The sequence below is a fragment of the Glycine max genome, chromosome 19, assembly GCF_000004515.6.
Source record: "Glycine max cultivar Williams 82 chromosome 19, Glycine_max_v4.0, whole genome shotgun sequence".
Classification (NCBI taxonomy): Eukaryota; Viridiplantae; Streptophyta; class Magnoliopsida; order Fabales; family Fabaceae; genus Glycine; species Glycine max.
The window spans coordinates 47,279,250-47,340,719 of record NC_038255.2 but is presented as its reverse complement, the minus strand read 5'-3'; the positions used below and the strand labels follow the sequence as shown (position 1 = coordinate 47,340,719).

General features: G+C 32.0%; 7 protein-coding genes and 1 non-coding gene across 8 annotated transcripts; 5 read left to right on the top strand and 3 right to left on the bottom strand.

Annotated features, from left to right (window-relative positions):
• Window positions 1-1,747: 1,747 nt before the first annotated feature.
• On the bottom strand, window positions 1,748-6,272 carry LOC100807885 (dnaJ protein ERDJ3B). The gene is made up of 10 exons (XM_003554493.5): window positions 5,800-6,272; window positions 5,530-5,678; window positions 5,288-5,414; window positions 4,757-4,868; window positions 4,044-4,160; window positions 3,721-3,807; window positions 2,685-2,744; window positions 2,535-2,612; window positions 2,245-2,316; window positions 1,748-2,147 (listed from the first exon to the last, which is right to left on the bottom strand). The coding sequence occupies exons 1-10, from the start codon at window positions 5,868-5,870 to the stop codon at window positions 1,989-1,991; spliced, it is 1,032 nt and encodes a 343-aa protein (XP_003554541.1). The 5' UTR covers window positions 5,871-6,272; the 3' UTR covers window positions 1,748-1,988.
• An 11,359-nt stretch (window positions 6,273-17,631) lies between these two features.
• LOC100817316 (MYB-like transcription factor 4) lies at window positions 17,632-22,029 on the top strand. Its single transcript, XM_003553616.5, has 3 exons — window positions 17,632-18,094; window positions 18,280-18,409; window positions 21,011-22,029. The coding sequence occupies exons 1-3, from the start codon at window positions 17,962-17,964 to the stop codon at window positions 21,810-21,812; spliced, it is 1,065 nt and encodes a 354-aa protein (XP_003553664.1). The 5' UTR covers window positions 17,632-17,961; the 3' UTR covers window positions 21,813-22,029.
• A 5,970-nt stretch (window positions 22,030-27,999) lies between these two features.
• Window positions 28,000-29,357, top strand: LOC100306490 (uncharacterized). Its single transcript, XR_005889964.1, has one exon. It is a non-coding gene; the product is annotated as an uncharacterized protein (transcript).
• A 1,962-nt stretch (window positions 29,358-31,319) lies between these two features.
• Window positions 31,320-32,153, bottom strand: LOC100807345 (uncharacterized). The gene has a single exon (XM_006604673.4). The coding sequence runs from the start codon at window positions 31,817-31,819 to the stop codon at window positions 31,547-31,549; it is 273 nt and encodes a 90-aa protein (XP_006604736.1). The 5' UTR covers window positions 31,820-32,153; the 3' UTR covers window positions 31,320-31,546.
• Window positions 32,154-33,036: 883 nt separating this feature from the next.
• LOC100806818 (protein LATE FLOWERING) lies at window positions 33,037-34,178 on the bottom strand. Its single transcript, XM_003554491.4, has one exon. It carries the CDS (start codon window positions 33,911-33,913, stop codon window positions 33,329-33,331), a length of 585 nt encoding a protein of 194 aa, XP_003554539.1. The 5' UTR covers window positions 33,914-34,178; the 3' UTR covers window positions 33,037-33,328.
• An 8,530-nt stretch (window positions 34,179-42,708) lies between these two features.
• LOC100806287 (uncharacterized) lies at window positions 42,709-43,857 on the top strand. Its single transcript, XM_003554490.5, has 2 exons — window positions 42,709-43,042; window positions 43,249-43,857. Exons 1-2 carry the CDS (start codon window positions 42,869-42,871, stop codon window positions 43,783-43,785), a joined length of 711 nt encoding a protein of 236 aa, XP_003554538.1. The 5' UTR covers window positions 42,709-42,868; the 3' UTR covers window positions 43,786-43,857.
• A 10,970-nt stretch (window positions 43,858-54,827) lies between these two features.
• Window positions 54,828-55,271, top strand: LOC100805758 (uncharacterized). Its single transcript, XM_003554489.2, has one exon. It carries the CDS (start codon window positions 54,828-54,830, stop codon window positions 55,269-55,271), a length of 444 nt encoding a protein of 147 aa, XP_003554537.1.
• Window positions 55,272-58,466: 3,195 nt separating this feature from the next.
• Window positions 58,467-60,240, top strand: LOC100805221 (probable galacturonosyltransferase-like 7). The gene has a single exon (XM_003554488.5). It carries the CDS (start codon window positions 59,011-59,013, stop codon window positions 60,049-60,051), a length of 1,041 nt encoding a protein of 346 aa, XP_003554536.1. The 5' UTR covers window positions 58,467-59,010; the 3' UTR covers window positions 60,052-60,240.
• The last annotated feature ends 1,230 nt before the right edge of the window (window positions 60,241-61,470 follow it).

Here is a 61,470-nt window from a genome sequence, read left to right as displayed (position 1 = left end):
TTATAATTCAAAAAGGGTAAAAAAATTATAACTAGTTTATGAGAAATGAGAAAACTTGTTGCATTTCTTGGTTCGTAGAAAAAATGTAAACGACACTTTTTTGGTTCTTATAAAAAATACAAAAAAAAAAAGTATAAAATAATAAAGTGCGTTTGTACAAAGGAAAAATTGTAATCAAATTAAATTTGTCAAAAGATAATGAAATATGTAATTATAATAGTTACAATGCATAATTATATCATTTCTCTTATTAGAAAGAAAAACTAATCGAGAGAAACTAAATTATTTTTAAGAGTCATATATAGCAAATAAGATAAATAAAATTATTTTACTAATTATTGATAATCTTTTGAGTATTATAAAGAAATTTTAGCTGGTCAAATATTAAATATGAGTGTCTTATAGAAATTTGAATGAAGCTGTCATTCTTTGAAGGACTATTTCCTTTTGGTTGATACTTATAATTGAAGTTATTTAATATTTTGAATTATTATACAATAATTTTAAAAGAGATAAAGGTTCGGAATGTGTCGTGTAAGAAAAAAAATAAATCCTAAACATTTTTCCTCACCCACAAAATATTTTACTTACCAATAAAAATCCTAAACAAAAATTTACAAAAGTCAAAGCAGTAAATAATTTTATAATCATCAGTACACGGTCAAGTAGAGCAAAAGTAATACTATTACGAAAGTCAAAGCAATAAATATTGATATAATAATTCATTTTACATTTATGAACGTTTAGATGAAGAAGTTAGTTTATACAGTTAAGGAACACCGGTCAGAATCTATGGTCGAAGCAAATTAATAGTCAACCCAAACATAACTGACAGGCGACAGCGGCTGTGATTAGTTTTTAATGAAAAAGAAAATATTTATAGTTTAATTTGGATATCTTATTAGAGTATATTACAATACCTCAATCAATTAAATAATACTTTAGGTGTAATTTTTAAATAATTATCAGGAAAATTAGTAATTTTAAATAATATGAATCTATAATTTGTTGATACTATAAAAAATATTTTTATTATTAATGTATTTCAATCAAAACCAATATTGATTAATGAAAAATTATAAAATTTATTTAATTTTATAATTTTTAATTAGAAAGCTTCCCAATCTTTCAGGGCCTTCGGCAGTGAAACCTCTCTCATCCTACCTGTTCATGTCTCAAATAGGCCCCGAGTATCACTTATCTATTTTTTTCTTGCCAACGATGTCCTTTTATTTTCCCAAACACAACTCTTAAATTAGATCAGTTACGTCCTTGTTAAACAAGGTCTGAGTTGAAAAATCAAAAGCTGTGTTCCTCTAAAGTCACACGCACTAAAGAGTTAAGAAATCTATATTGCATCCCATCATTGAACGAATTCAAAAACAGCTTGGAATTGAAGCTATTGTATAATGAATGAAATCATAATAAATGAGTGGATGAACTCAGACATAAACACGAGTCACTTGTCCATCACAGTGAAAAGCTTGCAAGAATAAACAAATCGCATGAGCTTATCAACCTTGAATATTGGAATCAAAGTTTAATGGCCGTCGGGTGCAGGTACATACGTATGCTCAATGGTTATGGTCCATCTGCATTCTAATCTAGTCCGCAGTTACAACTACAGATGTAATGTATCAACTTCGGTAAGACGCCATTCAGTTTTACAGCAATCTAATCTAGTTCACAAGATGAACGATTTCAGACACGGTACAAAACAATGGAAGCATTTTCTTTTTTCTTTTTCTTTTCAGCTAGTGTTGTTTTCCTTGTATCAAAATAGCACCGCCAAGAAGGCAATTGAATTCACGGGATGGCAAGAGTTACAGGATGCGCATCAATACTAACGGGGGCAAAAGGTATCTATTTGTCAACTAACAAAAAAAAGGGCATGGATGGGAAGCCCTAGTATGCGTTTACTATAACCACCTAACCATGTTACATTAAGGACATAATGAGCGAAATAACGCCTATCTTGTTCGCGTATTCTAACCAAGAATTGCTTTTATCTTTGTTTTCTGCTCCTCCGTTAGTGACGTGGGGAATAGAACCTCAAAAGTGACGTAAAGATCTCCTTTTTTGTTGCTCATATGCAATGGCATACCCTCCCCTTTGAACTTCCTCACCTGCTTTGGCTTTGTGATTTCCTGACGGGTCAAAAAATATAAGTCTGTCAACTGTGTTCCACACACACACACACATAAACACCAATTGAGATCTGAAGCAAGGGTATCTCATACTCACCTTTGTGCTTATGTCCACCAGATGCTCATCTAGGTGTTTAATGGTCTTCTCAAAACCAACAAGGGCTTGAACCTGAAGAAGATTAAGGTTAATACTGCAATGACCGGAATTTTAAGGATGCCAATATCAGAGAGAGCAGTTAATGGTTTGGAAATTCAACAAAATGTCAATTTTCAATTCTGCCATGCTAACGAGTTGAACAGTAGTTACTACTTTCAACATGTCCAAAATAGCAAAGGCACAGTACAACTCAAGCAATTGATATGCAAATCAACAAGAGCGATACTTACCAGAGTTATAGTGACAGTAGTGTGCAAGTCATTGCCTTCTCTTCTGAAGACGTCATGAGGTGCAGTACGGATACGAAACTGTTCAGCCATATAATAGTCAGCACAATGCATACATAATAACATGGATATTGAAAGTGACAAGTTACTAACCCTTAAATCTCCAGATTCTCCATCAATTATGGGTTCACCGTCCTCATAAAATAGCACCTCCTGCGAAAGGACAATAACTTGTAACTCTATAGGACTTCAATTGTCTCAGTTTTTAATTTGAAAAAAAAATAAAAATAGCAAGCTTCCCCCGATCACAATTCATATACATCATTTAATTTCAACATAACACTTGTAAATAATTGGAAAATAGAGAAATGGGAAAGAGTAAGAGCATATTGTTAGAATTCCTCTCACATTCCTTTATAGTGTATGGTCAGTAGAAGTGGAAAATAGAAAGAGGTAGAGAAAGTGGAGTGACAGAAAATCCTTTTTTGGATTTGTTCACTAATTTTCAGCTTAATTAGGTACACCCTTAAAATTGAAACTCGGCCTTCTCATTTTTTTGTCCCACACTTCTCTCATGCATAACAATGTCAATTGGTTCAAGTAGCTAAATCCATCTAGTGGAAAAAGGTTGTGGTTGTTGGTGTTGTTTATCCAAACTAACATTTTCAACAACTTTTATCATAGCACTGAGTTCTATGATATATAGCACTCAAAAATAGCAACAAACGAACCCACTGAATAATTTGAAACCATTAATTGCCACTGTCGATACAGTCAGGATTAGGTGAGCGTGTATATAGTTTGAAAACCAAAAATAACTTGAATACGCATATGGCCATCGGTACAATTTAGTAAATATGTTTGCCTTTTTTCTTTTTTTAGTGAACAGAGACTATAATCGGTGGATTTTGTTTTCTCGGCTTTTTAATGTAAAAACACAAATTAAATGTACAAATAGGTATAATTTATAATGGTTACAAGAACAGAGACTATAATTTGGGGAATTTTAAATAGGTTTGAATTCCAACAGAACTAAAACTGGAATTATAAAACAGAGCCCTTTGTATTTAGAATTTAGATGCAGTACACATGATTAGATATACTTTATAGTATAGTGCTTTTATGAAAATAGGTAATAAGCCATGATATCATGCATACTTAAAGTCTAAATATAAACTTAAAAGGTTACCTGCCCATCTTGCATGCCTTTCTCAATATCAACAGTGATGAAATACCCCTCCCTTACATATTTGACGTTGGGACATTGCTCACAGACCTGTACAGGATTCAGAAATAGTAGTGAAATTTTCTACATATGGCAACAACAGGATGGATTAAAAGAAACCTGCACAACCCCCTCTCCCAAACAAGTGAACAACAGGTAAACATTTCACAATTGCACAACTAAATGTCATGAAACATGAAATCTGTATGTTTGCAGTATAGGCCTCTTAAAAAATAAGAGTAAAGAAAAAATTGTTTCCTATCAACATTCTGAGATGTGCTGTTTACCTGCTCTGTCATCTGTTGAAACATCCCAGGCCCAATTTGCTTGTGATAAACCTCATTTCTACAGTTACAGCGTCTTTTCCCAGATGCTGGCTTTAGTACATTCTTTTCCCTCCAAACCTGAAAATTACAATGCAATGGTCATAAAAAGAGAAACAATCACCAAATAACTCTGAAATTCCATATTCCAAGTCAATGATTCAAAAATAGTCGTCATTGAGTAATGGATAAAATTTCTCCACTAAATGATATCCATTGTGACAGTTTAAAACTATGCCTGACTAGAGGTTAAAGTGGTTCCTCAATGAATATATTTAAATGTATAATACAGACTATAGGTATCTAAGATGGATCCAACAAGGAAATTAAGAAAAAACCTACAGGAATATCAGATGTCATATGTACGAGGAATGTTTGACATGATATGACTATTAGATGCATGAGGCTGAGCTTGAGGTAAGTTCAGCCTCTCAACTCCTAGTTGCTTTTCTTTTTATTTCTAATTTTCTACAGGCTGATGTAGCAAATAAAAGTGTACTTTACCGTTACCATGTCTCACATGAAAACCATATTGATAATCTTGAACCTCTTCCATGTCCATTTATATTCTTAGAATAAAATGTAGCAGAAATTCAAAAATGGAATGCGCCACACAAACACGTCCAATATATAGAATTAATGTGCATACTCAGAACAGCAACTGGATGTGGCCTCACCTTCAAGGTACCTCCCATGTACAAATCTTCAAGTGTTGCATCCAAATCAACAACCACGTCATCTCCTTTTACAATTTTCTCTTCTTCTTCCATTTGTCCCCCACCAAAGAAACTAAACGAAACAATTATGTTTCAGTGTCATTCATTAAAAAAACGTAAGGCCCCATGTTCTAAAACTAAACACACAAATATAGCAAAATAAACAGACATCTAAAACACAGCAATCTGCCTATTCATCATGGCTGCGTAATCTTGGCCCAAAAACCAATGGCTAGATTGAGATTTGCGCCATAAATCAATAAAACCATATAAATGTTCTGATTAGAGTATGTTAGCACGATATGGTTACATAGAAAATCTATATAGCCTTCCTTAGTTGTCTTTTTTTGGCTCGATGCCTTTAATCTTTGTATATTGATGTAACATATATACTAATACATGTAGAACGTGTCATTATTAGCACAAGAAAGCCGTGTCGCAATGGTGATAGATTAAGAACTAATCGAGCAAAAACTGTAGTTAATGACTTACGAGCCAAAAATATCTTGGAAGTTCATTCCACCACCTCTGCCTCCACTAGCAGCATGCTGCTTCAAACCTTCCTCACCATACCTATCGTAAATATTCCTCTTCTCGCTATCCGACAACACTTCATACGCTGATAGTAACAACAATGAAAAGCAGCCACAACAAAATTACAAAAGCCAACATAAAAAGTAATAACAGAGCAGGTCATTAAAATCAAACCAACCAAAGATATATAATATATATACCATTGCTAATCTCAGCAAATTTCTTATTAGCTTCTTCATTGCCGGGGTTCTTATCAGGATGGTACTTCAATGCTAGCTTCCTATACGCCCTCTTTATCTGCTCGTCCGATGCACCCTTCGACAGTTGAAGTATATCGTAATAGCTCTTTCTGCAACACGTTCAAACGAAAATACACACACACACACACATATATATAAGCAAAGTGCAATGCAGAACAAAACAAGTGTGCATTGTTGTTAAAAGAAGAGAGAGAGAGAGAGAGAGGATACCCAGCAATGGCGATGAGAGAATAGCAGATAGCGAATAGAAGGAAGAACAGCGTGGCTCCTCGATGCGCCATGAAGAAGAGACTAGGATCTCTCCGAACGGAATTTAGATTTGAGGGCTCTGCTATGCTCCCTGGGATCTCGTCGGAATTGGAATCAAAATTGGGGATTAGGGTTTGGGACGAATGTGCGTGTTGTGTGTGTTAATAATGATTAGTGAATCGCTTGGCTTGGGTTCTTGTATTATGGTGCTTTTACAGTGAAAGTGATTCCGCCAAGACTTGACTCCGGAGTCGAAAATACGGAATACGCTTTGGCTTTGGCTTTGGCTTTGCAACGTGTTCGTTTCGAAACTGGCCAATCACAGCGACCATTTGGTTGTTCCAACCAATCATGCCTCTCCACGTTGGATTTGCCATTCACGCGTCTCTTTCCGTTCCTAACGTCTTGGAAACTCCCCTAGAAAGGCAAATCACAATATTGCAATTAGGCCTTTTTGCCTCTATTTATATGTTTCTTGGTCCAAATTCCAATGAAAGGCTCTAAATGGGCCTAACTATTCACACCACTTCTTTTCTTTTCTTTTTTTTAAAAAATATATTTGCAACGTTAAACTTTGTCGAATCTCTATGACATGGATCAATTACGTAATAATGTGAATGCTAGGTCGTTGCCCGGAAGCAACGCGCTGTATGGCTCGAGTACAGTGTCAAAAGAGCAAGGGCCGCTGCATCGCCGCCCGGATGTAGTGAAAAGTAAGCAAGGGTTCCCACATTTTCGTGAACGGGTGTGGGTAAAGAAGCTAGTTCATGACAGGAGGATTCGCTTTGGTACATGGAATATAGGCACACTTACTGGAAAATCTATGGAAATAGTGGATGTTATGGTGAGGAGGAAGATCAATTTTATGTGCCTACAAGAAACTAAGTGGACAGGTGAAAAAGCGAAAGAATTAGACAACTCGGGATTTAAGCTGTGGTATACCGGAAAAATCAGATCAAGAAATGGGGTAGGGATTATTGTGGACAAGGAGTGGAAGAAAGATGTCGTGGATGTAAGAAGAGTAGGAGATCGTATCATAGTCTTAAAATTGGTAGTGGGACAGGACACCTTTAATGTTATTAGTGGGTACGCACCTCAGGTTGGGTTAGCATAACACTTTAAGGTAAAATTTTGGGAGGATCTAGAAGGGGTACTTCAGGATATACCCCAAGGAGAGAAAGTTTTCTAGGAGGGGATCTCAATGGACATGTAGATAGCGTGGCTAGAGGTTTTGAGGGGGTGCATGGGGGTTTTGGCCTAGGGGAGATGAATGGGGAGGGTAAATCCATCTTGGAGTTTTCGGAGGCTTTGGATCTTTCTATAGCCAATACATGGTTTAAGAAAAGAGAGGAACATCTTATCACTTACAAAAGTGGAGGGACATGTTCTCAGATAGATTTCTTCCTTATCAGGAAGTCTGATAGGAAGTATTGCTTGAACTGTAAAGTTATCCCGGGAGAGAGCTTGACTACCCAACATAGAGTTTTGGTTATGGATGTAAGAATTAGAGATAGGGCAAAGAGAAGAAGTCCTCTGGTAGCACCAAGGATCAAATGGTGGCACTTGAAGGGTGAGAAACAAGGAATCTTCCAACAAAAGATATGGGAGGGTTGGTGTGGACAATCACAAGGAAGTGCAAATGATATGTGGAACAAGATGTCCCAAGAGATTATTAAAGTGGCTAAAGAGACGTTGGGTGAATCTAGAGGTTTTGGACCTAGGGGTAAAGAATCGTGGTGGTGGAATGAAAATGTTCAGAGCAAAGTTAGAGTAAAAAAGGAGTGTTTCAAGGAGTGGTCTAGGTGTAGAAATTCTGAAACTTGGGATAAGTATAAGATAGCTAGAAATGAAACCAAAAAGGCGGTGAGTGAGGCAAGAGCTCAAGCTTTTGACGGACTATACCAAGCTCTAGAAACCAGGGACGGAGAAAGATCTATATATAGGCTTGCTAAGGGTAGAGAGAGGAAGACTAGAGATTTGGATCAAGTAAAGTGTGTTAAGGATGAAGAAGGCAAAGTCTTAGTGCATGAAAAGGATATCAAGGAAAGGTGGAAGGTGTATTTCCACAACTTATTTAATGATGTATATGGATATGACTCTAGCAGTCTAGACACAAGAGAAGAGGACCGGAACTATAAGTACTGTCGTCGGATTCAGAAACAGGAAGTAAAGGAAGCGTTGAAAAGAATGAGTAATGGTAAGGCGGTGGGGCCAGACAACATACCTATTGAAGTGTGGAAAACTCTTGGAGATAGAGGTCTTGAGTGGCTCACCGAACTCTTTAACGAAATTATGAGGTCAAAACGCATGCCGGAGGAATGGAGGAGAAGCACGTTAGTGCCAATCTATAAGAACAAGGGGGATATACAAAATTGTGCAAATTATAGGGGAATCAAGCTCATGAGTCATACCATGAAATTATGGGAAAGAGTGATCGAACGGAGATTAAGAAAGGAGACTCAAGTTACTGAGAATCAATTTGGTTTCATGCCGGGAAGGTCGACCATGGAAGCGATTTATTTATTACGGCGGGTGATGGAGCAATATCGCATGGCCCAACAAGACTTGCACTTGATTTTTATTGACTTGGAGAAAGCGTATGATAGAGTGCCTAGAGAGATTTTGTGGAAAGCTCTAGAGAAGAAAGGGGTTAGGGTTGCATATATTCGAGCTATCCAAGATATGTATGATAGGGTATCGACTAGTGTTAGGACACAGGGTGGAGAGTCAGACGATTTTCCCATCACAATTGGTTTACATCAAGGGTCAACCCTTAGCCCCTACCTTTTTACCTTAATTCTGGATGTCCTCACGGAACAAATCCAAGAGATAGCGCCGAGATGCATGCTTTTTGCAGATGACATAGTCCTCCTTGGAGAGTCGAGGGAGGAGTTGAATGAGAGGTTGGAAACTTGGAGACGAGCTCTAGAAACACATGGCTTTCGCCTAAGCAGAAGCAAATCGGAGTATATGGAATGTAAGTTCAACAAAAGAAGGAGGGTTTCTAACTCAGAGGTGAAAATAGGAGACCATATTATCCCTCAAGTCACACGGTTTAAATATCTTGGATCTGTAATACAGGATGATGGGGAAATTGAAGGGATGTGAATCATCGCATTCAAGCAGGATGGATGAAATGGAGAAAAGCATCGGGGGTGTTATGTGATGCAAAGGTACCGATCAAGCTAAAGGGAAAATTTTATCGGACTGCGGTAAGACCGGCGATTTTGTACGGAACAGAATGTTGGGCGGTCAAGAGCCAACATGAGAATAAAGTAGGTGTAGCGGAGATGAGGATGTTGCGGTGGATGTGTGGTAAGACTCGATAGGATAAAATTAGAAACGAAGCTATTAGAGAGAGGGTTGGAGTAGCGCCTATCGTAGAGAAGATGGTGGAAAATAGACTTAGGTGGTTTGGGCATGTAGAGAGAAGACCGGTAAACTCTTTCATGAGGAGAGTAGACCAGATGGAGAGAAGACAAACAATTCGAGGCAGAGGAAGACCCAAAAAGACTATAAGAGAGGTTATAAAAAAGGATCTCGAAATTAATGGTTTGGATAGAAGTATGGTACTTGATAGAACATTATGGCGGAAGTTGATCCATGTAGCCGACCCCACCTAGTGCGATAAGGCGTTGTTGTTGTTGTTGTTGTATATTTTACCCCTCCCTCTCCCTCACTTTTTCTTTTCACTTTCATCCCAACCCCATTAGCTTCTTCCTCACCAAAACAACTCGTTCTTCTTCTATCTTTTCTCTTATTTTCTTCAAACCCTTTTATGTCTTTTTTTTTCTTTTGATTTTGAACTAAATAAATAAAAACAAAGAGAATGTGCTAAAGAATATATTCATAGCACTCTTCTTAAACATTAACATTGATAATATATACCTATATATATAATAACAATTTATATTATCTATTAATTATAAATTTTAGATATGAAATTAATAATTTTAAATTATATGATGGTATATTAATAAATGGCAATATAGAAAAATCCACAATATTAACATGCATTAATTGAATTTTTACGTTATTAATACAACACATCTTACATTGTATACATTACTAGTTTAATTATGGTTAAAAAAAACAAAAACAAAAAATAAAACTTCCATATGGTTTTCACTTATTTGACGCTATTTTTTCATTTTATTTTGCTGGAAGTGATGTTTTAAAGTTGTCTCATAAAATATAATCGAGTGATCGACATTAACTGCAGAGGAAACTTTCACAATTAATTTTGGAGGACTTTTACATATCATAATGTGATAAAACTTTAATAAAAAGCTTATTTGTTTCAATTTTACTTCTTTAAAATTTTTAATTTGAGTAATTTTAATCCTTTATTTTTTAAATTTTAGTCATTTTAATCCTTTAATTTTAAAATTTTTCATTTTGATTGTTTATGTTGCTAGTAATTTAAAATAGTTGGAAAGTATGTTTTATAACTGCTGCAAAATATAAAATACTAACATTATTGTGAAGTTGGCAGAAAGATCAAAATAACCCAAATTTAAAATTTTACAAATTAAAATCAATCTTTTAAAAATAAGATTAAAACATTAAAAAATAAAATAAATTATTAAAAGTGTATTTTAGTATTTAATTAATGTAAAAACAGAGAATACTTTGATGGAAAAATAAAACCACCTTTTGCAATCTTTACACTTCAAAGATTAAACTTATGATTTTCTGTTATGAAAATATCTTGTTTTCAGAAAGAAAAGAAGAAGAAAAAACGGAGGAGTAGACAAAACGTGAAAAAAAAAAAAAACATCCATGTTTTCGGCAATAGGCCAGTGTCCGGATAGTCCAGCATGATTTCTGAGGCCTACATACCGTTTTGGGCCAAACACACTTGAATATACAGAACTGCTTGGGGCACCCAGCACTTTTGCTGGTACACCCAGCAGTTTTCCAAAATACCAAAAATGCCCTTATGGGTATTTTTGGTTACAAATAGTTTCAGTTTTTTCATTTTTGCAGCATCTTTTTTTTCGTAAAACTGCACTCCCTTAGTGTAACTTGTTTCTGTTAGTGCCCTTTTGTAAGTGTTTGTTATCGTCAATAGTGCACGTGCGTTGTTTATAGATATACGGTGAAGTTCGGTGATTTTTGTCACTAGAGAAAAAGAAATGCATATTAAAAAATTTCAAAACATACAAATTGACAATATGTATGTATTAATCATACGGATTGTCAATCTGTATGTTTTGAATTTTTTTAAATTATAATTTTACAAAATTTGATAATTAAACAAATTTAATATTTAACTTGATGTTGTATTCAAATATTTATTACAGTAATTAATAGTTAAATAAATTTAATATTTAATTGAATAATGTATTTGAATGTTTATTACAATGATTGAAAATTAAATAAATATTATATTTAATTGAATAATGTATTTAGATGTTTATTACAACAATTGATAATTCAATAAATTTGATATTTTTTACATATGTAACTTTTTATTAAACATATAATTTTTATTTACAATTTATATATGTAAATAAATTAATTATTAGATAAAAAATTATTATCACAAAATTTATTATATAAATTTATATGTGTATTAAATATATATTAAAAAATTTAATATTATATATAACAATATTGACTTACGGATTAATAATCCGTATTAAACTTACAGACTGTTAATGTATATGACACTTACGAAAAGACAAAATCAATATTTCGTATGTTAGAGTGGATATACCAGCAAAAATGCCGAGTATCCCTTGCAGGTCGTTGAATATATTTGGCAAGACATCCGTTTCTACTTTCTACCTCTATATAATATTTACGTTGGCAAAATCTGTACAACTACGACCACGCAAACCACGTGAAGCACGCTGGTTTTTATTTTTTTAAAAAAATATAGTACCTTATACTTTTTTTAATCAATAATAACCAGTGATTATGATCGTACTTTCCACGAGTTATTTATAATTGAAAAATTGACCATTTTAAAGTTTGCCATATATAATAACAAAAACAATTATATAATTTATTTATTCATAAAAATCAGGATTTAAAGAAAAAAACTTTTAAAAATGTCGAGAGAATGAAATATCCATAAAAAAATATTATGTTGAATTTGATGAAAATACAACATAATAAACATTCTTCATTCCCTTTTATCAAATACCTTTATTTTTCTTTCACCTAGTTTGAAAAATATGATACTTAATGGAGATATCCCTTGAAAGGGCTTGGTCCAATTTTATTTTTTTAAACCTTAAAAGGAGAAGTCAAGTCAAACACTATACATAAAAAATTCTTTATAAAAATAATTAACTTATTTTCATATAATAAAATTAAAAAAAGTTACTTTTAATTAAGTTAGAAGAATAAGCTTTTTTATAACTTACACGAAGCTTATTCATGCAATTCCCTTTTTTTATAAGATTAATTTAATAATAAAGAAAAAATAAAAGTTATAAATTCAAATTCTTCTACTAACAAAAATCAACAACTAATATTTACTAATAAAAATAGAATTCATACACACAGACGCTCAAGTTACACTCTCATTGAAATAAAACAGATTCTCTCTCAACTTTCCCCATCATCTCCACGTAAACACTAGTTGATCCCTCTCATTGAGCAAAGCTAGAAGCTCATTCTCTTATGAAACAAAGCACCATCCATGGAACTAAATCTATAGTTTGAAAATAAGTTGTAGAGTGTGCAATTGCAAATCCAACTGTTAAAATTAATAAAATTTAATTTAAGATATTATTTTATTAAGTAATAAAATAAAATTAATTAAATCGATGTGATTCATCCACCTCATTCTGTAACTATGCAGCATTGAAATCCAATTCTATATGTGCTATCCATGAAAACTAAGCAAGGTATAAAAAAATAGAGACTTAAATATGGTTTTAGTTTGTTAAATTTGAAGTATTTATTCTTAGTTGTCTAATTTTAAATTTATGTTTTTAGTCTCTCAAATATAAATAAATTTATGAGCTTTATTTTTAAGTGGAAGTAAGCATAATATTTAAATTTAAATTTGTGGGTACTGGTCTACTCCTGACTCAATTTTATAGGAAAAACATGCTTTGACTGATGTTGTGTCAAGTTTGAGTTTTGTGTGCTTTGTAGAAGAAAGATTGGGTTTGAGTTTTAAAATACGAGCAATTCCTCCCACACCAACCCCATACGACATTGTATACTTGTGCTTTGAATATGAAAATTAATTAAAAAAATACTCCCTAATTAAATTTAGCACTTGTTGTCACAGTAGTGCTTAAATTTGATGAAAAATAAAAAATAAAATTCCCAAATTTTATTTCATGCTTCCTACTCCTTTCAAAATAAAAAATGCCAACATTAATTCATAACTTTCATGCTATTGTCATATTTGACACCTTAATTAAATGTCTTTTGTAGCACATGAATGATAAATTGTATCCTAGAATTAAAAATGGCAGTGATGTGACATCTGACTTCTCTTCCTCCTTCTACTGCACTTATGCTATCGTTTTAAAACTATACAATTTTAATAATTTTTAAAATTAAATATTATTATTAAATAGTAATATAGTTATCATAAAGTATTATTTTCATGTGACAGAGATCGAGGGCAAAAACATCAAATGAGAGTATTTTTATAAATTATTTATCAAAAAGGGACTCTTTTACAATTATTTTCGGGGGGTTTGTTTTTTTATTACAAAGTGCCCCTCAAACAGGCGCCTCCACTGTGCACATGACACGTGGCACGGGCGCGGCGCACGAGGGAGTAGCAGGTAGCGCCCCTGACGCGGGCGCGTCTGCTAGCACCCTCGGACTGAGCGCGATTGGTGGCGCCCCTGCTACAGGCGCGACCCCAGGCGCCTCCCTCTTCCCTACCCCCTCCAGCCCGTTAAAGGGCGGTCCCCCCCTCACCCCACTCCTTCCTTCTCCCCCAAGTTCCCCTCTGTCCCCCACGAGGCTTGTCCCCCCCTCCTAGCCATTTTTGTTTCCCTTCTCCCAGCAAGGTATGTTAATTTTTTAATTATTTTAATTTTTTTATAAATTGTTATATTTTATTATTTGTATTTTTTTTTTGCAGGTAGTCATCTTGTGTACAAGAAAATTATATTAACTCACAACACAACAAGTTTATTTTCTTTATGTTTATATATTTTTGCTGTTAGTTTAATTTGTTTATTATTTTAGTAATTTTTTATTTATTATATAATAAATTGTTTATTTTTGTTATGGTTGTTTAATTTTTAGAATATAAATTTAATTAATATTCATAATAAATATTACTGTAATATTGTTATTAGGCGTATTTAAAAAAGAAAGGTATATTATTATTATTATTATTATTATATATATATTTTTTCTGAAATTGGTGAAATTGAGGAAAAAAATTATATATTTTCTGAAAGTTGACAAAAAATATATATATATATTTTTTGAAAGTTGACAAAAAAAATTCCTCAATGTGAAGAAATTATTTTTTATTATATATATATATATATATGTTTAGTGAAATTGCTGAAATTGACAAAAAAATATATATATATATTCTGAAAATGAAGCAAAAAAATTTCTCAATGTGTAGAAATTATTTTTTATTTTATATATATATATATATATATATATATATATATATATATATATATATATATATATATATATATATATATGTTTTTTGAAATTGTTGAAATGGAGAAAATATATATATATATTTTCTGAAAATTAAGTAAAAAAATTTCTCAATGTGAAGAAAATTTAAATTACGTGTTTGTTTGTAAAATTTAAATTACGTCATCTTCTCATCATTATGACGTGGCATCTGGACCATTAGAGGATGATTTATTGTGGATGCAAAAAAATCATAAATCCCAACATATTTGGAATGGTGCTAATGATAGGACGTTAAAAATCCGACGAGCTACACCACTGTACAATCATAGAGAAGTACCGCCCGAAGAAATTATTCCTCTATTACAAATTTCGGGTTTGTACCCGATAATGAAATTGGCGCAGTTGAAAGTGAATGGAACATTGGTTAATGCTTTTATTGAAATGTGGAGGCCAGAAACGCATACATTTCATTTGAAGTATGGGGAGGCAACTATTACATTTCAAGATGTTTCTGTGCTACTTGGTATTCCTGTGGATGGAAGACCATTAATTGGAAATACAAATATTGACTGGTTTGAGTTGTTTCATGAATTATTGGGTGTTATGCATGGGGAGATGTTGTTTTGGGTAACCTTTATAGAGAGATGTGCATCCCAACAGACTATAATATTAAATCAATAGGCGGTTTCACTCTCTTGATTCAATTATGGGCATGGGAACGATGCCCAACGTTAGCCCCCTCAGTTATTCCTCCGCAACAACAAAACACGCCACTTGGTTACAGGTATACTTTCCTTTACTATTTTGAATTCATTATTAATAAACATGCTTGGTTGATGTTAATCATTATTCTATGTAACATTTTATTTTGTTATTTAATTTTTTGTGAAGATGGTTGGGAGGTGAATTGCATCACATAGGCAATGACAATTTAATTGAGTTTCGTCGTAAATTAGATGTCATGAAACGCGACGAGGTAACAATTTCGATGTTTGTTTATTAAATGATGTTGTATTTCTTAATTAATTTATTAAATTTAACTTTTATATGCAGTTTGTATGGGTCCCTTGTGCTGGACATGTGAAGATGAATTTGAGTAAAGTTTGTTTTTTTGGGTCTGCATTATGGACATGTATCATACCACTTATTTGTTTTCAAAAAGTGGAATGACACCAATCGGATAGAGTCATGAGACAATTTGGAATGCAGCAACCTATTCCGGGACCAGTAACGCAACCCAACAACATACATGACTTGACATTAAATGGAAAAGAAGGAAAAAATTGGATGCGACTAATGCAACCCGCACTTAATGAATGGAATAGTCGCTATGAAAGGAGAGTAGAGCAAACGCCGTCACAAACAGGGACCCTCAGTCTGAACTATATATGAGGTGGTACATGAGTAAAACAAAAGTTTATGTCGACCCAAAACATTCAAGAAGAGGACTATTGGTATACATTGTCCATTATAATTTAGAAAAGAATGTTGCGCTTATTGAAGATTATTTTAATAACTATTCATTTTTTTTCTATGCAGGGTGAAATCGCCGAAACACTACATTTTATGATGTCGCCTGTTGGGAGAAGGGTTTGTACTTTTGACGATTTACTGCCATGTATCGAGAACATCACTTTTTTGTCTGAGGAAAAGGATAGGATACTTGAGGCACATGAAGATGCTCCCCCTTCTCAGCCACAATTTGAACATCAACAGTTTAATATACTACAGCAAAGTGTGGAGACTCGAGCCTTAGCGCGACGTCGGAAAACTGTTGATGCAGCAACGTATAGTTTGCCTCCGATGCCAGAACGACAACATGGAATGTATTACACACCGCCGGCATTCACCCAAGAACCGTCTCAGATGCCGCCGATGTATTCATACCCCCATGATTTTCAACCAGGGTATAGTTTTGCAGGTATATTTGGGTTCTCTCCTCCTTCAACGGGAACTCCTTCATTTACCCAAAGTGGTCAAGTATCGACCCCAAATGCCCCACTTGCTGGTCTGTGGAATGTACTTGGAGATATACCCGACATGGACGACTTATTAGGGGTCAATTTACATCATGATTTCTCTGTCGAGGCTGACCAAGTGGATGAAAGGGCGAGTCCTAGAAGAAGAAATCCTGATAGGGCAGCTAGAAATTGGGACCGACCATGTGGGACTTCGTCGCGGCATCACAGACATAGTGATGATTGATTAATAATGACTTTACATTTTTTCCGCATGGTTTAACATTTTCATGTACTTTGTATTATTTTTTTTCCATGTGTTTCATATTGTCATGTACTTTGTATGATTTTTTTTCATGTTAATTTTATATTATTGTCACTTCAACGTTTCAATCTTATTGTACAATGCTTTTAAAATAAATAACCATAATGTTAATGACAAATAAACCAAAAGTGATCTCTAACGTAATTTAATGGCCAAATCAAAAAAGAATTGACCAAATCAAAAAGCATTTTAAAACATTTTAGGATTTCAAAATGTATTTTAGGTGAAAATGTATTTTATTAAAAATGTACTTATATATACTTAAAAAAGAGAGAATAATAAAATATAAAAAAATAACAAATAATACTAATAATGAAAATGAAAAAAATTTAATTTTTTTATAAACAAATTAAAAAATATACAATTTAGAGTGCATAAAAAATAATCTTATTGAAATTTTGGGGTGGGGGGTGTGGGAATATAAAAAAATAACAAATAATACTAATAACAAAAATGAAACAAAATTTAAATTTAAATGTTGGGGTGGAGGGGGTGTGGGAAGAGGCTGGGAGTGTGAGAAGAAGAGACTGGGAGTGTGGGAAGAGGCTCAGAAGGGTGGGGGGGGGTGTGGGAAGAGCCTGGCCGCCCTGCGCTAACAGTAGCGCCTGACCCCTGGACGCTACCAAAGGCGCTCGCGTCAGGGGCGCTACCTGCTGTGCCACGTGTCATGTGCACAGTGGAAGTGTCAGTCTGAGGGCGCTTTGTAATAAAAAAACAGACTCTCCCCAAAAATAATTGCAAAAAAACCCCTTTTTAATAAATAATTTGTAAAAATGTCCCTGCCGAGACAGAGTGTATGCGAAGGGACAAGTCAAATTCAGAGGAACTATAATTAATAGTTAAAAAAGTTAACAATCCGATGTCCCTGGACAGTGAGAAAGCCATAGCATTGAGACACAGTCGACGTGGCAGGCTCTACCACCACTGATACATCTCCATCGTAGCCCCACTTCCCCTTTCTCTTTTCCTCTTTTTAATAACTTGCTCTGCAAATTGAATCCTTTGCTCCTATGCCAGCAAGCACCAAGCACAACGAGGCTCACATAAATAAATCAACTCAAACATGCACACACACACCCTACAACCACCATCACAGTTATATATAGTCAAATTTAGAGGTAGCCGTTTTTCAAAACTGGCTAACTAGTTTAATTTGTTGCCTTGCCTGCATTGTAGTTCCATATATATAGAGTGGTGGATATATAGATATATATATATAGCGTACGAATTGCACACCTCAGAGATATGGTAAGGGCTCCTTGTTGTGAGAAAGTGGGATTGAAGAAGGGAAGGTGGACAACGGAGGAGGATGAAATTTTGACCAAGTACATTATGGCCAATGGAGAAGGTTCGTGGAGATCATTGCCGAAAAATGCAGGTACGTACCAAGTAATTAATATATACCATTATTATTATTATGTACACATTTTGCTTAGCTGGGTACTACTACTACTACTACCTTTTTGTTGACTGTGAATAAAATTTCTCGTAGAAGGTCTAATTTTGTGCCATTGATTGGCTTTCTCTCTAGTTTACTGGCATTTTGAATCTTTGCTTCTGAAGGATTGTTGAGATGCGGGAAGAGTTGCAGGCTAAGGTGGATTAACTATCTAAGAGCTGATCTCAAAAGAGGAAACTTTTCTGTTGAGGAGGAAAGTACCATTCTGAAGTTGCATGCTTCGTTTGGCAGCAGGTTAGTGTCGAGATTCATTAATTTGATGCTCACGTCTGAGATTCAAGCTCATTTACTTGTAATTTAAAAACTTTTCATCTCTTAAATACTACTATATAATACTAGCTAGTATAGTTTATTTTTTTCTATTTTTTATCTTTAAAGTAAAAATAAGACGCGAGACAACCCGGGGCACAAGACAACGCATGCATCTCGTGTATCCAATATAAAATATAAAGAAATGACACTTTATTACATTATTTTTAAAAATATTTTTATTATTGATTAAAATTTATGATAAGAATTAACTAAACCAAATTTTATACGTGTGAATTGATTAAAATTTACTAGTAATATTTTATTTACTATTTAAAAAGAGGATGTAACTCTTTCCGACGACCTGACAAGGGCAGCAATACCGGGTCAAACAGCCTTCAATATTGCCGGGCTATTTAATGATTAGCTTCTGCCCAAACTTAAATGCTGCTACCTTCTTTTGGAAGCTTTCATTACACAAATATCCATCCGCAGTCAAATATAATAAATAAATAAATAAATCATATTTATTAAAAAATCAATTAATTTTATCAAAATAAAAAAGATAAATATTAATCAGTATTATAAGGGCATTGATAAAAAAAATTAAAATAATTTTTTTTATTTAAAGATAAAAAATTGTGTTATCTATTTTTTATGCTCTTTTATGTTTTCATAAGAGCCGGTATTGCTCCCTTGGTAAGGTCATTGATGTCGGAAAGAGTTACATCCTCTTTTTAAATAGTAAATAAAATATTACTAGTAAATTTTAATCAATTCACACGTATAAAATTTGGTTTAGTTAATTGTTATCATAAATTTTAATTAATAATAAAAATATTTTTAAAAATAATGTAATAAAGTGTCATTTCTTTATATTTTATATTGGATACACGAGATGCATGCGTTGTCTTGTGCCCCGGGTTGTCTCGCGCCTTATATGTCTTATTTTAATCTTATATATTGAATATTTAATTAATTTTTTTATATATGTATTTCTTGTTTTAATTTTACATTTAATTTTATATGAAATTAGAAACAACTCAATTTTTTTCAACTTTTTTACTTTTATCTTTATTTCAATACTTGAGTCGCTTAACGTTTATCTCTTTTAATTTACTACTTTTTTTAATCTTTTTTTTCAAATTAAATTTCAATTATTTTTAAATAATTTGTCAATAATTATTAACTAAACATAATTTGCTACCATAATATAACTCGTTCATTGTAATTTTGAAATACTCCTTCTAGTCTAGATATTATATTATAAGAGAAAAGAAAGATGATTTCACACTTAGTAAGGGAATTAGTTAATATTATTTAATTTTTTAATTTCACTTAAAAAATAGTTTTCCTTTTTAAATTATTATTTATTAAAATTTGATATCAAAAATAAAAAAAGGCAATAGGATCTCAATTAAAAGAAAAATAATATAGATATTTTCTCATTAAATCTACTAATTTGTTTAAATTTATTTATATTGGAGATCAAAATATATGGATTTGATTATATTCGATATCAGAGAAAATACAATTTATATGTAAAAATATTTATTTATTATAAATTTGATTATAATATATTTTATGCATTTTAAAATATTTATTGATTTTAAATTTTAATTATATAAACATATACAGTTGTTATGTGCACCGTGCAAACTAAAATAATAATTAATTAAATTTAATTTTCTACAACTAATATAAAATGTAATAAAATATTTATAAATTTTCGGCAAATTATTTTTTATCTATAAAGTTAGATTTTAAAAACATAGATTAATTTTATTTAATTCAACTAATATTTTAATTTATTTTAATTTATATTTGTTATTTTAATATAAAAAATGTTAGCAACACACATTTTAATATACTGGTTTTATAACATATTCTTTATTACTCTCTTCATTCCTAATTTTTTTTAGCATTTTTATTTCATTTCAAAAAAATTATTGTTTTATAATTTTGATATATAAGTGTACATTTCTTTTCTGCACTTTTCTACGCTTACACATAGCGGAGTAATTATTCAGCAAAAAAAATAATATATAGTGAAATAATTAGGATGGCTTCTTAATGGAGTATTCGTAGTCATGTAAAAATAACGGAGTATTAATAATTTTCACTCTTTTACAGTACTAGAAATTCGGGTATAGTATTGAAATTTGTAAAATAATAAATTAGTGTATTAGTCTAAATTTATAAAATTAAATATTTCTTAATTTGTAAAATTAAAAACTTACACAAATAAAGATGGAATAAAAATGAAGGAATTAATAATAAATTAAAGTTTATTAAAAACAATAAAATCATGAATAAGTATATAATTCTCCTATTTAACAATATCAACGTGCATGTATGAAATTGTTGTTAATAGTACAATAAAAAATAAGATATGGACTCACCCTATAAAATATTTTTGTATGATCACCTAATTTTTAATAACAATGATATGCACATGATCTTTATATTTTCTATTTATTAATTATTTTTTTCACACCCACGTGAAGCTCACACAAAACAAAAGGATAAAGAATAAAAATGAAAAGGACATGATGATATAGTTGACGAGTTTGGTAACTTGTTCAGCTGGTCGTTGATAGCAAGTCATTTACCTGGAAGAACAGACAACGAGATAAAAAACTACTGGAACTCTCATTTGAGCAGAAAAATTTACACTTTCCATGGGAAAACAACTTCTAAAGGCATCATCACCCTACCTCCTCGGCGCAAACGTGGTAGAACCAGCCGCTGGGCCATGAAGAACAAAAACCAAAAGGGTAGTAGTAGTACACAACAACAACAACAACAAATTCATCATCATCTCAATAATGAAGTAGCAGTTCCTCTCCCTCCAAAACCCCCACTTGAGACCGAGAAATATTTGTCCACCAATATAATATTAATGGAGGAGCAAGTTGATGGGTCGAGCACTGCTAGTACAATAACCAATGATCATAAACATGAAAACACTACTACTATGTGTGTTGAAGGCGAGAAAGAAGAAATATTAAATGACGACATATGGGGGCCGTATGTTGAGGAAGTTATTAACGGGGGAGAGTTAGTGTTAAATTTTGATGATTTCATGGACCATTGCTGGCAGGAAGCAAGTGGGGTTTGGACCATTTCTGATGAACAAAGAGAGAGCAATATCAATATTGTGGTTGGGAATGAAAAAGTTGATGACGACATGTGTACGAACGTAATTATGTCGAGTGGGGATCATGATCGGTTGCATTCTTCCTCTTCCATTGCTTCGGACTTGGATCAAAACCTCCTCACTTGGCTGTGGGAAGATGAAGATTGGGAGAAGGATCTTCAGAGCCTTGGAGAGATTCATAGTGACAAATTAAAAGCTATGGTTGATTGGTTTCTCTCTTCAAGTTAAGGACCTAGCATATGTTCTCTTCTTCTCTGTCATTTTTTCTTTCCCTTTTTGGGATGTGAAACTATGGACATGGAACCATTTTGCATGTCTTAGGGTAGAATGTAAATAACGTACGTGTTTGCATTGATTCTTGCATAATTAGTTGTGCTTATTAATCAAATATAAAAGAATGAGAAAAATAAATAACTAATGAGATCTAGCTCATTTAATTGAGAAATGTGTGTGGATTTTTGCAAATCTAATGGAATTTCACTCGTTCTTTTTAAAAAAAGAGCAAATAGTTAGTTAATGAGATTAATTGTGTCTTTTTTCAACAGATTTATTTATTAATTAAAAAATAAGATATGTTTATTAAAACAATACTGCGACTTAATATATTTTTATTTAATAATTAAATATTTTTTTATTTTTTTAATCATTCAGAGTCAAATCTAACAACAGCCGTGAACAATTTTTCTATTGAAATCTAAAAAATTAGGAATAGTTATCACAAATCTCTTTTTTTGTGTGCTCTTGAAAAAACAAAAACTAAAGAAAAATTAAGGGCAGAAAATGATGAAAAATGAAGTAATTTTTTATCGAAAAATGAAGTAATATATATATATATATATATATATATATATATATATATATATATATATATATATATAGTATAATATAGCAAAATACATCATTACTCTATTTACAATATCGGGTTGAAAAAATATTATGAAATTAATTAATACTACAAAGACTAAATATGATATTAATCAAATGTTTTTCTTTTGGTAATGATATTAATCAAATGTTGTAGTATGCTCGTAAACATTTACTGATACGATTGAAGTCAATTTATTATGTTTTATGATTTGAATATAAAAAAATGCTTTTGTAACTTCTCTCGTAGTTATAATATAAAAGCTAGGCTTTATCTCATCTGATATAAATATCTCGAATTGTAACTTCTCTCATTAAACTTCACTTATTATTTCATTCTTTCACGTGATTCTACCAACCTTACATTTTGTCCCATCACACCTACTGATTGTATCTTTTTTTTATGTGAAAGTAAAGCGGAAGTGTACCAGCTGGTGTTTTTAGATGCAAGATTTTAAAACTAAGCAGATAGGATTATTACTGTTTCCTAAATAAATCTTCTAACTTTTCTGTTTCGTAACACAATATTCACAGTTTGCAACTGTGATATCAACATGGAAATGGAATGGATCGTTTAAAGTTTTTAGACTTAAAAATTGATTTAGTTTTATTAGTGTTTTTCTACAAGAGTTATTTCAGACATTATACGTTAGTTATTCACCGTCATCATAAGTAATGTCGTAGAATGTTCGTATCTATAATGATGGTTTTCAAAAAATTATCTTAAAAAAGTTACAATTTTAAAATAATATTAAAAAAAATAACTGTTTTATAATTATTAATTTTTTAAAAAAATAGAGTTGAGGATTTTAAGATAACTTTTAAAAAAATTATCTTAAGATTCAAGCATTTTAAGATAGTTTTTTAATAAATTGTCTTAGAATATTTTTTTTTAAAAAAGAAAGAAATTAGAAAAAAAATTGAAGATTCTAAAACGATTTTTTCAAAAACTAGTTTAGAATGTAGAAATTCTTAGATGATTTATTAAAAAATTATTTTAAAATGTTCTTTTTTAAATTAAAATATATTGAGGTGAAATTCTAAAAAAAAAATTTCAAAAAAGGACATGCAAATGTCTAGAGAAAAGTATATTTATATATTAATAAAACAAACAAAGAGGTATGCCCCCTTGGAAAACTTTTGTGCCCTTCCTTAATAAGACTTTTATCTCTAGTACATGTGACATTCCTTGTTACTCGATCAATCAAACAGCTGAACATAACAATAATCAATACCATATTTGAAATTAAATTAATGGCTTTCAACTTCTTCACAAAATTAAAGAAACACATGATGCAACCAAAAATATAAAAAGTAATTTATTAAGAAAATATTTATTGCATAAAAACATTAAAAATACTCAATCATTACTTTTTAAATAATTTAAAATATATATTAAATGTTCCCTAGAGGAAAGAATTATTGTATTCTACTTTTGCATGATCCCTATTGTTATTTTCTAGCTATTTTTTGCACATTTTTGTCTTGACAAAGGGCTATCTTTGCCCGTGACTAGAAGCTAGGTGTCCCTATTTTCATTTCCTAATTTTGCAAAAGTTTTATCAAGTACACCCGAAGGATAAACAACTCCTCTCAAATTAACCAAGCATTCTGAAACAGTTTAAATTACTGGATTCAAAACAAAATAGGTCAATAACGATAAACTTATCCAATAAAACAGTGAGGTCACTACACCATTTAACGAGCCAGAGAAGCAAGGGAGAAAAGGATAGCCAAATTAATCTTCAATTTAGAAGTTTTCATTCAAATGCAAGAAACCAAGAGAGTATATTTTGATATATTGTTTTACCAAAAGTCCCCAAAACCTAATTTAAAAGGAAAACATTTAAGATCATATTTGCTTAACAATAATAATAATAACAATATGAAGCTAAATTTCAAATCACAAAGCCAAAGTAAAAATATAATAATATTTACAACTCGGGAAGGTTCAAACAATATTCACATTAGCATATGGATAGTTACGGTCAACACAGACTAAATAAATAGAACAATTTTTCATAGATCCAAAAAGAAAAAGGAATTTGAATGAAAAACAAGAAGAAATTATAAAAGTTATATCAAAAGAAACATAAAAGGTTAACAACAATTTCAAAAGATTTTGATACTAATAGAGAAACCAAACAAAGAAAGCCACAGAAGAAAAAAACATTAGTAATAATTTCTCAACAACATTATGGATTTTTATAAATGTTCTAAACTTTTTCATAGAAATAAGAGAGTATAATAGATGTAAGAATTTTGTTATTCAAAATCCTATAATGTAATTTCTTGTATGATCGATACATCCTAGGAATTTGCACGTGAGAGTCAAATTAGGCCAACATCTAGGTCGAAGGATAACTCATCCATTTTTTTTTAAATAACTATGTGAATTTTTATATTAACATATTAAAATTAAGGCTTAAATAATTCATTTTGGAGGACTAAAATTATACAATTATAAAATCATAAGGATCAAAAGTGAATTTAAGCCTCAAATAAATAGACATTTAATATTTTTTCACGTCATATTAAATATTAAATTAAGAAAATATATGTATAATATGCTAATTTTCAAGATAAAATTCGTATCCCTTACAAAAATATTAAAATTGAATACTCTTAGAATATGTTTGGATGGAGAAATTTAAAATTTTAAAAAATTTAAAATTCTGAAAATTTTAAATGTTTCAATTTAAATTCCTTCATTTTTAAAATTCTGTGTTTGGATAAAAAATTAAATTTCTTTATTTTCAAAATTGTGTTTGGATGAAATTGTAAAACACAAATAGACTAAATCTAATAAGCAAACAAAACAGCCAAAGTCCCAAAGGAGCAAATTAGTCAATCTATGTCACCTTCGCTACCTCAAGTGGTTCAGCAAAAGGATCAAACAAGCCAAATACCAACACTCCCACAATACCATTCACAAGCTCAAGTCCCTCCCACACACACAAAAACAAAAACAACTCCATCCGTAACTTATAATTCTAACATTTCACAGAAGAAGACAGAACATTCATTCATACCTCTAAGTGCAGCAACCCTAGATCTATAAGGCCGTTTGCAAACCTCAAGCAACAACGCAACCTTTTTCCTTGAAATTCGACACCGTCACAAACTCATCCTGAATCTCCTCAACAACCTCGCGGAGATCCCTGGTGTCATGTGCAGACAAAGTGGTGACACTACTCAAAATGAAAGAGTCACTATCCACCGTCATAACGATCTTTTTGCCAATCTCGCAACTAACTCCTTTCTTCACACCGCGCTCTTCGGAAGCAACAATGTGGGGGCTACGAAGAAAGAGAATGAGTGTTGTTGCAAGAGAGAGATTGAGGGCAGAGAGGAAGAGAAGAGTGAAAAGCTATGAAGGAGTACAAAGGAGAATGTGTTTCACAAAAAAATTTCAAATTCTTTCATTTTTTGAAAGAATTTAAAATCCTAATATTTAAGTTAATTAAAATACCTTACCAAAATACTAAAATTTTAATTTTTTTTCAAATTTTTTATCCAAACACCTATTTAACTGAAAAGTAATTAAAATACTTTAAAAAATAGAATTATCCTATTAAATTTTTCCATTCAAACATATTCTTAATTATATTTTTAAATCAATAAATAACAAGTATATGCATCAAAGTATTAATGTAGGATAAATTAAATAAAATTCAACTAAAATTTATTTTAACAGAAGTTGAAATTATTTGTATTTGTTTCAACTAAAATTTATCATTAAATTAATATTATATCTTAAAGACATAATGATCAAGGGTTTTAAGTGGTTATTTTGTTTTCTCTTCACAATTCATTAAAATATAATGGGCTATTTTCAACCCCAACCAACTTAATTAATTATTTTAGCAGGTTGGGATGGGGACTTTTGTAGGTCAGTCCCATACTCATTTGTGGGATCACCATGATATTAGAACTGGAGTTGCAACTTGCAACAATGTAACTCGTGTTATTTATGGCAGGCCGCATGCCTGCATCGGTCGAATTCACGAGCCTAATAGTTCAGAGATATATACTCGACCCCTATCCTATATTTAGACAGTGAAGCTTGGGTAAAGTGGGGGTTGTTTGCTATATAATTTTGATAAAAACTTCCCTAAAAATATTTACTTGAAAAAAAAATTAAGTTTGTTTGATTTTTTAAAAAATAATAATAAGCTAATCTATTTAGACAAGTATAAATGATATAGATATACAAAACCTTTATTATTATATTTTTCTGACAGCAAGAAGGGTGTATGCAGCTTGAAGGGAAAATAAAAATAAGTTAAATGAAAAACTTGTAGATTCGGCTAAATAAAAATTTAATTAGTTTAAAAAGTTTAAATTTCAGTTACTATATTTAAATAAATAATATAATGGTATTCATATTATATTTTATTATAATTAACTAATGGAAGGTTTGACTACATATTATGGTCAATATGGTATTAATTCCCATTTTTAGTACATTAACGAATATAACTATCTCTCTGCCATGACTCTTATACCTATTTGGTATTACTACATATACACGTCTGATCTTTAATAATATTTTTTATTTAATATTTATTAAAAATGTTACTAAAAGTCTTTGGTAACATTAAAAAAACATCATCAACATTTAATAATAATTTGATAACATATATTGAATGTTGTCAAAGATTTTTAATAAAAATTGTGTTAAGCGTTAGATAAAAAAAATATTACTAAAAATTAATCTAATAGTGTGACACACAATAATATATGAATAAAAATAAGCATAAAGTTTATATTTCTTTTAAAAGATATATACACAAATGTATCACACAAGAATAAATGACTTTTTTTTATAAAGAATGAATGCATTTTTTATGCGGCAGAAAATTAAGAACAACAAGAAAAGAAAGACAAAACTAAATTTGAATCCTCAGAACCCCTATAGCATCTGCTAAACCAAGAGGGGGATATTTGAGGAGGCCAAGTATTCCGAATAAAAAGATGATGAATGTATTTGATATTTAAAGACTAATGTAATTCACAATTATCATTTTTTTTGTTGACAACAAAATATTCTTATACCTTAAAGCCATGAGATTAATTCCTTAAGAAGATAGAGTACTGGTAACCAAAGATCTAACCCTTTACATATGACTTAAGCTACACATTTATCACTTCAAAAGTTAGGCAAATGTTTACGTTAGCTAATTTATCTACCATCAAATTTATAAAGAATGAATTAGAATAATTTATAGAATTAGAAGAAAAGTCTTAACATAAGAGGGCATCAGAATGTAAACCAAATAAACTCTAGTCGTTAGATGAGATGATTTAGTCTTGAAAAAACATGTTTTTTCACCATTGCTAGTTCTATGCAAATCACTTGCCTCAAATATCGCCCTTCATATTCTTACATTCTATAGTTAATTCTCTTTTGGGCTCTAATTACCACTCTACCTTTGTGATTGGCCTTTATTTTAGTTTCATTCTCTTTCATTTGTACAGGCCTCTATTCCAAATTCTCTATTACCTAACTCAATTTTGAAAATTTGCAAATAGTTGTCTTTAATTTTAATAATAATAATAATAACGTTATTTTGGGCATTTAACTTGCCAAATAATGTACGCCATACAGTTACAAACCTTGCAATTGATATAGACAAACAAGAATTGCTCTAAAAATAAGACCTTAGAACTGCTGCGCTGGCCCTTTAAAGGAGTTTGTTTTTTTTTTTCTCTCTCTCTCATATATAAACTTGTTTGTCAGCAATATTCTTTCCTTGGTGCCTTCTCCTCCCAAACCTCCCCGCAGGGGGTGAGAAAATCACCTAAAACTCCTTCATTCATATTTCATGTCCTCGATCATGGAAACACAACCTGAATGCGCTGTCATCAACATCCCAAACATAAAAACAGAGCAACATGTGTCCGTGTCCCCAAAGAAGAAGAACGGTGGCGGCATGCGCTTTCTCAGGGTGGCACTCTTCAAGATGCGAGGGCGTTCCGCAAAACCAACCGCGCTTCAGGTGGATAATAATGAGGATGGTGAGAGGTCCAAGAGCACTTGGGGGAAGTTTGTGGGGTCCATGAGGCCATTGCACCTTCAAAGCACCCAATCTCCACGCTCATCACCTGATTCTCCATCTGAATATAAATCGGATTGCGGCGGCTATGTTTCTGATTTTGGGGCGGAGGAGGAGCCTTATTCGCCTTCCCCACCTAGTAGCCGTTACGCTTCAGCCGTAGGGTTGAACGAACTCGTTCAAAATGACGAGGAAAATGAGAAGCAAGAGGTGATTGTGGAGGACTACGAGCAACACGTTGATGGAGACGGGGATGAGATGATTGATGCCAAGGCTGAGGATTTCATTGCTCAGTTCTACCAAGAAATGAAGCTGCAACGTTTGGATTCCGTGGATCGTCGTTACGTTGAGCGAAGCCAAAGGTCATTGGGTTTGTGATGTACGTACGTGTGTATTAATGGATATTTAAGACTCAAATCACTTGTAAATGCATGCATTTGGTGTTTCTTGTCTTTTTCCCTAGCTAATTAAAATATAACATGTGATTAAGATGTCATTTTTAATTAAGGGACAAGAATTAGACATGAATAAGAAAGAATCTATATATATATGTGTGTGATATGAGTTTAATTGGATATTATATTCCTTTTTTGTTTTTGGTTCTCTTCATTTGTTCTTGTTGATGGGGGATGTTGAAGGCGTCAAGATAGATACTATTTTTGCTTGATGAGGAACAGGAACATGAAGATGGCATGGGCAAAGGTAGAGGGATCATGAAGAAAATATTTTCTTTTATTTGGAGTTTTTCTGGTCTTAGGGAGATGAATGAAGTGCAGTGTTGCAATTTATTTGTTTCTTTTAGGTGATTCTTAAATGAAAAAAACTTTTATGGTGAGGGAAATTCATTTCATGGGTTTGTGCACCTTTCATTTTTATTTTCTTATTCTTATTTAGTTTGATCATTTTTATTTTTATTTTGGGATTTAGATTGATAACTTTATGTTGTTGCCTTAACATTTACACTAATGATAAATTTTTTTATGAAACATTAACTAATCATCAAATCCTCGTCTTATTTTCATCCCAAAGTATTTTTTAAATGTAGTTTAATTTAATAATTTTAATTTGAACCCCTACAAAAATTTAATTTGAATTCATTCAAGTTTGCAAATTGCAACTTAATCAATAACCTTAAATCCTTAATGACTGATAAAAAAAATCGACAACCTTAATTTAATTTGATCAAATTCTAATTTGTTTGCTACACGCGGAGGTTAAATAATTTTTAATGTATTTTTTAGTAGCATTTAATGCGTTATCAAAACAATACAGTATTATGTTTGTTTTCATTCTATTTAGTTCCACAGTTAATATATCTTTTTGGTGTGACCCACAGTTAATATATATATTATCTTTTTCAGCGTACGTCTTATAACATATAAATTTTAAAATACAATGACTATATAGTAAAAATTTATGTCATATTCTATATCCATTACACAGTTAATATATATATTCTCTTGCAATATTTGTGTATTTGTTTAGGAGAACACGCGTACTTAACAAACTCCGTTGGGTGTCCCGGCAAATTAATACTTCTTTTTCCAGGTCCCGGATTACCGAACATACATGTTCATGGCCTTATCGGATAACATACATAAATTTGTGTCCACTATTACATCTTGCATTTTCACTATTGTATCATGCATCTTTTATTGCATTTTGGAAACTTTATTCTAATATGTAAAATTTCATTTTTGAATAGACTTTCCCAAAGGAATTAAAGGTGTGAGATGTAATATGGAAGTGGGGGAAACATATGTTATTTGCGCCTGACCAGAATTCAGAACCAGCCCAATATATTTTGAAACTACTAACAATAGCTTTTGACAAAAGAATAATAAATTTTTTTATTAAAATAATTAATGCTAACTAAGGAATATTTTTTGGGTTCAATTTATCAAGATTTGATTAATTAAAGACAACATCTAATACATTGAAATCAATGACTAATTAAATTTTGAGAAAGAATAACTGAAAAATAAAGAATATTATAAAAAATAAGTGCGCTTTAGTTACCATTACACTATACAAATTAACAATAAAGTTATAAAAATAACAATACTATTTACTTCATCCTATATTTGACAAAAATAGTAATGAAAATATAAAAACCACGTCAACATAAACATGAATATGCTGACATAACACTATACTTCATTCGTCCAATTAATCGCAATCTTAAGTTATTTATATAGACTTAAAAAATTAATAAATTAATTAAATAGTATATTAAATTTTATAAAATTAACTTTATCATTATTAATTCATTTTTTTTAATTTATATAAATAATATTATAAGAAATATAAGTAAAAAAATAATTAATGTTACATTAAAAAAATTAAAATAATTTTTTTCTTCTAATTATGAGAAGAGAGAAATAAATTTTGTCATTTTAAAAAATAAAAGAAAAAATATGTAAAAAACAAGTTGAGGATAAAATTCATCAAAATCTAATAAACTGAGGGAAAAAATTAACTAAACCTAAATAATAATATAAAGACTCTTTATATTTCCACTGCTTACATGATCTACTCAAAAGTTTTCTCCTTGGAGTTTCATTTTTTTTTCTCTCTCTTTTGTAATTCCAACCAAATAAGAAAATATCTTACCTTCTAATTCTCTCTCTCTCTCCATGGCTTCTCTACCCCAAACCAAATAAAATGTCAGTCAATTAAACCTCATCTGTATCTTTCATAGGACAGGACATTAACAACGAATCCGTACATTACAAGATTTGAGAATATTTTTTTTATTAGTAAATGGAGCTTGAAAAAATAGCTGCGAACAACATTCACATCAAAACTCCGATTAGGAAATAGAACTCTATTAATGGCTCATATTTCATGGAAGCCCCTTGTGATCATACAAACAACAGGATAGAAATCCTCTATCAATGCACAAAGTCGTTCGACTGCAAGGACAAATTAAATAAACAAAGAATTGAGAAAAAGAACCTTTGCATGTGATATCAGGACTGAAATACCAGCATTTAGATACTGCCACGTCAAATGAGTAGTTCTAGTTCTACACTTCTACTAGTAACCATGGGCGATCTGAGAACACTTTTTCTTGATCCATCTAAGACCTTTTTTGAGCGTAGCCTTAACCTTCCCTTCTACGCCGTAAACCTTGTATTTCGCTATCCTTTTCTTTCTCTTCGCTTCAGGATCGCCGAATCTCCATGGCTTTTCACTCGCCTGAGTTGAATCCGGCGACTGAGTCGAACTCCAACCGTGGCTTTTGCCGCTCACAACCTCCATCCTCCGGCCACCTCCGTACGGACGGTGACCTGAACCGTAACTCTCCATGTCCTGCCGCGGAAGGGAAAGAGAGTGCAGTGGCTTTTATTGGGGGGAGCGGTGGTGAGAGGTTACGTTAGGGTTTGGAACTTTCGAGAAAGAGTTTGAGTTGAAGGGGTGTATTGGGAAGAGGATATAATATAGTGAAGGCACGGAAACGTGCAATGTTCTGATCTTTGAAAAGTGGCCTTTGTGCTCGGAATCTGGAACGTACTTTCCATGAATAAAGAAACAATGAAGTCTACTTTCTTAACACTTTTTTTTTTTTGGAGTATTCAAATTTGAGAGAGAGAAAAAAAAAATGAGCACTTATGAATGCTGCAGTGTAAGTGTTGGGATACTTGGGTTGCAGTAAAACCAATGACTTTGTCCATTTTGGTGGTGTTACCATGTGTGATGATTCGTTTTACATACGATACGACGTCATTTCCGGTGTCCGCCAGATTTGACGTGGTCCTCAAATCCCAATGGTATGATTATTTTGAGGAAAATATGTCATCAGCCATCAACACTCAAGAGACTCGTAACCAACAATAATGATTCAGTGAAAATCGTAGATTCAAGTTATCTAGAGTTAAATAGTGGTATGATACTAGTAATCTGAAGAAGGGAGGGAGATTGTAAGTACACCGAGGATAAGTCTAGCTAGCTAATTAGTTTATTTTAATGTTTGGTATGCGTTATTGTCTATGACTTCAACGTGAAGGAACTAACGGATGGTGAATAAAACCAAATTATTCTGTAAACAACGCTTATAGAATAGAACACGTATGTGGCTATGTGCGGGATATGCGGGAAGGATGCGTACATTCTCCATTGTGTGCCACTTTTTTTTATGGGCTCAAGCAAATGTTCATATCTTCTTGATTACTGTTGGACCATCCTTTTAATTGTTTGATTCACTGCTAGGCCCAAACGAGTACCTGGCTGTAATAAGCCATCTTTGTACGAAATAGTCTTTTATACTTCCATGGACCAACAAATCATTTTCAATTCTTGGTCTGGTTTAAAAATTTACCACACTGGACAATATTATATAGTCATTATCTTTTACACCACTCTGATTACAGCAAAGATTTTAAATTCCAAACTTGCAATCTTTGAATTGCGTTACCGTCACTGATAACATCAAAACTTATCATGTTGTGACTAAAATTATTGGTACGGATAATTTTTTAAAACCTTCGCATAGCTATATATATTCCGCATACATATTGTGAGTACTGTTAGCAGGGAATGATAATGTTTCATTTTTTTTTTTTTTTTGCTGATCTGATTTACATGCAAGTTTTGGCTATATAGTAGTAAAATGAAATATAAGGACTGGGGGATTTACCACACTACAGTGTCTAGCTCCTACTCTGGAAAGTACTGTTTAACTATTCGAGCCAATAATTGGTAAAGCAAGCTCGCATAATCTGAAGGGGCGAGAAAAAAAGATAAGATCTATTTGGAGCAAAGAAGGCTGAAGCAGCTAGAAACTAGCACTAAAAAAATTAATAATAATCAATCTAAGAGTTATAATTTGAGATGGACATCAACTTCCCTGCTCTCAGCAGAAAAATCACGGACGTTAGGAGCAGATTGCAGTACAGAGGGTGAGGCATAAAGCTGAAAAGGAAAGGATGGAGTGCAATTAGTACGGTGGTAGGTGGAAGAAGGAATCAAAATGGGCCGTGATGGGAAGTGCTTAGTGTTATTGGGTTGACGAGGATGGAAGATGGGTAGAAGAGAAGAAGTAGTAGGAGGGCCTCCTCGTAAGTAAATGGAGGAGGGTAGCGTAGTAACTGTAACTGAAGGTACTGATCTTATTATTGCATGTGAGTTGAGAACAGAAGCAGAAGATGGTGCTGCAATGGAGCGTCTATGAGTGTGGATTTGGAAACGCCTCGCCCTCTGACGCTCTTTCTTGTGGGCGTTTTGGTGGCCCCCTAAGGCCTGAGAGTTTCCGAATACTCGTTTGCAGTAGTGGCATCTGAATTTTCTGTCCTCTCCAACCTCGTATTTTCTTTCTGCATCTGAATTCAATTCCTCCTGCTCTGTTAGTGGGAAACCGAATAGTTTCGGTGGCGAGGTCTGAACTACGTGATGATGATTAGACATGCTTCTTTTGTTTAGCAATGAAGCTCTTGCAGTGTGTGCTGGCCATATTTATAGGCACATTAACATCGTGCGTGCCAATTGGATATAATTGCCTGGCGTACTTATCTTCTTGTGGCATGTTCCTATTTGTTTCGATCTAAAGTCCGCAGGCATAATTAGGATCTCGTATTCCAACTATTGATTGTCCATTTAGATGTTTGGTCGACTCTTGATAATGTTGTGCCACGCCAAAAATGAGTTGAAAAAGATATGGTGTTTATAAACGATCCTTAGACAGTTTAGAAAAATTAAAATGATATTTATATTAATTATGCAAATTTTAGACCCATTGCAATGCGGTGGTATTTATTAATTAACTACTTATTATAAAAATCAGAATAACACGTAAGATCTACATAAAAAAACCAATATACGTGCTCATGTACTATATTCCTATCAAAACGATATGTGACAGAAGCCTTCAATATGCAGTTGATGATTTTAATTCCTGATAAGATTCATGTATCAAAGTAAAAGGGACAAAGAGAGCCATCGTGCAATACAGTACTACATGCCACAGGCCACGCCCGGCCATTGAACGTGTGAAAGTGAAAAAAAAAAAAGTTATGAACGAGCAGAATTTAATTGCACACTGAATCTCTATATACCCACAAGTCTTTTTATTTTTTGTCTGTCGTTTTCCCATGTTCCGTTCAACACATTGTTTTATTTACATCCACTTGTCTACATCGTCTAGTTGCCGACTTGCCGTTGTTAAACCTACTTCCAATTCCTTTTGATAAATGACTCTTCGAAGCACAGCTGCAGACGTAATTATTGGGTAATTTTGTTTAAGAGAAAAACCTATATATAGATAAAGGTCTTGAACTTAAGTCTTAAAATATAAAGAATTTCATATCTTTCTTGTCACGCCTTTAAAATTATATATATAAAATAATGCAGATGAAATTATATAATATGTGTCTTATATTGTTTAGTACAAAGGGCAATAAATTATGTATTATTGTTCTTCATTAAAAGATAAAAAAGAAAGATTTTTTTTTTCTGAATATTAAAGAGAGAAAGATCGGCATGCATTCTTATATTATATATTTACCAATTAATATCTTGTGCCTAAATATTTTGCTTCAGTTGCTATGCTTGATAAGGAATGAAATAGTGATTAATGACATACTTTTCGTTTTTTATTTAACGCACATATCTAATCAGTCGCACGTATTTTTTTTTTTTTCAAATTTGTGGAAGAAAATAAATTTTTCATTTTTTGTGCATGGGACAAGCTATTTACTCATCAAAGTCGAATATCCACATACTTCATTCTCTTCTCATCTCATTCCATTAAAAAAATTGACATAAAATCATAAGCCATAAATGTCGCCCGTTGAAAAAGCGTCACCTTTCTACCCTTACATGTTAATGGCAAAACTATGTAGTTTTACTAACTTCCTTTTATCTATCCCTTATTTGCTTTAATCATGCATTGTGATTCAAAGGACGCAATGTACTCCCATTACATCACCGCACTGAATGGACTAGGCGTGGCAAAATGCTTCTATCTGCTGCGTGGTAAACCCACGTTTCTGTGAATAGTTGTGATTAATTAATAAAGCACTCCATACATGAATTGCCATGGTTCAATGTATGCGATTATGACATATATCTTCCCTACAACTACAAGAATCATGTTGAGCGATATGAGTATGAGCTATGCAAGCATTCTTTTTCCGTCGTATTATAGGTTTGTGTTTTATGTGTGTAACTACGAGACAATCCCGCTTGTGATGTGATGGATCTTTTGGCCGATTCATAGGGAAGGCGTGGAAATGGTAAGGCAAGATATAGGTGAGGCCCCGTTCTTATTTATTCAATTCATTTGGTTCTCTAAAATAGTACTAGTAATGTAAGTAATTATAGTAGTTGTTGGAAAAAATTATAGTTAATATCTCAAGGGTTTAATATATTATTATTAAGTCTTTGAACTTTTTTAAAAATTTAATTAGATTTTAAACTAATGAGAGTCGTAAGGTGGTTTGGTGAGTGAGAAAGAGACATAAGAATTAAAGGAATAATGAGACTATAGATTTAAATCCTCTAGCTAATATAATATGTTAATTGTTAACATTGGTTGATAAAAAATTAAACTATTAATTTCTAATTGAGTCATTGTTCTGTTACTACAGCTTTAAATTGTTAAAAAAAATTACGATTTGTGAGAGTTTTAACAACTCCAAGGATCCAATTACAAAACTGGTAGAACATTAAAATTATTACTTTTTTAATTTAGAAGCCTAATTAGAAATCAAATAATCTAAGGACCCACTAATGTATATAATCTATTTTAATATATTTATAACTTGTTATATATGTATATATATTATTGCTTTTTAATAATAATTGAGATTATTTATTTTTATCTTTAAATTGAGTTGTTTGTTTTACAAGAGAGATTTCTATTTAATATGATTTTCTTAAGATTTAGTTGATTTATTTAATTGGAATTTAATTTTTTTAAAACTTTACTTTGTAGTAAGATTTTAAAAAATATATGTGTAGAGTTGGCTTTGGATAAGGACCGTAAGAACTTAAACAAACTACATAATTGGAAGAGATTGGAAAATTAATGGTGTATACACATGACGCTCTACGAATTAATTATGTTGTTCAAGCACGTGATTAAGAATTTGACTTTTAGTGAGAGAGATTAACTTCTTATTAATGTAGAAATTGCATTATTTCAAAATATTTATTTTTAACCTGAATTTACTAAAAAAAAGTAACAGAGTAATGCAATTTTTTTACAATATATTTTCAATTTTTAAAAATATTTATAAATAAAAATAAAAATATTTTTATATTTTATTTAATAAACAGGAGAATATATTAAGATAAAGTATGATGAAAGTAAATACATAATTTTTATTGTACTTGGGGAATCCGTAGTGTCTCCAGACCTCGACACGTGTCTCAGCTTTACTACGTATATATATATATATCCAAAAGAAGACGAGATTGATGTCGGCCACTACAACGCGCGTGTCCTTTGTTCGCATTCTTGCACTTCTCGATTGGGTTTGATCGCTTGATCACAGTGTCTCCCATTGCCCTGCCTCGATTGACCTTTGCTTTGTGAAGAATCTTAATAAGTTGTGTGAGAAAACCCTTCAAAATCTTGTACGGTATCTCTACGTGTTCATGATAAGTCTATGCTTATTTTTGCACTTTTACAGCAGCTTTTAAAAAATAAACTATATAACCAAAATAATTTAAATTAAAATAAAGTATAAAAATGTAAATCATAATTTATTTTATTATTTATTTCACTCTTGAGGAAAGGACCCCATGGTCCCCATTCTCAGTACCCCTTAATTTGAATCATTTCGGTTGACAGCGTTCGTATAAATCCATGTGCAGTTTCTGTTTCTTATATGTACTTGGCCACTTTAGCAAGGGAATTTCAGAATTCAGATGCATTTGAAGAAACTAGCTACTTAGTTCAGTCCCCTCCACCACTCTGTAATGGTGTCATATCTCTTGGCTTACCTCCATGTTTTGGATTCCCGTAGATAGACCAAATCATTGAGAATTGAGTGATAGATACCTAGCTTATTCCATTAGGTTCATGCCCGTATACTTTTTTTCTTCATCTTTGAATTGGAAATGAAATATAAGATAATAATTTTAAAATAAGTAAAACTTTAATTCTTGTTAGAAATTAACACACAAAAATTATATCCAAGTTTCTTCTTATGTATAGATTCTTGTTAATTTGTTTGTAAAGTTTCATTTCTGATTTATAGGATTCGTTAATATAGATAATAATTGTAAGTTTTTTTTTAGTTACTACTTTCAAAATTTAACAAGTTAATATTGAAAACATAAATAACTACAAATTTGTATTATAACAAACTAATTGTATAAATAATAGCTCGAATAAGATACTTAACGTGTATATATTTTTTATAGTTAGAATTTTCATTCAAAAAATATTATTAATTTAATTCATATCTCTCTCCCACCCACCCCTTTATCCTTTCAATTTTAAAAATTAAAAATAGTTTTGACTCCAACAAAATGTGTATATACCTCTTCTCTTTCTTGGATGTGTGATATCACACTATGCTTAGCACAGGCAATGAAATACATATGTGCAGCACCAAGTACAGCGAATGGCCCATTCCTTTTCTTCTCCAGTTCAGTCCTTCTCGGTGCATTTTACTTTTCGACAATTTTCACAAAATCAATTCGTTGTTAACCATGCGTTGTCTTCTCGTTAAGAAACTGAACCCAAAACCCTAATAATGTATGACTTCTGCCTTCCTTTATTCAGAATTAATATAATCCGTAGCCAATCATTTATTCATTTCAACGTGCCCAATATTTTCTTAAAATTACCATTTAATAATAATTCACATATCCTCAACCTAATATTGTTCGAATGATATTAAAAAAACCAAATAATAATAAAATCTGCAGAGTCAATAAATGTATATAAATAGATGTATAAATAATTATTATAGTATAAAAATGAACAATATATATCGTAAAAATTTTTATAGACTATTAATATATATAAAACTTATCTAAATAACATCATCTTAAGCTTAACCCAGACATCCCCACAAAGGCATATTTCTTTTCATTATCATGATTTTCCACTTTTGTACTGTGTTTTACAGCGCATTATGGTTTTTTGGTTCCTTGTAATGATGATACGAAGTAACATGTTATTTCATAATGGTATGTAAAAGATCGAATCTCTCGGTGTTTCTTCAAGTTCAACCATTCAGCTCTATAATCTCTATTAAAAAAAAAAGGTGTCATGCACAGTAAACCGTTTTAAAACTTTGTTTAAGTAGCTGCATGGATATGCTTATGTATTGTTTAAGGGTTGGAATTTTGCTTGTATTTTTATACTTTTTGGCTTAAAAATTTCTACCCACACTCAAAAAGTATAGGCTTCCTTTTTTTTTTTTTTTGTCTAAACGGAGACTTATAGTATGCCTTACAAGGAAGAGAAGAATTAAAAAAAAAAAATGAGAAAGGGTTCACATTACGAGAAATCAAATTTGCAGACTTGCAATTTATATCTAATTAAATACCTTAATCAATTAAACTACGCTTGATTTTTTGTTCTACTGCAAAATATGTTTTGAATGTAGAACTATTTGCATATTTAAACATGTGGCCACTAATGAAGTTGAATTTAAGTTGATTGAAAGAAAGACAAATCACATCAACGAGAAAAAGTGTGAAACAAATAAATAAAATTTGTGTAAACATTTGCTTGGGCGGGTTACCTTATTCCTGGATAAGTCCAAAACAGTACTGCGATGCATGATGTTGGGATCAAACACGAAATGGAATCATTTAATGGAGCACATGCATCTCCAAGATTACAAAATCCTTGCAGATGGCCCACAGCCCAAGTCACCCTATTTCCCTTTTCAGTTCCAGGGAGGGAAGAAAAACTCGTCATGGACACAAATGATGAAGCACCAAGACATTTTAATAAATAGATAAGATTTCAATTCTGGGGTCAACTATGCATGCTATTGGTTGCTTTTTATACTTCCATCTAGTTGCATTGCTCCACACACTGATGTCCACATTCGATTTCTGCCCCTAGATGATTGGATGATTCATACATTCCAAGGTCCTGATTTAATTAATAAATTAGTTCCACGTGACTGAAACAATATTACAATAAACCCCATATGAGTTCAATCGGAGTAAATTAAAGGACAAATAACTAAATTCATCCAAGTATGAGTATAATATGATGATTAATTGATTCTTAAATGATAAAAAATATAAATTTAATTTTTAAATGTATAAAAAGTAAAATAAATTATTTTTTTTATTAGATTTATGTGATTATTGGGTCATTAAATTGTAATTATTAAGGATTATTTTAAAAAAAAGTATATTTTTATGATCAATTTAATAATAAATTACAAAATTTATACTGCAGAATTAATTTATCACATTATTTACGCATAATTAAATTTAAAATTCATCTTTTAAGAAACCATTTAAGATGAATTTAATTATTTATGTTAAATTAAAATGTACATGTTAAAGAAACCGTAACTTATAGTGGCTAGTTATAATTATTGGGAGACGGGTTTTAGAAATGTTTATTTGCTCTTCTTTCTGAAGATGCCTGCATATATGTGTTTGGGAGGAGGGGCCGAAGGTTCACAAGTCTAGGACAATATTAGATTGGCAAGTGGTTACACTTTACAGTTGGAAGTGGGTTCATGTTCATGGTTGTTGTTGTTGTTCCACATGGAGTCAAACCCAAACCGCAATTCATGTGATTTGTATCGTGTGACTTACGAAACATAGGCCCCTTTGTCTCTCTTTGCCTTCAAGCCTTCAACTTTCGGATTAATAATTTTAAGATCAAACATTTGTGTTTTCAGCAGAGAAAGAAAAGTATAAAGTTTGCGTCCTAGTTCCGTTGTCAAAGGTCAAGCAAAAGGGTTACGAATAGTAAGTTTTTGTCAGGCGATGGTTAAATACATAAATTTGTCTGCCATTCTTCGTCAGATCCACACCATCTCCGACAATACGTACGGATCTATGCTGCCACCAAACCACACTATGAACAAGATATTTAATCATTTGGTTTAGTGTTAGAGAATTAAATCTGAGTTTAAAATTAATTTTAAATATATTTTTATATTTGATTTTATGTTAGAGAAAAATTAAGAATTAAGTATGGGTTGAAATAATTTTGAATAGCGGTATTGGATTCAAAATTTATATTAAAATTTACTTTTAAATTAATTTTATAATAAAATATTTAAACATAAATTATATCACTTTAAAATCATTTTAACCAAAATCAATTTTATAAAATCATTTAATCAAAATCAATTTTATTCAAAATAAATTATGTGAATGTTGATTCAAACACGCACTAAAATCACTTGCCTACTTCTATTAAGGAAAGGGATTGGATTTTTTTTTTCAAAAATATATTATAAAAAATTTATTTATTTATTTGCTCCATGTATTCATTTACATTTTACTGTTTCGACTGTCTACATAAAAATTATAAGATTTAGTACCAAATTTTATACATTTTGGTGTCTGCCCTCGGTTATTTTCTAACTCTGTTAACTTTGGACATTGTAATAATGCTACAAATTTTTTCTAATGGTGTAAAATCGCTAAAAATGTTTCAAGATTTTCTATGGAAGGAATTAAGTTAGTGGACAATTGTTGTGCAATCCATGAAGCTTATACTAGCAGTTTAGTGGATTCGTTGTTCAGAATCATAGGGAGCCCAATAGGGACTTGTAGTTATTCTTTTTGCCGAATACTCTCTTTTTTTCTTATGGTCCAGACAAAAGTTAGAAGCCCGCCTATCGAATATTAACAGTTTAATTTAAACCACGACTCATAACTCATAAGGTTAGAGTTAAAGAAGTTTGATTTAACTTTTTAACATAAATAAATGTATAAAGTGATCAAATATATTTTTCTCAATCATTTTTTTTATAATTTATTTACTTTAATTTAAATAAAAACTGTTTATATCCATATTTTTATTATATATTTCACTTACTTTAAAAGAGATAATGGATTTGCGTCTGTCATGAAGTTTACTCCCTGTCTCAGTAACTTCTATGCTTTTTTTTTTCTTTATCATATGTGAAAATTCTGAAATACGTAATTCGTGAAGGGGTCACCAAACATGCATTTACTTGATGCAACATATACGAATTGAAATCAGTGACTCCAACTAACACCTGATAGATTTTACAATTTTACTCCTTGCCACCAAATAACGAGCATGAAGTTTACATATATTTTCAAGTGAATAAATGACTAAAGTTAAGATATTTTAGTTATTTTTTATTTTTTTTGTTAATGGGAAAGCTTACTTAGTTGTTCCATCAATGACTTTTTTTTAGTAATTTCTGATAATTTTTTAAATGTTATTTCAAATAGTGTTTTTAAAAAAAGTCATTTCTAGTTTTTAACTTAGTATATTTTCTTCTATTTTTATTCTCAATATATTTATTCAATTTTCTTATTATATTTTTTAAATAAATGATGATTTTTTTTTATTTATTTTATACTTTTGAATTACTTCATAAACCAAATTTATTAAAGATTTATATTTTAATAAGATAATTTTTCAACTTTCAATTAACTTTTAAACTTTCAGTTCATTTTTTAACTTCCAATTAACTTATAAGCTAATTTTATAAAAAATAATTTAAATAATATATGTAAGTATAAAAGTTTTTTATATATATATTATTGTGTAATCTCAAACTATTATATAGACAAACTAAAAATAGTGCATGTTTATTAAGCTTCTAATAAATTGTCTGCATTATTGGCGGGCATGGAGATCTTGCTAAACCTGCTTGGTGACATTCCGGCGTTCTTATATTCTTGCTTATTAGAATTGTAGAGGGATGCAACAGTAAACAAAACGTTAACTGCCTTTCATATTGGGTGATTTCTTTGGAGTGCTGTAAACACAAAATCCATTTCGCATTAACAATTAATATAAACAGGTTTGGCTGGCACAAAATTGTTTGAAAATAGCCCAAATTAAACAACGTATAGAACTTAGTCCCATCACATTCATGATTGATTATACTAAATAATTGCCCTGGAAACTAATTCCCTCTACAGGTGATGTCAAGTCCAGAAAGGTGTGGTTCCTTCTTCAAAACCAGATCTTAATTCTCCTTCCAACACGTGGCAACCAATACACATTGCCACGTCAAAATTAAAACACGTGTCTGGGCAATTCCAGAACGTCCTTCCCATTCTTTTTCTTCTCCTTCTTCGTTGTTCACATGCCCTGTGCTCCAATCCCACCAATCTTAAGTTGATCTCATCCTGTCCCAAACAGTTTCCTTTCAACTCCAAAAAGTAAAAACACAGACAAAAAAAACATAAAACCAAAGCAACAACGTTGTTAAGATGCAGTCAAGACTAGCAGAAGCAACAAGGAGAACATCTTGTGCATTATCCTCAACCACTCGCTTCACTCTAAAACGACAACTTTGCTCTGGCACTCGTATCCGAACCGCAGACCCCGAAATTCATTCGGGAGAGCTAGAAGCTGGTCCCAAAGTTCACAGAGGACAACCCCAAGTAAGTAGTAATTAATAACATTCATTCATGTTAACGAGGTTAATTAATTTGAAACGGACACGTTAAACTTAAATCAGTGAGTTAATGAGTGTCTTTAGTTCATCAGTTAAGAATATATTTATTGCGAAGATATTGGGAGAGTTTAAAAATTGTTATGAATAATACACTTGGCAATTAATAAAGCCTGAAGCCTATGACTATTGCAGGGTATAAGTACACAAGATAAAGCGAAGGAAGCCAGGTATTCTGAAACAGAACGCAATGCGAGCAAAGCGCACGAGATGTTGAAATCTCCAAAATCTCCTTGTGAACCTTCACGGAAACTGAAGAGCGCGGGGGTGAACCAGAGATTGGACCCAAGCATTCAGCAAAAGCGGGAGAAAGGGTCGAAGGTGGGTATTGAAGAGGTGAGCTGTGCTGGTCTTGATGGAACGCCGTGGCCAGAGGACACAAACAAAGGGAAAGAGAAAGAAGATAACAGAGAGTACTTTAAACGCCACAAGGCATCGCCCTTGTCGGAGATAGAGTTTCTGGATTCACGAAAGCCGATTACTCGAGCCTCCGACAAGACCGCGGATTCTGGAAGAGGTGTCGGTGTGATTGGCTGGCTGCCGGAGCAGATGGAGACGGCGGAGGAAACGCTGATGAGGGCCGCTGAGATGTGGCGAGAGAGAGCCATGAGGGGTGATCCTGATGCGCCTCATTCAAGGGTCCTCAGAGCTCTTCGTGGTGAAGACTTTTGAGAATCTTCGAATCAAATCAAATCAATGTACAATTGTGATTTTAATCAATAATAATAACCGCGTTGAGAGAAATTGACTGTGTCCATCTTCACAAACTAACTAAGATACAAATGTTGAATAATATGGTAGTTTATTTAATTTAATAATGACTCATCTAATCTAATTATATAATAATTTTAATGAAAAAACGTGTAATGGGATAGTGGATAGACTTGATATTATATTAAAATCATTAGGAACTTATTTTTAACTTACTAAAATTAAGTCCTTTTTTTCATTAAGGTTAATTGAGACATTAAAGAAAAGTTATCAAAATATAAATAAAAGATAATTTCTTTTTCTTTTCTTGCACATCCTAAAAACATTTATTTTCTCACATAAAGAAAAGTAAAAAACAGAAAAGGTTAACAACAAGTTTAAATAATTTTTAGACTATTAAAGAGACCAAGCAAAAGGAAGTTAAATAAGGAAAAAACATTGATAATAGTTTATGAATAGAATTATGGATCTTGAAAAATGTTTTAAACTTTCTCATATGAATTATAGAGTATAATAGATATAAGAATTATGTTATTTAAAATAGAATTATGGATTTTGAAAAATGTTTTAAACTTTCTCATATGAATTATAGAGTATAATAGATATAAGAATTATGTTATTTAAAATCTTGTAAAGTAATTTTTTGTATAATGAATCTTAGAAAATTACACATGAGAATCAAATATTTACATAATTAATACTTATTACAGTTGCATCAAAATTTTGATGTGAATCTTTCTTACATCTTTCTTATATTTTAGTCAGATTTATTAAGAGATTTATAATTTTTTATATTTTAAATAAATTTTAAATATGTTGTAGATTCATAAAATATATTTGAATTTTATAATTGATTCTTGAAATTTTTTTATTTCTCAATAAATTTTTAAAATTTTAAAAGTTTTGTGCAAGATTTTGTCATTAATCTCTATCCAAAACATAATGACGTGTGTATTAGATGGATACGTCAGTAATACATATATGAAGCTACGTTATCTGACGACATCATCTAAACCTCACCTATGTTGGCTCGTGGTGCTCACTTGCCATCACATGCTCCACTCCCAACCTTCCACCCTCACCCCAACCACTTCATATGCCCCACGTTGCCACCACCAATGTAGTGCAGCCATAGCCATCCAACCCAACCACTGCAAGCGCGACACCACCACCTTTGTAATCGCGTGCGACCCCTCCCCCTACATCTTTGACACAAGCCGCCACCATTCAAGCCATCACCATTGTCGCACATTCATAGCCACCCAACCCAACCGGTGCACGTTTGACACCACCACTTTTGTAATTGCCTATGACACCCCCCCACCTTACAACCACTGCACCTGCACCTGTCGTAGGAAAGAAAAAAAGAAGTGGTCATTGTGGATAAAGAAGCAAATCTCGTGTTTCCTTGACCCTTTCATTTTGCATTCCAAAACCTTTATCGCCTCGCTACGAAGCAAATCTCTCGTTTTCCTGACCTAATTGAGCTCTTTGTCAACGATGTCAAATGCTAGCAAGGTCATACTCATCGTAGAGGCTGAGGATCTCAAAATGGAGCTAGGCGGCCATGGAAAGATCAACTTTTTCGGGGTCGGTGATGGCCATGAGGTCGTGAAGCTTATTGGAGAGGCGGAGGGTGTGAATGGAGTGTTGGAGGAGCTCGTTGGTGCAATGGAGGTTGGAGAGTTGGGCGGTTTTGGTGACAACAAAGTGGTGAGAGTTGAAGAGCTTGGAGCGGAGGCAACAGACTGCAACATGGAAAACATGGATCTGAGGGAGGAAGGACTTTGCTTTCTTTCTTTTTTTAATAAAATAATTTATTAAATTAAATTAAATATAAAAATAAAAAAATTCAGGTGACACACCATGTTGTCTCATACATGTATCGTTAATGTGTCTAACTAACAAACACATCATTATATTTTGGACGAAGAATAACGATAGAAATCTTCCGCTAAACTTTTGAAGTTTTAAGGATTCAATAGGAAATATTTTTTTTCAAAAATCAATTGTAAAATTTAAGTATATTTCATGAATCTCTAATATAGTTAAATTTTTAAATAATATGGACTGAAATGTAATGTTTAACTTACCCTTTTAAAGGTCAGGGTGTGAGACTTTTATGATAGCCAACTACTCACGCTCCTCTAGGGTTGAGGTCAATTAGGTGTCTAAAGATGTTGTACGTTTCGGGTATCTCGGAATAATGAATGTTCTTAAGATGGAGTTTTTAGTAATGATTGAAATATTTTAAACAGCCGACTAAAGACTAAACAATAATAAAGGGAATATAAAAAAATAAGCACACTATGTTTTGTTAGTATAATATTATTTTTACAATGTGTGTTCTCAGTATTTTACAGCAATACTCCGATAAAGGTTGGAAAAGACGATATAAGAAAAAAATAAATCGTAAAAGTCTGTCTACATGTTTACCATCTTGATTATTAATTTTCTACTTGGTTCAACACCTGGCTACATGTTGAAGCCTTCTAATGCCACAATTGGGAGTTCAAAGTCCATATACTTCGGGCCTGGGCTTATAGATCCAGTACTAAAGCCTTCACTCTTCATAATTTAAATTTTTATTTTCTGTTTGAGAAAAGGTACATTATTAATTTCTGACTTAGTTCCAAACTCAATTAGAAGAAAATAATATTAATTATTCTTTTTATTAATTAATAGATATTTATTGTAGAGTAGAAATTGAGAAGAGTAAATAAGAAATTTTATAATACGTATTTTATTAAGATGGTGAAAAATTGTTACATTTTGTTAATCTTTCTACTTAAAAACGTTAAAACAAGAAAAACATGTAATGGCATTTTAGAAAAATAATCAACATCGCCTTTGCTAGGCAATGTATTTAATGTTCTAGGATCCACCACCACCTCAAACAGTATAGTCAATGACATTTATAAGTTTCCTACACACAGCTAACGTTGCATGCGTTCATGTATTCCATTGTCGACCAAAAAGCAAACAAAAAGAACTCACGTATGTCATTCTAATTTCGATTCTACAGTTATTCACGTGACTAGGAAAGCCATATATACGAATGCAGTCAATATATCTATTGGCATATATCCTACGAGTCGATAGAGTCTGCCGCTTCAAATTTGTGCGTCAAGTATGATGTATCGCAATATTTGTAACCGTTAGCTTATGTTACTGACAGTAAAAGGTGATGAAGTAACAGCAAAATAAGAACAAATGAGGACTATAACTATAAACTCCAAATTCTAGTTACTTAATTTTAAACTGAGTTAAAGTTACCAAAAAAATTCACTGTAAAACATATTTTAAAAAATAAAGTTCATAGATAATTAATGTTTGACCAAATAAGTGATGAATCATATAGTTTTACTGCTTGCCACGCATCCTACTGTCTGGTGTTTGTAAGATATACATGAGCCAAATCTGTGAAATTGTGTTTTTTTTTATATGCTTTGGTTGCAAGATTTGATGATGAGACGATGCCGTAGAAGATAAAACACCGACAACTAGTGCAGTCACCAATACATTATACACATGCATATCACTCTCCCTTTTATATTTAACCATATGAAAGTCCCTAGCTATTATCTTACGTACATTTTACTCTTTAGCTAGCTCCACCTTGCATCTTCAAACAGTTCTCAACTAAAAATTATGGCTAGTTCGTTGCCTTTGCAATCTTCCTTGTTCATTCTCTTCCTTGCATCTACTGTTTTTGCTATCAATAATATCACCCATGCCACTTCAGTGGCAAAAGCCTTAGTTCCATGCACAATGTGCACTGAGTGTGAGAACCCATGCCAACCCCTGCTGCCACCTCCACCGCCACCCGTGGTAGAGTGCCCGCCACCACCATCACCTCCACCGCCACCAGCGGTCAATGAATGCCCTCCACCACCAAAGTCACCATGCCCAGATAATTGTGAAGTGCCACAAGGACCAGTGCCCCGGCCACCGTACCCACCGGTATTGTACTTTCCAACGGGAACGCCGTATCCAAACTATGTGCCAGATAATATCAACAACAGCGGTGGAAAGATGAAGCCTTACTCGATCTATTTCACAAAGTCCTTGATTATTTATGTGGCATGTCTTTACCTTATTACTTGTTTATTTAGTGAATTGTTTTGAGTAATCCTTTGCTCCTATTATTAGTGTTTTCACTGGATTAACTCTAGTAGAGTCTCAGATTTGCAGATTTGCACTACAAAAATGAATTCTAAAAAATTAAGACGAAAAAGAAATGTACTCATCATATGCGGTACGTATAGGAGCGAAAAGAAGCCACGATATTTGAGCAGAAGCACGGTAATATGTAATGTGTCGTTTCTGCAATTCTTCTATATCTCCATATTTAGTGTTAACGGCTGTTTTGGCTTTGTGCCATTGATTAGTCCTCAATGTTGAAATAATTGTGTCTTATTAGTGAATTTTTTGTGTCTACATACAAGTGACTCTTCTCTATCTAAAGTTCAATGTTTATAATTGAAAAGGTCAAGTCATTAATCCAAATAATTTTAAAAAAGCGTGAAGTAAAAATTGGTTAAAACTAAGTAGGAATTGTTGTTAGAGAAATTATATATTTGAAACAGCTTTAATTATCTAATTTGTTTTTTAAAATAAACAAATACTTGTACATATATTATTTATTATATTTTTTTTTATAAAACATGTAATAAACTCTTTTAATACTATTAAATTTTTTTAACTTAATATTCTTAAAATTTGTATTATTATATTGGGTGTGAATGAAGTTAATTCAACAATAACTATTGATAAAAAAATATTCTCTTTAATAACTCACTGTACATATTAAATTTTAACAATCAAAATGATTTTTATATTATTTCGATAATCATGTATCCCAAACTTTAGATAAATTAAACATTTATAATTAAGCAGTCTTATAATTGAAATTTATTTATATTTTAAAAAAATATTATACGTCAATTAGATTTTGTTTGATGAAATTATAACAAATAATTTCAAAAGTTTTATAATTTTACAAAAATGTATAGATTTGATATATTCAATTAAAACTATTAATTTAATGGTTAGATTGTTGATATTTAACATTTTTACAAAAATTTATGAATAAAATAATACTTAACATATTATATATATATTTAAACTTCCACCACAGTAATAAACTATGAATCTTATGTGAAGTGTAATTTAATAACTTAATTGATGCTAATGAGAACTCCACAAGTGCCATCATTCCAACTTAAAAAAAAAAAGCATTAATATATATATATATATATATAATAACATAATATTCCAAGCATATACTATATAACTTTAAGTCATTTGGATTTCAAGGCATTTTGGGCCTACCTTAGCCCACCCTAACATATTGGCCTCCACCTCCAGGCCATGTATTTTAATTATGGCAACTAGCTAGCATATCCTAAGTTGAGCCATGGTTTATTTGTATGAAGCAATTGAGCATATGCTTGACGAGGATTACCATATGTTGAGTCTAAGGGGGAAAAATCAATTATTTTCATTGCATAATATCACTCCTTTCAGGAGTTATAATTGTTTATAAATGGTTTGACATCTGCACTGGGAGAAACTTAGTGACAACTTGCCTACTTTGATACTGTTCTTAATACTAGCTAGTATGCTACTTGAAATTGATATTGCCCCCCAATTTTCTTGTTTGTAATTGAGATTTGAAATTACTCACTAGCTAGTTCAAAGCAAGCCATCAAACCCACATAGATGTTAGGCTTTCACAAATAGAAACTATCTAGCTAAATGAATTGGACGATGAGTTTGATACTTTTCCAACTACGAAACCTTTCAAATATTGATATAACAGAGCATGACAGATTTGAAGTGTAACAAGTACAAAGTGTGGATGGACATTTGGTTACTTAAGGAGAAAAAGCTGGAGATAATCTAAGGCTACAGTTACATTTCGAGATGCTTTGAAATCTTGAAGGTCTTCTTATGAGACGAAGGATGCCATAGGTGACACTTTGAGTATGCTGACAAACGAAGTGAAGTAGGATACACCAAGTTGCTTCTACATCAAATGAATACATCAAATATTTGAAGTACAAGAAGATTATTGGTTTTTATCAAAATGCAATAGTCTTTTCTTTGTTTGTTATTAAAACTAAAGCTTGAATCTTCTTAGAGCTAACAAAGTTTATGTACACTTTCCCATGCAATTTTTCGTGGAGAAATGCATAATTTACTTGTAAAAGCTAGGCTTGAGCAGAGGCATATGCTAAAATTTTTGTCATAATACTCATCTTGGCCTTTAGTACTGAGAAGGTACTCAATGACGTTAGTAATATTGCCAATTAATACACCGACACTTAGCCTATATACTAATTTGCATATTAATGTTTTCTTGCCTTCGTGTTAATCAGTGAATTCCCAAGTCTAGTTTTATTCTTGTAGCTAATTTCACCCTCCATAACTTGCATCTAGTAATCATGTCAAACAACTTGAGCATAGGTCAGGTGAAATATTTGTGCTTAGGTAAGAGTTTTAAACAGGAAACAAAAGGATGAACAATAATACATGATAGATGATAGGAGATAGTAAAGGTGGATGATGTTATGGTAATCTTAGAGGCATGTGAGGTCGTTTGACTCTTGTGATTTCCTAGGTCCAGAAAAGAGGTTGAGAATGCTCATTTTAGTTATGAGGCATCATTAGGCGTGGAAAGCGAGAGGAAGTCTAAGTCCACAGATGGAATGTGAAGGTCACATAGTAGGAAACCTTTGGTGTCAATTTTGAGACAAAGGAAATTACATGAGAGACAACAAAATTTTAAAATATTTTAAGGACATGCGATTGAAACATATAAGACTTAGCCTCATTGAAAATGGGTTTCTTTTTTTCTCTCCAACTTTTCCATTTGTTGTGGGATTTCCACACGTGATGCATGTTTGGTGGATGATACTCTCTATATCTTTTAGAGTTTTGTCGGAAAGAACTTTGGACCATTATCTATTTTTATGCAGTTTATTTGAGTGTTAATTTGAGTTTCTTCAATTAATGAAAAAAGGAAATGAATATGTGATGTTATTTGAAACTCCTTTTTCATTAGATACCCAAGTATGCCTAATTAACACTCGTCAACTATGGTATACAAAAATATTTATGCTCATGGACAAATGTAACACATAAAGAGCTCAAGTGTCCATGAGGAACAAGTCAAGAATCTAAGTCAATTTAGAATTACACAATCAACAGGGGTGCCTCTTCTGTTTAGTTGAAGAATTTCCCAATAGTTGGTTTTGTTTTTAGAGAAAACTTGAGGAAAATTTAGGAACGTTGAGGGTTTGAAGTACATGAAGAATGTCTATAGACTTATTTTGGTAAGTTTCTTTATAAACACTTTTAAGAGGAAAAAATTAAAGAAAAAAATGATTTTTTTGCATAAACTAAAATTAGCTCTCCATTAGCTAACCAAAAAATAATTTGTATAAGTTTTCTCAAGAGATGGGTATATGCACTGGTCTAGCCAGTGAAGCTTGTGTTTTAGATAGGTAGGATAATTTTGATACATGAAATAAATAGACTTTTTTTTCAAGATTCATATCTATCTCGCTAAAACCCATAGATAAATGGACCAGTTCGCGGATCAAAATCTTAATTTGAAAAAAATATTTTTTAAAAAGTGAAAAATGTATCAGATTAAAAGAAAAAAAATTGACTTTATTTTTTAAGTTAAAATCTATCAAACTAAAATATAATAACATTTTAAACATAATAAAATAACAATAACAACTTAAATTAATGATTAAAATCTTAACATAACAAATTAATAATACTTGCCCATTTGACTTTGACAAGTGTGAGTCCGCATATAAAGTTTATTAGGTTTATATGTTTCACCAACTAAACTCAAAAACTTAATAACTTAATATAATTATATAATTATATGAACTTGAAAAAAGAGGCTTGTTATCGGCCCAATCCATAGGCTTAATGGGCTGATTCGCAAACTTAAGTTTTATATACCCACCTCTAGTTTTCTCAAAAAAATAAAGAAGAGAACATCTACAAATTTACTCAGACAGCTTCATAAACTCCAATTATAGTCTTTGAAATATTAATATCTTGAATCATGAATAGCAACAAGATAGGTTTATTACATTGAAATGACTCGGTACGTTTTGTCACAAATATAATGGTAAGAAAAATAAATCTGGCAAAAAAATTACATCATTCACAAAAGACTATTTAAGGGTGTAGCATGCATCAAGCACATAAAGTTCGTCTCTAATCTTAATTGACCAAATCATCTTCAAATAATTGATGTCCTATCAATATTTGGTAAGTGAGTTTATATTAAAGTGATTTGGTAAGTTTTCTGAGAGATATAAAGTCAAAGAAAGTGAAGCAGAAAATGAACATCGTTAAAGTAAAAAAAAAAAAAAAAAAAGAAGGAAAAAAGTTGTAAGACTATGCCTCTGTTATTAAGTTGAAGGAATTGAATGAATAAGAAAATTAAATCATTCCAGTATATATATACAAAAGAATTTTAACTTCATCTGACTCACTAACCGGAATGGGTATCCGTTTAGCTAAACTTATTTTAGAATAGCTGTATCCAATATTTGAATCTGAAATTTTCTATTAAACTGAAAGAATCTCATGTTAATTGATTTACATATTTATAATTATTGAATTGAATGAGAAATCAAAATAAATTTGCTCCTTAAATATAGGAATTTACGGAGAAAGTCATTTATTTGAAACTTACTAATCTAGTTCGCTGATATTAATTGATCTCTTCATGTACATGCCGACCGCATTTATACGGTTATACCTACAAGCTGCGCAGGACATTAATTCATTGAAAGTTGGGTTTTTGGTTTTCTTCTTAAGGTCTATTCAAATAAAAGTTATGTCATTAATATTTTTATTAAAAATGTTAATTCAGAAAAATAGTTTTTCCAAATACAGAACGAATGAGTTTAAAAAAAAAATATTGAAATATATTTTAAACATATATTGAAATTTGTTATCCGAAGCTTATAATAATAATAAAACAACAACAACACTGCACCGTAACACAAGATATGGGAGGCAATTCTGATCTCCTCAACTACCAACCAGCCGAAAGACGAAGGACACAGCACTTGCTCGCGGACTTCATTCATGAAGACAACAACTTATATTACACTTCAAAATTCAACTTTAAGAAGCCACCCCACCTCGTGTTCTCCATTCCACTAGTTATTTTCTGATCGATTTTCTCTCATTCTTTCTCTTTTTTAGGAAATCTATTAATGTTTTCAGTCAAAGAAATTGCAAATAAATGCGTTTAACTTATAAAGAACATAAAATAAAAAATATTAATTCAATGAAAATATTTATTATTCTAAAATATTCAATATCATTTAATATTTTTTAAAAATAATTAAAAATACTTTATAAATATTTTTAATGTGGATATGACTTTTAAGATAATTATAAACTTATTATTAAATTCTTATTAAAAAATTATCATTATAAAGTCAATATACTTCTTATTAGAAATAATAATTTATAATTAAATGATAATAAAAAAATATAGTAAAATTATTATTTTTACATTATTAATGAATATATTACTTACAGAACCAAGTATACATTAACCTCAAATATAACTAGTCTTGAACTGTCATTCTTTTCCTATGTGCTCATTCCTTTCCACTTACATTATCTATATTTCACACTGGGTAAAGTGGATTACTGAAAAATATAATAATATCCATAATAATAAGGTTAAATTAGGTTTTTTCTTTTAATTTATTATTTAGATTTAATTTAATCTTTTAATTTTTAAAATTGATTCAATTTGATATTTTAATTTTTAAAATTGATTTATTTTTTAAAAAAATATACATAATGGTTTAAAATTATCTAATGACAATTTTAAATCGTCACAAAAGTTTAATTTCTTATCATTTAGATGAAAGGATTAAATTGAATTAATTTAAAAAATTAAAAGACTAAATTGAATTTAAAAAAGTAAAAGATGAAATTAAATCTAAAAAATAAATTAAAGGACTAAAAAAATTAAATTAAGCAAATAATAATATTATTACTGTTATTATTAATAAATGTTACGTGACGTATACATTTTACTAAATAGCTTTTCCCACGAAACTAATACCATGAATGGATGGATAGTTGTGAGCAGGATCATGGATTTATGATCCATTGATCCTAGTACCCAAAAAAGAAATATTAGTCCAACGGGATACAGGAAACTGGTGCGACTTAAGCCTACTCTCTTTAATTCATTATGGAAACTGGAAAGTGACGTTTGCGATAAAAATTAATGTGCCAAGTAATACGGATATAGTCGAACATTTAATGGGATTATTTTCCTTTCAGATAATACTATAAATGTTTTAAAGCGAACAACGATCATATGTAGTGATATATTTATCTTTATATTTCTATGAATTATCTTTTGATTAGCAAAATCTATGAGGACAAGATGGTATTTCAGTCCAAGGCCGACAAAGTTTTCGACTCAAACAATACTTTCAGAAGTATCTATATTTTCTTAAGACGAGTGCGATTAATTTGAAATTGCAAACTGTCCTTTTTTATAAACTATAAAATTTAAACATATGTTATGTAAATGTTAATTGAGGATATAGATACGTGGCAGTTAATTACAGCCTAATAATTATTTTTTTTGCAAATATTTTTATTAATACTGTTCATAATCTTTTCTATACCAGACTTTTTTTTTCAGGTACATAAAATTTCGATCATTGATATTATCCATTTTGCATTCTTTTTCTGTAACTCTTTTTTTTATTATTACAGTGTAGTATTATTTCTCACATTTATTATTTTTGTTTCCTCTTTTATTAATTTGTTTTTCTTTATAGATATCTACACTTATAGTGTCTACCGAATATATATATATAAAGAGCATGAGCATGTACCAAACTTGATTGCCTCGCCTCCTTACATTCTGACCCAGCTTGGCTTTCATACTTGTTTTGTGTGGCAGAGCAAGAGAGAGCGCAATGGAAGGTATCTCAGTGGGTTTGAAGAAGTACTGGAGAAGAAGCATTAGGGGATACCAAAGATTACACGTCTCGGATCGGCGAAAGAAGGAAACGGTTCAGCTTGGAGGCAGCCAGAGAAGGAGGAGATGGCGCATAAAGTTAGCTCGTAAGATCAGAATTCCCAAAATCTCTTCTCCAAAGAAATTGGTGCTGTGGGTCAGAGACGCCTACGTCAGGATGATGCTGGGTATGGCTAACTCCATGGGTGCCTCCGCCGTCGGCTACGGCGGAGACGCCGCGTTCACCGCCAAGGGTGGATTCGAGAGGGCCCCACCGCCCAAGGAGTACGACCAGAAGATGATCATACATATGTACAAGTCCTTGATTATGGCACAGGGACAGTTGCTGCCGCGAGATTCAACACCCAAACCTGCCACAACAACAATGGTTACCACATTCTGAGAATCTTTTTTAGCTTTTTTTATTTATTATTATTACTATAAAAATTTCACTTTGTTTTTATTTTACTCTTTAAATATTTGTATAAAATAGTAAAAGAAAAAAAGAACACTGTTTTTACTATTTTATAAAGAGCCACTTACTTCATGGATCAACTGCGCATGTGTTGATCTGGTAGAGATATCCATGATTTCTAAAACAATACAAATAATATTGGAAAAAAATGAAAATGAAGTTGTATTTTTATTATAATTTAGATAACAATTAAATGTAAAAATAAAAAAAATTATGTCAAACTAAGTTTGGCTTAACTTCTCTCCTTCTCCCCCACGCTTCATATTCCAATCTTTCCTTCTTTTCCATTTTGTTTTTTTTTTAATTTTACTTGGATTTTTGCTTTTAATTTTTTAATAAAGTTGTATTGCATCAACTACCTGGATTCTTCCCTTCCCAATTAGACGTGGATTGTAATTAATGACGTCGTTAGATCATGATGTTACCATATGTGTAGCTTGGTTGCTATATGATTGCTTAAATATGTGGATCAGAGGGAGTTTGTTTAAATTTGAAATAAATATTTTTTATATAATTTTTTTTAAAAAAAAATAAATAGAATTTATTCATTTTTAAAATATTTTCTTAAGAAAAATCAGTTCAAACAACATACTAAAAAAATTAATTATTTTCTTAATAAATATTTATTTCAATAAATAACATTAAGTTTAAACAAACTTATTTAAATCATTGCAAGTTCAATTCACATTTGGAGTATACGGGGAATATTTGGACCGGATCCAAAAACAGAGATGGATCGGGTTGGGCATCTACTTTACATGCCATAATTAGAAGACTTCATAACAACCGGCCAAGTTCGGTTATTGAGCTAAATATTTAAAAATATAAAACAATAAAATCGGAAAATATAAAAACTATACAAATAGAACATATTTTGTCTCAAAGGTTAGATGTTGAAAATAAATAAATAAAATTAAATATTAAGAATGATTAAATACGACCATGTGTGAAAAGATTGTATTATTATAAGTTGTAATAGTTATTTTGAAAGCCATGTTTAAATTAGTTTTTTAATTGATTAATAATGTAAACAATATTGCACTAACAATATATAAAAAATAATCTCATCAAATATTAAGTATTTTCATGTTTTAATATGATTGGATTGGATGATAAATTTTCCCTTCTGAAATCCAGACCATTTATTTCAAATTGATTTATTTTCAAACTGAATTTAACTGATCAATTGAATTCAACTCAATTTTAATGGAAAATTTGTCAAAAATAATTCATAATCTTGTAAATTAATTTAACCATATCTTAATAAAAAAAATGGTGAAATTGATAATTTGAAAAAGTGAAGGGTATTTTCATCTGTTCATGATTGCATTGAAAAAAAAAAGATTTGATTACTCAATTATATGAGTTGATGATATTCATGTTGCATAAATTAATATTATAATAACAAGGAGTTGACAAATATCTTTGTATGGGCAAGAGTTAAATAAAGGGGTGACTTGATTTGATTTAATTTTTATTGAAAAGTAGTTCGAATCAAATTTAAAAAAATATATGCAATCAAACCAAATATTTATATTGTAATCCTTTACATTTGATTTGTAAGACAACTCACCTAATATTGCATAAAATCTTTCTAAGAGGAGAATGAAACAATATTCATGATTGTTACTTGCACCAAACTAGTTAAGTGAGATAAAAAGACCTGACTGAAAGAGGTCTTGCAACGTGCAGGAGAAATAAGGACCATTAGATTTTGTAGGTGAATATCTAATGGACGAGAAATTGATCAATATAATGGTTCCCTATGTATCTGAACATGCTTAAAAGTCACATGGTTGCCCTTGTCCAAAAAGCTGAGTGAAAGTTTTTTCTTTTCACGTTACTTTTTATGGAAAAAACTTAACACCACGCGCCCTTGGTTTTAATGTTCATGGAGATGCTGGTCGGGACGTCAGGTTATGACTATACCTTTTCGTAGCACCATTGCCGAACCTGGTATCCGTTAACGTAATCAATTGGGTTCCATGTTGTTGGTCAAAAATCTGATTGCGTTCGGTATCATGGCAGATCTGTCGTGATGACTCCGATCACGTTTTGATTACGCCAATTGAGGTTGCTCTGCATCGTCGTTGATGTTTTCCGCATCTTCGACGTCGTAGTTGACAGTGGTGATCAACTGGAGTTGCTACTGTTCATTGGTGTGTAAAGCTGATATTTTAACATTCTGGTAATTTTAGTTGCTGTGATTGTTACATTTGTTCAAACCCTTGTTGACATTATATGATCTCATAGTTGGACAGCGGTCGTGTTGTGATGTTCGTTGAGGTTCAAGTGATGGTGTTGTGTGAAACAGCCAACCTATATTAATCAATTTCATATCCGTCAGATATTCACCTTCAAGATCTAACGATCTTTATTCCTCACGCACGATGCAAGACCTATATTGCTCTTGCACCGTAAATTTCGTCCTGAAAGAGACCTTAACTTCCAAACTCACTATTTGATTCCTAGTTTTTTTACCTCTTGTTCTCAAATATGTGGGTAGCTCTTTTCTACATCCTTGTAAGGCCCTCAAACCAATCCTCTACATATTGTCTAAACACCCTTCGCCAGGAGTTGAGAACGAGGGAGATGGTAGCCTTGTAGATTTAGCAGCATAGTAACTTAGTAAGGTTGACGGATTTGATTCTTTGAGTTGTAGTAAAATTATGAATCTTGAGAACAATTTTGCTTTTTAAGGATTATATAACTAGGTCCTAATTTCAAAAAAAGAAAAAATAAACAACCCCCACCCCAATGTTTTAAAGACTAATGGTTTTAAAGATTTTGGGTCTTACTTTTTCGAAAGTTAAGTATAATCATTTCTTAAAAAGGCTAACTATTAAATATAATTACTAAAATGTATGTTTAAATTGGTTTTAACCTCAAATTTATATTGAAATCTTTATTAAAATTAGGGAGAAAAGACACTCATTACTTCATGTCTTTTTAAATTTTTTGAAAAATAAAAATAATATTAGATAGTTTTTAAGATGTGAATGGGGTGTAGGTTAGTTGGAGAAAGTAATTATAAGGATAAAAAAAATTGAAAAAATAATTTTAGGGATAAAATAAAAAAAGAAATATGTATACCAAAAAATTGATTCAATTTTTTGTTTTTGTGATTTTGGTATAATCCACTCCCGCAGCGAGAAAAAGACACGGGGTTTGAAAATAGTATGGACCAATAATCAACTATGTTAATATCCAGATTTAATTCAGTTACCAATAATCAACAATAAAGTACCAGATTACAATATAAATATAAATTAGCCCCTTGCAAATAACAATAATAGTGCAGTGCGTTTCAGTGGTGGAAAGTGGAAACCGTAATCGCCAAGCTGGAAAGAAAACGCTCCATTTCTGCGCCACTCTCTGCCTTATCGCCCCATTTCCGTTCCAACATTGTCAGAGAGCAACACAGATTAGTCGTAGCAGTGAGAGGCATCGGAGGGGGAATAAAACATGGTTTCAACAGCAACAGAAACAGAGCAAGATTAGAAAGCGCCAGGGTGCGCACGTTAGCACCGAACCCCGTGGGTTCCTCTCCCCTAACTCGCTTCGCCCCCACGGCATTCCTACGCTGATCCACACTCAAAACGCATCACAAAAAACACCGTTTCGCAACCCTAACGGAGGAGGGGGGTAAAAAAAAAAACTGAAAAAAATGTTTCGGATAACGAGATTCTCGGGGTTTTTCTCCGCCGCAATGTTTGTGATTGTTCTTGTTATTCTCTCCCCCTCCTTCCAATCCGAAGCCATTCGATCCTCCCACCGATTTTCCTTCCGGAAAGCCCCTCCGTTCCGCAATGCCGCCGAATGCGGTTCAATTTCCGGTGAAACCACCACCGTCTGCGACCCTTCCTTGGTCCACGTCGCCATAACCCTCGACGTCGACTACCTCCGCGGCTCAATCGCCGCCGTGCACTCCATCCTCCACAACTCCCTCTGTCCGGAGAACATCTTCTTCCATTTCCTCGTCTCCGACACCAACCTCCAAACCCTAGTTGAATCCACGTTCCCTAACTTGAAGTTCAACGTCTATTACTTCGATCCGAACATCGTCGCTCACTTGATCTCCTCCTCCGTGCGGCAGGCGTTGGAGCAGCCTCTCAATTACGCGAGAAATTACCTCGTTGACCTTCTGGAGAGTTGCGTGGAGAGGGTGATCTACTTGGACTCCGATCTGGTGGTAGTGGATGACGTGGCGAAACTGTGGAGCGCGAGTCTGGACTCACGCGCCATCGGCGCGCCGGAGTACTGCCACGCGAACTTCACGAAGTATTTCACGGCGGGGTTCTGGTCGGAGCCGAGGTTGTCGGGGACGTTCGCGCAGCGGAGGGCGTGCTACTTCAACACGGGGGTGATGGTGATGGATCTGGTGAAGTGGAGGAAGGAAGGGTACACCAAGAGAATCGAGAGGTGGATGGAGATTCAGAAGAGTGATAGGATCTACGAGCTTGGTTCTCTGCCGCCGTTTTTGCTGGTGTTTGCGGGACACGTGGCGCCCATTGAGCACCGGTGGAACCAGCATGGTTTGGGCGGGGATAACGTGAAGGGTAGTTGCCGTGACTTGCACCCTGGTCCGGTTAGTTTGTTGCATTGGTCTGGTAGTGGGAAGCCATGGATCCGTTTAAGTTCCAAACGCCCCTGTCCTCTGGATTCTCTATGGGCTCCCTTTGATTTGTATGCACACTCTTCCTCTTAAACTAATTCTTCCCTCTCATTTAATTCAATTTCTCTTTGCTTGTCATTTTTCGCTAGTTAGATGTTATTCATCTATTTCTTCTCCCTAAACTTTTTCTCCGGAAAATTTGTATGTCATTTCTATTCTATTATTTTCCTGTCATTCCTGATTTGAAAATAAAAGAAAAAGAAAAGAAAGCGGATTTTCTAATTTCTTGTTGTATATAAAATGGTGTAGTATCCAACTATCCATTTGTTGTGTTATTTGTAATTTATTAGTAATCGGTGGCATTTAGGTCCGAAGCATGAACTGGGCTAGTATCCAATAATAATATGATGGATGAAGGTCTGAAACATTGTTAGAAAAAATATCTATGTTTGATAATTTATAGTGTTCAAATAGGATTGTTTCCTTCTCAAAAAAAAAAAAAAATAGGACTGTTTCAAAAAGAAATACGTTTGAGAACTAAAAAGAAAAAAAGAAAAACTTGAATCCATTAATACTTGATAGTTAATTTTAGCATTATATATAAATAAATTATTATCGAATTAAGGTATATTTATTAAGTTATTTTTTTATTATAAATTTATAAGTTAGAAGAAAAGATATATATTTTTTTAAAGAACACTAGCTGGTAATAAGTATAAATCGTAGTTTATATATGTTGAACCCGTCATAATTAGATTTAGGTGTCTATTTTGTAAAAGTTATTGTTGGTACAGACTGTTGGAGTGAGTAGTAGTTGATGCTGGGAAATTTCTAGTGGGTCTGAATGACCTTTACTGCATTCGCGAATCTAACGATAGAGGTGTTTGCATTTGATCGTGTTCACTTTTATTTGATGTGTTGGCAAAAGGAAAGTTCAGGTGAATGAGGAATCCAATATGAGAACAATCCAACGAGCCTCTGGATTGTGTTGGCATCTTAACCATGCTTCGGTGGCAGTGGCGGAACATTTTTAGCTATCTTTTACACTATGCGTTCTTTTTTCATTGCGTGTCACTCTCGCTTCGTCCTTTGCATCGCTAGCAATTATCTGTGTTCTGTTCTCTCTTCCATCATTGGATATACGCCTGCCAAATTTTCTACCCTACAATTAATGAAACTGGGGTGTCGTTTGGGGGGTCCTTTTCCTGAATCCTGACATTGTTGGATAGCTCAATTTTATAAATATAAAAGATTGTGATGGCTAGGAGTGTAGCAACTCAACTTCAACGGTTACTTCTGCTACTATTGGATGAGAGGGGTCCATATGTCGTTGTTGCTTTCAAACGTTTCCTCAACTGAGATGTTTTGGGGTCCAATTCTCGATTTCTCGTTGCTGTCCACAGTCCACACACCCTTTTTTTAATTGTATAAACAGCAAAGCAGGAGCCACCGCTCACAGCACTTGTAAATTGTAATCGGCAAGAATTGAGTGCCTTTTTTTCAACCCCTCTT

Bases quoted from the DNA above. Each gene is read 5' to 3' on its own strand.
- LOC100807885 (XM_003554493.5), bottom strand. From the start codon at position 5,870: ATGGCGCATCGAGGAGCCACGCTGTTCTTCCTTCTATTCGCTATCTGC. The intron at 5,679-5,799 runs GTATCCTCTCTC...AACGTGTTGCAG, and splicing joins TCTCTCATCGCCATTGCTGG to AAAGAGCTATTACGATATAC. The intron at 2,317-2,534 runs GTAAGTATCGCT...AATCTTCTTCAG, and splicing joins CTACTGTCACTATAACTCTG to GTTCAAGCCCTTGTTGGTTT.
- LOC100817316 (XM_003553616.5), top strand. From the start codon at position 17,962: ATGGTAAGGGCTCCTTGTTGTGAGAAAGTGGGATTGAAGAAGGGAAGG. The intron at 18,095-18,279 runs GTACGTACCAAG...TTGCTTCTGAAG, and splicing joins ATCATTGCCGAAAAATGCAG to GATTGTTGAGATGCGGGAAG. The intron at 18,410-21,010 runs GTTAGTGTCGAG...TAACTTGTTCAG, and splicing joins CATGCTTCGTTTGGCAGCAG to CTGGTCGTTGATAGCAAGTC.
- LOC100807345 (XM_006604673.4), bottom strand. From the start codon at position 31,819: ATGGAGAGTTACGGTTCAGGTCACCGTCCGTACGGAGGTGGCCGGAGG.
- LOC100806818 (XM_003554491.4), bottom strand. From the start codon at position 33,913: ATGTCTAATCATCATCACGTAGTTCAGACCTCGCCACCGAAACTATTC.
- LOC100806287 (XM_003554490.5), top strand. From the start codon at position 42,869: ATGCAGTCAAGACTAGCAGAAGCAACAAGGAGAACATCTTGTGCATTA. The intron at 43,043-43,248 runs GTAAGTAGTAAT...TGACTATTGCAG, and splicing joins TTCACAGAGGACAACCCCAA to GGTATAAGTACACAAGATAA.
- LOC100805758 (XM_003554489.2), top strand. From the start codon at position 54,828: ATGGAAGGTATCTCAGTGGGTTTGAAGAAGTACTGGAGAAGAAGCATT.
- LOC100805221 (XM_003554488.5), top strand. From the start codon at position 59,011: ATGTTTCGGATAACGAGATTCTCGGGGTTTTTCTCCGCCGCAATGTTT.